The sequence below is a fragment of the Gracilinanus agilis genome, chromosome 1 (assembly GCF_016433145.1).
Source record: "Gracilinanus agilis isolate LMUSP501 chromosome 1, AgileGrace, whole genome shotgun sequence".
Classification (NCBI taxonomy): Eukaryota; Metazoa; Chordata; class Mammalia; order Didelphimorphia; family Didelphidae; genus Gracilinanus; species Gracilinanus agilis.
Window position 1 is genome coordinate 450,749,377 of NC_058130.1, and position 52,461 is coordinate 450,801,837.

Here is a 52,461-nt window from a genome sequence, read left to right on the forward strand (position 1 = left end):
ATATATATATATATATATATATATATATATATATATGTATATATATGATAAGACCCTCAAGGGGACTGTAAACTTGGGTGAGGGAGAAAAATTATATATTTGATGTATTTTTTGTTGTTATTGCAATTAGGAACATTATTCTGAGAAGGGATCCACAGACTTTACCAGATTGCCAAAAGATTTCAAGAAAAGTCAAGTCAAATCAATAAGCAATAATTAAGTGCTTACTATGTATTAGGGACCAAACTGTAAAAGACAGTAGTTTCTCTCAAGGGGCTCATAATCAAATGAATGAGAAAATATGCAAATGTCTATGTGCAAACAAGATTCAGACAGGAAAAAATGTAGGTAATCTTCAAGAAAAGACTCTAGCGCATGTGTGTGCACATGCACACACCCACACACAAACACACACACACACAGGTTGGAATCCCTGCTACAATTCTTCTTTCCTTGGATATTCTTTTACGATCTCAAGCTGATTGTGAGTTTATTTATTAGTCCCCATTAACTTTTCCTGTCGGCATCCTTGTTTCTTCTAATGACTTTACCATTCTTCTAGGTGCCTAGACTCAAAAAATTATTCACCTGACTTTTCCTTCTATTTCACTGTCCCACCCCCATACCCAATCATTCCCCGAGTTTTTCTGTCTCCACACCTTTTCCCATTATCTACTAAACTATCCTCCCATCTCTACTTCTTTCATTTGTCTTGTTGTCTCCACTCTACCCATATTTATGAGAGAATTTATTTTAATGTGTTGAATTCTTTTAATATCTGGGATTTGAATTAAAGGCTCAGATCAGTTCTTTGACCATTGGGTTCATTCCTTTGTTCTTAGGAACTTCAAGAAATGTCCAACTCCAGAGCTTAGTAAAAAAGAAAGGTGAGATTATGAGGCTTATCTTGCTCAAATAGTAGGAACTACTGTTAATGGCATAACACTGCCCATCATCCACCCAGGGGATGGGTTAAGAGTTTTGATGCACCACCTGTCCATTTGCTGGTCATCAATTAGTGATACTTTGGATGTCTAGGGGAAAGGCAAAAAAGTACCTTCCAAATTGTTTTTATGGACCTGTGTGGGGACTTCCTGGTCTTTGATCACAGAGATCAATGATTAATTAATTTATTAGCTACTGCTAGCCCAATCAATAAATTTATTTTCTTCCAAACAGTCACTCTTGGATTTTTGAATTGTTGTATTCTATTTGCATACGTATCTTTTACATATTGTTGCATATTGTCTCCTCAATTAAATTATGAACACTTTGATTGCAATGACCATTCTTGTCTTTCTTTGAGTCCCTCTCACTTAGCTCAGTCTCTAATATATAGTAACCACGTACAAATATTTGTTAATTAACTGACCTACCCTAGTTTAGGATCTTGCATAGTCTCTCTCCTCAACTATTGTAACTCCTTAAATGACCTCCCTGTATTATCCTTATCTTCTCCAGGCCATCTTTCACCCTTCTGAAAAGTAATCTTCCAAATCCAGAGGAATGACCACTGTTCAAAAATTTATGATGCCTCTTTACTGCCTCTAGAATGAATTGCAAACTCCCTGGCTTGGCAGTTAGGATCTTCCATCATCTGTTTCAAACCTATCTCTCTAAGCCATTTCTCAGGCCATTCATCATTCCTAGAATGCATTCTCTCCTCATATTTACTTATTGCAATCACCTTCTTCAAGGCTCAGCTCCTGTACCATGTAAGACTCATCCTTACAGCCACCTCCAAGAATCCTTGCCTAATACCTCCAAGTGATACTTATTTCTCTTCTCAAATTTACATAAAGAATTCTGCCTGCTCTCCTTTGCCATTATTTTTATTATATTATATTTACCCCTTATTATTCTTATCTGTATGTATGGCACAATCTCTTTTGAGGTCCATAAACTCTCTTGGAGGTAGGGGTCATTTTCTTCTATTGTACCTAGCTCCGAGTGCAGTGTTTTACACATAGTGCTTAACTGTAATATTAATTTGTACTCTTAGTTTGAATCCTAGCTCTGCTATTCTCCATGTGAAGTAACCCAAACCTAAATCACTGAACCTTTCTAGACCTTACTTTTTTCATCTACAAAGTGAAGGGCATGCATAATCATGCAACTACAAGACCAATCCCAGAGAGGTTATACAGCTTATTTAAGATAGCACAAGTAGTAACCAGCAGAAATGGTATTTAACTCATGGCCTATGGCTCCAAATTGATTGCTTTTGCCACTATTCTATAAGTTTTCCTGAATGCAATTCACCCTTTATGTTGTTCCTAGACTAGTCTATTTTTATACATAGGTCTGCTCAAAATTATTCAATAGCTTCTTATTGTCTACTCCATGAAATCTAGATTTCTTGAATAGGCTTTCAAGGTCTTCTATACTTTGGTGTTATCCTACCATTTCTGCTCCATTACATCATTCCCCTCTACAAACTACAATAGACTGTAATGTCTACTTTCCTGTGCATGTTCTGAACTTTCCCACTTCCAAGTATTTGCTTCTGTTATTCTCTATGTATACAACATCCTCTTGATTTGTATCTTTTGAAACCCCAATCTTCCTTAAAGACCTACCCCAAGTATCACTTTTGTCAATGCAACCTTTGTCATTACTTTCTATTCATCTCCAGGTGATACATAAATGGAAATTTCGAACCTTAGACCTCATTCCCCATAAGTCACTTAATTTTCCCAAAATTCCCTTTAATCTCTTCTGCGCCTCCACATTTGCGTGGTCACGTTATTGTTTTATAGTTGGCTAACTCCTCCCTCTCTTTTGTTCCTCTGAGTGAGCTTGTTCATACCTTTTAGTTAGTCTCTTTTGTTAGTTTATTATTAATAAAATATTCATAAATATAATATTTAATATTTTGCATATCAATTTTAATCTCCACAGTGAGAAATGATCATTCCTACTTTGAAGTTTTATAAACTTTAGTACCACTCAGGCACAATTTTATCTGTTTCTAATATCATCCTTTCCTTGTTGTTCAACTACATGATGGCAGTGAAACTTTATCATTTATCTTTCTATCTTTTCTATCATCCAGTACAGGATTTGAATACATTCAGTTCTTAATAAATGCTTAATAAGTTGAATTATTTAAATATTCTGGTTTCCTACTTTTAAGGCTTCTTCCAATATGACTCAACCTGATTAAAAATAGAACAAAGCCACAAAGCAAAACTACTTTCTGCTATACCCTTACATAGGGACATACGCCATATATGCTAGGTAGATTGCTATATCTCCGGTACAAAAGCTTATCAAACCCCTGTTCATTCCCCTTGACTTTACTGGCCTTTCTTCCTTCTCTCTCCCTTTCTACTCTAAAGCCTATTCATATTCCAAGGCTCAATTTAAATCCCTTTTCCTCCTTGAGCATGCAAATGACAACTTGAATACATATCTCCAAAGCCATAGCCCATCAGTTCCCAGAATGATATATTATACTACACCACTGAACTAGTCTTTGTTCATATGCTTTCAGCTTAAAACAGCCATATTAGTAAAACATAGGAAGATTTAATACTGTAAATTTTTCTCATTGACATAAAAACAGCAAAAAAAAAAATTCTCAGCTACAAATGATATTAGAATGATTTTTACCAAAGTTAGTAATTAATAAGAAGTAAACAACTAATCCTTCTACCTTCATACCTCTCCCCAATCTCCTAGCTAAAAGGCTGGTGAGGTCATTTAATCCACAAACTGAAAAAATAAGTGAAAAATTCCATGTTTAGAGCATTCTACACATTTATGAGCGATACTGAAATAACAAAGCTTTCATTTTATCCCCATCAGAGGCAGTCACAAAAGAAAGGTCACTAGTTTTGCATCTGCAGTTCTATATTTGCACATGTTGCTAGGCAATGCTAGAAAATCATACCCCTTAGCTGGGAGATTGCCTTTTCAGACATCCGTTATTAAAAGAAAATCAACAACACTATGTGGTAATATTATTTTGCCCAGTCATTTTGGCAATGTTATTAAACACTGACACCTATCAGAGGCAATAAACAATAAAACTGTTTATTTTTCATCATGTGCAAATTCAAATGATTAGCTATTGCTATTCCATTTTGCATTTCTTATAGGTTGCCTTGAAGATTGAGGTCAAAACTCTTTGGCACTCTGGTATTTCCTGCACAGTGACTTGACAAGCAGTTTTCCTTTTAATACCCACACTGAGATATTTACCATTCATTTGGCATTATTTGCTACTGATATTTTAATATGACTCTTTTTTGATTTAATATACTATAAATTACTACATTGTGATTGGGGATATCTGAAGTTCTTTCTAAAGCAAAGACCTTAAGATTCCATAATCCCCAACACCTTCTAACTATGTTTCTAGGTCTATGCTTTTTAGAATCTTGTCTTTTCTTGAGTTAGAATGCCAGTGCATGTGTAAGGTAATGAGGATAATTATAGATTGAGTCATCTCTAAAGCATGGTATACTGACTACTTTGTGGACTGGGCTATAAAGAGCCTGGAAGGGGGAAGAGGAAGACTAATTTTTTTACTTTTTATTTTTTAAACCCTTACCTTCCACCTTAGAATCAATACTGTGTTCTGGTTCCAAGGCAGAATAGCAGTGCCTGGCTTTCAGTCTACTGCACCACCTAGCTGTCCCTTGGAAGGTTAAATTTTGAAGCTGGCACTAACCATGTACAACTAAGAAAAACCCTGAAATTTCTTTATTATGTTGTATATATGTTTATATATATATATGTATATATATATATATATTTACACATATACATATATAGGTATCCCTTATATATCGTGTGCATGAGGACCACTGTAATCTGGAAAAGTCTACATAAAAATTTTCTGCTCTCTCTCCATACCAGAGAGGAAGTTTGAATTTTTTTCTTTTTATTTTATGAGGTATTTTCAGTACTTTATTGTAAAATTTTTGTTAACTCTTTGGTCATAGGCTATATGTAGATCATTCATAAGATTTCTCTCCATTTCTAGCATTTGTGTATCATTTGCTGACTTTTGAATTCTTTTTGAAAACTTTAACTTTAAAAAAAGAAAATGTGCCTGTTTATGACATTAAAAGATAAAATATGCTGATCTATAATACTATACATATATTTATGCATTTCTGAGTAACTAAACTTTTTCTATGTGGTCTGCTGGCTTTCATGTGTTGTCTGTGGCTTCCACAAAATTCCCCCCAAATTCCCATTTAATTTCTTATTCTAATCTAGAATATATCAAAGCCATGATGGTGAATAGCAGGGTCCACCTGGGTTTCTTGAGTGACCTTACAATAGTGTCATAACAATATTTTAGGAAAATTATTGACAAATATAGGGAGTATAATTTGAAATCAGAAGAGACTTAAGGCAGGGGTGCCAGTGAAAAGATAAATAATGATGTGAGAGGTGAGGAGGATCTGAACTAGTGGTAGGTGGTGGTAGTATGAATGGTTAGAAAGGAAGATATACAAGAGAAATTGAGGAGATAGAAATGAAAAGATTTGGAAACTGTTTGAATATATAGGGTGAGAAAATAAGAAGTCAAGATTGATGCTTAAATTGAAAGCCTTGTGATGAGAAGGTAGATAGATCCCTCTACACTAATAGTAAAATACAGAAGAGAGTTGGGTTTGGGGGGAAAGATAAATGATTTCCATTTTGAAAATATATTCAGATTCTGGGAGATCATTAAAATAAGGAGTTCAAAATTGTTATGATTAAAAATGATGAGGACCGAGATTAGAAGGGAGAATAGTATTTTAATAAAAGCCATGCTGATAGAGATAAACTGACCATGTGCCTGTAAGAAACCTATTCCAACATCACCTCAGCCATTTTACCTTCCTATCTTCACGTGCTCAGGTAGCTAAAGAGGAAGTTCAAAGTCACTTCCCCCTATTTTAAAACAGTCCCTCACCTTGAATACGTAATCCAAAACAGGAAACCCATTGGGGATCATGGGAAATGTAGTTCCAAGTATCCCAAGTGATTTTAAATAACACAAAATGTAGGACTGAGATTTAGAAGAGACACTACATAGATATAGGAGTCATCTCCTAGAAACAATAAATGAATCCATTGGAAATGATAAGGTTACCAAATGAGAGAATAGAGAAAGAATAGAGAAAAAAGGCTCAGAACAGAGTTTTGGGATGTACCATTAATAGGTCCAACTTTGGTGAAGTTTCAGCAAAGGAAACTGAGCTCGAATGGTCAGACAGGTAGAAAAACCCTAAGAGAGATGCCACAAAAATCCAGACAGGAAAGAATATCCCAGAAAAAGAAAATATTCAACCATGACAAATGTTTCTGTGAAATCAAGAAGGATGAAAATTGAGTAAAGACCATTTTGTTTATCAATTAAGGAATTACTGGATATTCTAGAGAGTAGTTTCTTTTGAATTATTTCAGAAGCTACTTTGTAGAGGTGTAGAAAGGAAGAGAAAAGAAGTGGATGTATGGAGAATGGTTTTTTCATGGAGTTTAGTCCAGAGAGGGAGTGGAGATATAGGATGATTAGTAGAATCTTATAAGCATCATTCATGACTAAGTAAAACAGATGTGTTTATAGGCAGCAGTAAAGGAATTACTATAAAGGGAGAGCTTGAATCGTAGATCAGGGTGATATTGGTGATAATCTACTGGATAAGAAAATAACATGACATATGTAGAGATTAACCTTGGCAAAAAGAGGGACCATGTCATCATTAGAAATTGGAATAAAGGAAGAGAAAATGTAGAATTATATCAGTTTTTTTATCAGTCATCTCAAATCAAGAAGCATTTATTAAATGTTTACTATGTTTCAGGCACTATACTAAGCATATGTAGATACAAAGAAAAGCAAAAACAATCCCTGCACTCAAGAAACTCACTACCTAATGAGGGGAAACAGCATGTAAACCCCTATGTCCAAACACTATATTTACAGAACAACTTGTAGGTGATTTCAGAGAGAAGTCACAAGAATTAGGAGGAACATAAAAAGACTTCTTGCAGACAGGATTTTAATTAAGACTCAAAAGAAGTCTGGGAAGCTAGGAGGTAGAGATAAGGCATGGAGTATACAACCAATAAAAATGCAGAGTTGGGTGATAGAGCATATAGTATGAAGAATGACGAAGGCTAGTGTCATTGATTGTAGAATAAATAAAAGCAAGTAAAGAATACGAGGAGAAAGGGAAGAGAAAGAAAATAACTTTTATTTTTTTTTTAAAGAGAAGCAAGGGGCAAGGTACTCAGATGGGAGTCAAAGGAGTGAAGTTTGTAAGAACCTCAAAGAGATAAAAGAAAGTCTAGCACAGTCACTTAGGTGAATAGAAAATCAATTTAGGCAAGAGAGTTAGAATTGTCTTGCTTTAGTCAGGATACAGTTAAAAATGAGAGAATGTAAATTTTAGTAGTCCCAGTCAGCAGTTGCATTTTTTCCTTACAGGCCCATTGAATGGCATATAAAAAGATATGAATAAGATAGGGGGGCAATGCAAAAACAAAACAAAAACAAAACAAAAAAAACTTAAGGAGGTAAAGGATTTATAAGTAAAGAGTAATCGATTGTTGATCTGATTCACCAGGAGGTCAATATTGGGAAGGGAGGAGAGAGAAGCCAATGAGGAAGCCTGGGAAAGTACTGAGTAGAAGAAGCAATGGAAGTCATGGCAAGGGTGAAAAATAGGTTTAGGAGTATTAAATTATAGGATGAGATAATAGGATAAAATGGTTCTGAACAACTAAAGAAATTTCAAATTTCTTGAAAGTGGGGGTGATCATGTCTTCCCAGTTCATAGTCCAGTAGCCTCTCCAGTGCACTTATGCTTGATATTCAGAGGAAAAATACAAAACAAAACAAAAAAACAACTTCCTAATAATTAGATGATCAAAATTTGACTGTGCTACCTTGGGAGGTAATAATAATAATTACTGTCAGTAATTCACAACAATAATAATATTAATAAATAACAGGCTTTTAATTAATGTTTTAGGGCTCCAAAGCTAAAGCTAGATGATTACTTTTTAGGTATGTTATACAGGAGATTCTTGACCAAGGCTGGAGGCTTTCAGATGGTCCCTGAGGTACCTGCCAATGCTAAGGTTTCATGTTATTTATTTCCTTCCAGATTTGAACAAGAGGAGAGGATTAAATAGGATCTCACTTGGGCAAATGTGAAGCAGTTTCAATGATCTCAAATTTCCAGGTGCTGTAAAAAACTTTCTTTTAAAACCCAATATGCTCTCAGTGATCAAATATACAAAACTGGGAAATTCATGTTGCCTTTAGGAAAAAAAAAATTGCAGGTGACTAAAGATATCTGGGGTGGGAGTGAGGTCTACTCCATTGTTTTTCCAACAGCAATGTGTATAGAAAATAACATAAAAGACATCAGTAAGTTTTTGTGCCAAAAAGTGAGGTAGGATATTGAAGATGAAAAATAAAATATAGAGAGTTGAGTTCTGCCCACAGAAAAGTTTCAAAATACTGAAAGCACTAGAGAAAAGTCTTCAAAGTACTGGGTTTATTCTCTATGAAGAATTTACTTAAAAATGTGATCAAGAACTACACATAATAATAGAGCAGAGATAGATAGGATCATGGATTTACAGCTGAAATGGACCTCAGAGCCATCTAGTTCAACCCCAAATTTTAAAAAGACAGAAGCTGGTACCTATGGTTAAATGACTTACTGTAGGTCCCAGAGATAGTAGGGCATCAGGTTGTGATTTATATATACATCATAGGAAGAATCAACATGGATAAACTCACGAATGCCTGGAAATATTGAAGCTTATCTCTGGATTACGTATTGATCTCAAATCTCTGCACAAATAAAGGGTAGAAGAAACAGTGTAACAGCTTTACAAAGGATCATCCATTTCAGAGCATATGCCAGTCACATTACATATAAAGCTAGTTGTGAGATGTGCAAATTATGTGACATACAAACAGGTTTCTGGGGATATATTTATTTTGAGAGACCTGACCTTTTTATTTCTTTTCCTGGTGCTTCTAAGGGAAAAGAAAATTAATCTTTTTTATTTTGTAAACCTCATTGCAATTGTCAGCTGCTTCAAATTCTTACAGAAGAACATTTCCTTGTTTTTGTTGCAGCAAAGGTACTTTAGACTTAGCCACATGAGAAGAAAAATATATAATTTTAACTTTGCTTTTCATCAATTTGAATATTCACCCTGGATATTCTTCCAGGATACGATGAAGTCTTGACAGAAGTATAACTTGTCAAGGAGCATATGCTCTATCTATGAGCAGTATGATTTAGATGTATGTATGCAACTGTTTTTACAAACAAATATTTATTTTTGAAGCAAAACATGAATTAACTGCCATGCTGCTCAATTTCCAGTGTCTAGAGTCATCTGGCAGAACTTCATCATGGAACAATTTCTATATACACTTGAATTCTATAGCTGGAAGAGTTTTGTCTGGCCTGCTTTGAGAGTGAAGGTCTGGTTTTAATTGCTCTTGGAGAAATTTTAGTGTACTAAGCAAATGTTCATTCACATTTATCTAGTCTTGAAAACTCTTTTACCATAAAAACATATCCATGAGTTTTCCCCAAATGTAAAACCACAGCTGTTTTCTTGTGTTCATAGCTAAATCACTCTTTAATTGCCCCCTTCCTAAAGTTTGTGTAAGAAAGCTGCTCTAATCATATTCAAGTGTCTCTATCTGAAACTTAATTGGATTAGCTTTCCCCATGTAACTTATAGAGGCTTAATTATTTTTACTCTTTGGACATTACAGAATCAGTTAATGCCTCTTCAACTTAAAATAGCATAGTAAGTATCTTTGTGCTTCGTAAGTCTGTAGGTTTACAAGAATATTGATTGAACATAATTATTGAAACTTAAAGAACACTTAGTTGTTGATTAATAGGAATCAAAGTACTTGGCATTTATAAATAAACTTGATTATGTTGCTTGGTGTAGATTAATATAATTTAAAGACTTTTCTTATGATGGGGAGTTGATTAAAATCAAATACATGAAAATTATTGGCCATAAAATAGTGATTGATAGTGCTTATGTATTTAGAGAATGTGATTACATTTTTAAAGTAAAGAATTCTTTCACGTGATTGATAAAAAAAAAAGCCTCTGCTTTGGGCAAGACGATGTGGGCACAGGTACAGCTGGGTGGCTCAGTGGATTGAGAGCCAGGCCTAGAGATGGGAGGTCCTAGGTTCAAATCTGGCCTCAGACACTTCCCAGCTGTGTGACCCTGGGCAAGTCACTAAAGCCTCATTACCTAGCCCTTACCACTCTTCTGCCTTAGAACATACATAATATTGGTTCTAAGACAGAAGGCAAGGGTTTTAAAAAAAAGACTATGTGGGCACTCCAATAAACACTTGTTATAAGTATTTTACCTATATCTTAATAATGGGTCACCCTTGCATTCACATAATACACAGCATATTGTCATGTACATACTATAGTAGGGTTCCATAGATATTCATTTAATATATTAATTAGCCAACACATTTCAGGATGCAACTAGGGGTTGTTGTTTTTTGCCCCCTGATCCAGGTTTTCCTTGAACACATGCCTAGACATTCTCAACTCTATTTTTATCCGTGACATATTATACTCTCTTCGCCTTTCTGCTATAGAAACTCTGATAATGATTAAATGCACTTTTTACCCTGGAACTTTATGATTATCTTTTCACTCATTGAATTCGGATAGTATTAATTTTCTATATTGAATGATATGTTTTCTTCTAAAGTCCTATGCCATTTATATTTCTGTATACCTGTTGTGATGTTGCCTTTTATTGTGTATTGTCTTTTGTTATTTAACTCATATTAGTCCTTTACTTTTTCATGTATATCTTGACTTTTTTCATGCAGATGACAAATTTCTTGCTGTCAGGCACCATGTCTAAATTACCTTTTCCTGTACTGCAAAGCCATACCCAATAAACATTCACAGGACCAAAGTATAAAATAAAATATGGATTAACATTGGAGACTAAGTTATTTTAGGAGAGACCAAATACTCTTTGGAATTAAATACTTATCTTTCAGTGGTAGAAATTAAGTGATAGAATCATTCAAAATAACTATGTGGTATGAAAATTTGGCCATGGATAATCCATTCCTGGCAGTCAAGATGACCTTAAGGATATGTTTCCTCTCCTCTTTCTGAAATCTAGACACCCATATGATTTATATTACACAATTATGTTAGGTTATATAGGGTATATTCATACATGTGAGAGTGAAAGCAATATACCCTCAAGCTAAATTCCTACTGCCAGCTGAGGCTTCTGGGTTTATGAGTTGTCAAGACATCACATATATTAGTTTTGTGACACTGAACTGTATCATTTCTGATTTTGTGAAATCACTGTTTTGGAACTGTGAGGGGATTAAATGGCAAGCTTTAGTTTTTTAGATAAAGAAAAAAAAGTTGCGTGTCTAAAGACTCAGGAAGCCCTGCTAAAAATTCATAACCTACACAGGTGACATTTTACATTAAAAAAGAGATGAAATATGTGGGGATCAGTCAAGTCTGCCCACAATGCTGCCTATATACCCTGGGTAATCCAAATGTGAAGTACAGTTTATAAGCTGTAAACTGGCAAAACATTTTTTTTCTTACTAATAACATTCAGTTTATATTCACTGGAGAGGCTCTACTATATTAAGATCTTCTGGCACAAAAATACACTAAAGAGATTGAGTCTGTTTTGTTTATGGAGAACAGGTGGCAGATTTTTTTTTCAAAAAGTTCAGGAATTAGGTTAATTTAGGACAAGAAAATAACATTTTAGTGAAAAAGCTAAAATCTCAAACCATGAGTATTACTTTGATACATCTTCATGGTTCTCGGGGACCTGATTTCTTGAAAGTTATTCCAAATGAACGTCAGCCCTGTTTGCTTCTACCAGGCTGGAAAGATTTTGTATGTGGAACCAGTGACAAAGAGTGACTGTTATCCAAGGTCCAGACTAATTAATCAGGTAGCAGACTCAATTCTAGTAGGCTATATACTAGGCAATGGATTATTTGATCAATGCAAACCATGAAAAAATTATGAACTGGATCTCAATCTTTCTGCTTCTTAGGTGATAGTAATAGTGGTAGGAAAGGAAAGAGGATGATAAAGACCATGTTCATTTTTTAGCACATCTCTAAAATTAGTTTAACCTTTCTATTTTACATGCAAAATATTTTATATGTGAAATCCTTATCTAAAACACAATAACCTGACCTTGTGCTGGAGGAACTGAAACATTTCAATATTTACACATTTGCTGTAAATGAAAACAGATTTCATAAGAAGCCTACAATTAAACAGAGGCATTATTCACAGGTTCTCCTTGGAGAGGCAAGCAAAGGAGTTGGCAGAGCTGGTTTCATCATGTATCTAGTCAACAAGACATTCCATTTTAGTAGGCACATATTCATATGGCTTCAGAATACTACTGTATCTCTAAATTGAGATTCACAACTACTCAAATGAATTTGTGCTAACAAACTACAAAAAAAAACCCAGCATGTGGATAATGTCATATTTTATCCAGATTGTGATATCTAGGCCATTGAGTTTGTCTATTAGTGAATTGGTTTATTATTTTGTGAACAAACACTGCTGGTGGATAATACACTGGGTACAGAATTGATTAAAAGGAAGAAAGTAGGCTGGATGGCTTTATGAAATTAAATGTTTCCAATGATGCCAAGCTATTCCCTGAAACAAAAACCTATCTTTGGAACATCAATATTATTCTGCTAATGCTAGATAGTACTGAATCATGGAACACTATAATCTCTGAAGCATCAAAGTTGCAGGTAATCCAGAAGGAAATGGAGATCATAATCATTCTGCAGTATATTACCAATGTTGCTTTGCATGTAAGAGGTCACATAAAAATTGCCTTCCAGGAAATAAATGATCAAGGAACAGGTAATAATAATAATAATAATAAATCTATTCATATATATGAGAATAAAGAAGGGCTAATTAGGAAGCGAGGCTTTTGGCATATTTAATTTTTTACCTTCTCCTGGACAAAGTAATAAAAACAGTAACTGATAATTACCCAATGTTAACATACATTGAGAGGCACTTAGGCATTATAGATATCCAGTAATAAATTCAAACATGCTTGGGTTCATGTCCTACCTTTGACCCACATTGACTTTATGAATCTGTGCAAGTCACTTACCCCTTCAGGGTCCTAAGTAATTATTTATAACTCAAAACTACAGAAAGGATGGCAGCCAGCATTGGTAAAGGATGTTTCTCATCTAAGCCTTCCCTGTACCAATGAAATCATCATTGAGTCTCCACACTTATCCCTATCTCTTTACATACACTTTCCCAATTGATCCAAATGTCATTTCTGAGAGTTAGCTTATGCAGGTATTTTACACATGAGGAAACTGAGTTTCAGAGAGGTTCAATGGCTTGCCTATGACCACACAACTAATAAATGTCACTGACAGAATTTAAATCCAGGTGGCAAAAAACTGGAAAATGAGGGTATGCCCTTCTGTTGGGGAATGGCTGAACAAGTTGGGTATCTGTTGGTGATGGAATACTATTGTGCTGAAAGGAATAATGAACTGGAGGAATTCCATGTGAACTGGAAAGACCTCCAGGAATTGATGCAGAGTGAAAGGAGCAGAGCCAGAAGAACATTGTACACAGAGACAGATACACTGTGGTACAATCCAGTGTAATGGACTTCTCTACTAGCAGCAATACAATGACCCAGGATAATTCTGAGGGATTTATGGAAAAGAACGCTACCCACATTCAGAGGAAGAACTGCAGGAGTTGAAACACAGAAGAAAAACAATTGCTTGAACACATGGATCGATGCAGACATGATTGGGGATGAAGACTCTTAATGACCACCCCAATGCAGCTATCAATAATATGGAAATAGGTCTTGATTGATGACACATGAAGAAACCAGTGGAAATGAGCATCAGCTACGGGGGTTGGGGTTTGGGGAGTGGAGGGGAGAGTAAGAATATGAATAATATAACCATGGGAAATTTTTTTTCTAAAAAACAAAATTAAAAAATATATATTTGATAAACCCAGGAACTTACTAACTCTAAATCTGACACTCTTTCCTCTAGTCACACTGCTGGAAGAGATTCAAGTCAGAGTGGAACAATTCGTTATAGAGAGAACAAAGTTCTGTAAAACATATATGATTTTTAAAAGTGGAAATTTAAGTTAAAATTTGTTTTTCCTTTCAAATGGCATTTAAAGACTTATTTATTAACTACAGAAATGGAATTGGACAAAGAACCAATGACCTTTATTTTTATTTTATTAAGCTGCATGCCATGATACTATCCTTTTGTTTTTAATCAAAATATAAATAATTTGAATTTTAAGAGTTTAATTTGTAGATTTCCCTCCCCCACTGCCCCATATTAGGTCTGAGGAATAGGAGAACAATTTGGCATAATGATTTATCTGTTAGTATTTATTATAAAATTAATTTTATAATAAAATCTGATTGAAAATTATTTTTATGCTGCTGTTGGACTTGTGCTGAACTTTAAAACAGATATTGTAAATCAGTAATTAGGCCCTAAGGCAAGTTCTTTGCAAGAACCAATTTCTTTTTTTTTTTTTTTTCAAAAATCAAATAAATATAAATAAAGCCTGAAGATAGTTAGTTCCCTGCTGACTTCGTTTCTGGTAATCAGAAAGTAACAAGAGGTCTGTGTGAGTTATTGAGCACTCCCCAGCATGAGGCATTGAAGAGGATGAAAAAAGAAACCTCTCTGACCTGCTTAAAATATGTATATAATAATCCTTACCTTTCTGTTGATGCTGCCCAGAGAAGGTATAACTTTGAGGAGGGAGAGGACTGAATACAAACTAGAGTGTTCTCGAATTGAGATAAATGTAGAGAAGAAAATAGCATGCTGGGGGGAAATGGGTAGACTAAATCCCAAGGATATTGGTATAACTCATCTCACTCAAGTGAATGTATGTGCCTTCTCCTTACAATCTCACTCCTCTACCAAGTAACAAAAGGGTACAGGGAATTAATTCATAAATTGCATCATTTTCTTATAGTTCTTCATTTCTAATGCTGGTATTCACAGCCTTTTTTCATCTAAGGAAGAGTCTATTTGTTCTATAAGCAAATACTGCCACTGATCTCAACAGCATCATAAGCATCTGTCACTTATATAGAATTTTAGGGTTTGCAAAATGCTTTACCAGTATCTTGTTTGGTCCACACAACAACACTGAGAAGTAGGTACTGCTATTCCCATTTTACAGATAGAGAAATGAAGGCAAATATTAAGTGACGTGACCAGGATCCCTCTGCTAAGGAAGCAAGACCAAATTTGGACTCAGGTCTTACTGACTGTGAGTCCAGCATTATTCTCTGGGCCGTCTACATGCTTCTGTGATGACAGAAATGGAAACACTAATGCTACACCTTTACTAAGGCTTTGTGCGATTTGAGAAAAGCTAAGGTAAATCTGCTTTTAAGCCTTGTCACCCTTGTTTGTAGGACCCTGGTGGAATCAGATTGATTCTTTGCTCCAAAATAATACCTCCTCTTTCTAGGATTCCAATTCCATTTACTGCATCATTAGAAGACTTAAAATGAAAACAGCCCAAAAATGTGAACTCTGAGAGGCATCACTATAGAGAAAGCATGCTGGACTTTGCATCCAAAAACTCTAGGGCCAAGTCCTGCCTCTTTCTTGTAGGAACTCTGTGATCTTGGCAAATCCCTTAAACTTCCAAAGCCTTAGGAAGGTGCATTGAAGTGTTACTGCGATTATAGTCCCAGGACCAGAATTCAAATCCCAGTTCTGATATTTACTACCTGTTTGACCATGAGAAAATGATTTCTCTGCATCTTAGCTTCCTCATCTGTGAGATGTAGAGTTGAACTATATGACTTCTAAAGACCCTTCTAGCTATAGATCAACAGCCTGCTATTTTGGAAAATGGGGATAATAAGGCTTGTATTGCCTGTTTTACATGATTCTTTATAGGAAAGTACTTAGAAAATTGTAAGTCATTATATAAATATGAGTCATTAAATACTGACCCCCACCCCACCGTTTTCAAAGCTGTTCTAGCTATAGATCAACAGTCTCCTATTCTGTAAAATGGGGGTAATAATGCCTATATTTCCTGTTTTGTGAGATTCTTCTAAGGAAAGTACTTAGAAAATTGTAAATCATTATATAAATGTGAGTCATTAAGTACTAACTCCCACCCCATTGTTTTCAAGGCTATTCTAGCTGTAGATCAACAGTCTCCTACTCTGCAAAATGGGGGTAATAATGCTTATATTGCCTATTTTGTGAGATGCTCATAAGGAAAGTACTTAGAAAATTGTAAATCATTATATAAATGTGTCATTAAATACTGACCCCCATCCCCCCATTTTCAAGGCTAGACTTTTCAAAACATGCTTCATAGATGTCTTTTTTGTTGTTATAATAATTTCTCTACATATTCCCTGATCCAGAATTGAACCTTCTCTTTTAACAAAGATAACTACTTAGGAAGGAAACAACTGTTAACAGTGACCATTAACAACAATATTTACAATGGCCTGTCCTTGTAGAGCCCTGTCTTTCTACTGAGAGCAGAGAGATGTTTCATTAATCTGTTTTCCTGGACCATTATTAGTTTCCCATTTGCTCAAAGCTTTTAATGATCTTTTCATTTATATTTTTGTAGTCACCGTGTATGTTTTTTTTTTTTTTTTTATTTTAAACCCTTAACTTCTGTGTATTGACTTATAGTTGGAAGAGTGGTAAGGGTAGGCAATGGGGGTCAAGTGACTTGCCCACGTGTATGTTTTTTCAAGGCCAGGATAGGAATGGTGCTATGCTGGAAAAATACAGAGAAAGAAATCTTAAGTCCATGAAGATAAGCTTCACAATTAATATATAAGGTGAAGAAAAATGTAGTTTGACTTGAATCTTTATTATTGTGTATCTTTTTTTGGGAATGGACATCACATGGGAAAACAAAACAGGATTTTTACAGAGAGAAAAGAAAAAATGTAAGAGGACTGAATCCTAAGATAAACCATGTAGATTCATAAAACTGAAGTCCATAAGACAAGGTGGAACAAGACAGGCAAAATTACTGAGTCAAAAAAGGTTGGTTGAGGTCTAATCCTTGAAGGGAAAAAAAGTGGCTCATTTAATATTAAACAAATGAAGTAACAGGAGGAACACAAACAAGTGATAGTCACCTGAGATACTAAAAGGAGGGCATGGAAGATGGCCAATTACTTAATTGATCAATATTCTGCAAGATTTGGTGATTTGAAATATCATGCCATTGTCTAATTCAATATTTTCATTGCTTGGAAATATAGGATTCAAAGAATGCGGTTGTTAAGGATTTAGGTACAATGTTAATATTTACAGAAAGAGATATACTCTTATATACAGAAAGAGATGCCAATCTACATTAAGCCTAGACTGAGGAAACCATAATTGCCATTGACTTTCATTTATTTTAGATGCTTTCTTTTGTATTGTTTTTAAAGAAAGAATTAAAGGATAACCCTGCTACAAAAGAAGGAACATTTGTTGCTTATATTGTCATTTTTGAGAGGAAAATGCCAAATTTGTGTTAGGAGTTAATGTACAAAGTTGAGTTGATTAATACCATTTGGAACATAGGAGTAATATATATCCATTTTGAATGGAGATTCTTGGCATTTTCATTGTACATCTTTCACAGAAGCATCCATCCTGGGAATGAACATTTTCCATTCTACCAGTTCACTTTATTAAGATTCTTTTTTCTTGGCAGTGCTCCCAGAGTAAAGTTTCTTGCTTATTTTCATTTCAAAGAAAGTGAGGCTGATGTCAGTGAGGTCAGAACATCTCATTTCTCACCTGTTTAGAATACTTGGGGCTTTCTCTGACTTTTCCAATTTTGTCCCTAAACTTTTCCCAGGTGGTTCCCTTTTACCTTAACCTCCTCCCAGCTTTTCAGTTTCTTTTTTGTATTGTCTTCCCTTGTTTAATTATAAGATCCTAGAAGGCTTTATTATTATTAGTCGTTTAAGTCACATCCAACTCTTCTTCACCTGATTTGGGGTTTTCTTGGAAAAAATAATTGAGTGGTTTGCCATTTAATTCTTCAACTCATTTTGCAGATGAGAAACTGTGGTAAACAGGGTTACATCAGTTTCTCAGGATCACATAGCTAGTAAATGTCTGATGTCAGATTTGACTTCAGGAGGGTGAATCTTCCTGACTCCAGCCTGCCTCTGTATCTACCACACCAACTAGCTGCCCTTCTTTGAGGAAAGGGACTGTCTATTTTTTCAAATTTCTATCCCCAGCAGTTAGCATAGTGCCTGGCACATAGCGGAAACATATTAAGTGTTTATTGACTGATATTTTAAGCAGATGCAAAAGGATAAATCAATGTGTACAATTTATATTTAGATTATTTTTATTTCTATTTATTAGTTAATTTTTATTTCCTGTTAATGTTTATACTTTTATGGTAACATAATATGGTGGGGAAAAGTGTTATATCTGAAGTAAAGAGTACTTGGTTTGAATGCAGACTCTGACATTTAAAATTTCAGACTCAAAAAACATCATTGAAAATTTTAGTTTATCTTTAAAATGAGTTATTTGAATTAGATGACCTCTAAAGTAATTCCAAAAATATGAATTAATTCAGGAACAAAAAGAATCCCTGGAAGAGCTAAAAAATGATTTTAAAAATCAAATGAGAAAGGTAGAGGAATAATTGGAAAAAGAAGTGAAAGTGATGCAAGAAAAAATAAAAAAAAAGAATTAGCAGTTTCTTAAGAAGGCACAAAAATACTGAAGAAAGTAATATCTTAAAAATAGAATATGCCAAAAGGAACAAGATGTACAAAAACTCACTTATGGGAAATTAGCGAAATTCAGATTGAGGACAGTACCTAGAAAGTGGCTTATTGTACTCTCTAAATAGAGTAGATGTGCTGCAGAAAATGCTACAATATTAATAAAGGTTACATACCATGGCAGACGATATGAAGGGTTGTAAATATACTTAGGCTTTTGCCTATGGGAAACAAATATATACATTTTGCTATCAGAATCACTTAATTTACAAATAATTCTGATCTCTTATTTTCTATGCCAATGATGGAGCAGCTTCCCTAAGTAGTATGACAATTGCAAGAAAGCCTAAGGTTTGGTCTGTTACAGTAGTAAGAGAAAGCTCATCAGGATATAGGGGAAGGGCTAGAACCTCTGAGTTGTAGGAAAAAATATACTGATGAGCAGGTCAGGACAAGAGGCCATGGGACAGATAGCAAAATAAGCCCAAATATAGGACATTTTTCAGCAGTGGTCCCTTGCCCTCCTGGAGAAGATTCTGTTAAGATTTGAGCTGGGAGGACAATAGAGGTATGAAGGACTGAGGTTGGTTGCAGAGAAATATCAAAGGCCCTATGTTTTACTACCTCTGGGATTTAAGGTGCCAAATTTCTGAATCATGAATATAAATATATACATATGTATATAAAAATTGTTTAAGAGATTTTGAGACATTATATTTGTCTGTAGTATCAGATGATGTATCAGATACAACTTGCAGATATCATTCAGCACAAAGTATAATTCACATCTCCATGATGGCAGGTATGGACTACTATGGAAAGGAATGATTCCTTCTTTAAAAGAATATGTATATACTGAACGAATAAGCCACATGCTAAGTGGCTTAGATTGATTTGAGGATATCCCTAAATGATTCTATAGCAAAGTGGCAATATTTGTCAGATAAAAATTTAAACAATACATAAAAGCCAAAGAGTAATCACATAGGACTTTAAAATAAAGTTTACATATGTTGGAAGATGATACTTGTAACTCACAAGAACTTTATCATTATTAAGACACTGAGCAGTAGTATACATATTCAGAAGAACAGTGTCTATCTCCTATCCAGAAAAAACTGAATATTATCCTTCACTGAATATTATTCTTCAAAGAAAATAATGGACATCCAGTAGAGGACTTTTGAGCATTTCTAATGAAAAGACCAGCTGAATATAAAAAAATCAATTTTCAAACACAAAACTCAAGAGAAGCATAAACAAGGAAAAAAGAAATCATAAGGGGTTCAGAAAGGTTAAACTGTTTATATTCCTAAAAGGGAAGATGATACTTGTAGCTGCTAAGAATTTTATCATTATTAGGGCAGTTAGAAGGAGAATACATAGGGCATGGCTACAAGTTGAAAATGATGGGGTGATATCTTAACCAAATTAAAGGGCAAGAAAGAGGAATGAATGCACTGGGGGAGAGGGAGAGACAGAAAGAGAGACAGACAGGCAGAGAGAGAGAGAACGAGGTCAAAAAAGAGTCATAAAAGAGCTTTAACAGTAGAGTGGAAGATGGGGAGTGGGCAATACTTGAAGCTTACTATCACTGAAACTGGTTCAAAGAAATAACAGAAAACCACCTCAGTTTGGTATGGAAATCTATCTATCTTATTGTATGGGGAAGAAGGAGGGGAGGGTGATAAGAAAAGGAAAGGGCTGATAATAGAAGAATGTATTGGGGGAAGTGGTGGTCAGAAGCAAAACACTTTTGAAATGGGACTGGGTGAAAAGGGAATAACAGAAGAATAATCAGGAGAAAAAAAGGATGGAAGGAAATACACAATTAGTAATCATAAATAGGGTTGTGAATGGGATGAATTCAAACATAAAACATAAGTGAATACTAAAATGGATTATATGATAAAGACATAAAAGGTGATATCAAGAAAAATAGGGGAGCATGTAATAGTTTACTTGTCTGATCTATGGATAAAGGAAGAATTTAGTAAAAAAAAAAAAAACATGAAGAACCTTATGGGACCTAAGATGGGCTATTTTGACTACATTAAATCAAAAAGATTTTGGACAAACAAAATCAATGCAGCTAAATTAAAGGAAAACAGAAAACTGGGGGAATTTTTTACATGATGTTTCTCTGACAAAATCCTCATTTCTCAAATATATATTATATATAAAGAAGTGAAATTTATAAAAATACAAGTCACTCCCTGTTTGATAGTCAAAATATATGAACAGATAATTTTTAGCTGAATAAATCAAATCTATCTATATAGTCACATAAAAATGTTCTAAATCACTACTGAGTGGAGAAATGAAAATGGAAACAACTCTGAGGTCTGTGATAGGGAGAAGGGAGGAAGGTAGGGAGGAAGGATGAATGGGAGAAAGGAGAGAGGAAGGTGGAGGAAGGGAAAATAAGGTAGTGGTCCCCAGCCCCAGCAAGGGGAAATTGACCAGAGCCCTTTGGGGCTCAAATAAAAGATCAGAGAGAAACTTGGGGCTTAGAATAGCTAGGCTTTGTTTAAATTAGAAAAGGGAAGGTCTAGGGAAAACAATTAGGTAGATAGAAGGGGAAAAGGCATCAAGAGAGAAAGTGACTAGCAGAGAGCTCCCCCAGGATCCTAGAGCCTCCAGGCTAGAGAGAGAGAAAGGCTCTCAAAACTCTCTCTTTTATCCTTTCTCCAACACCTACCACAAAGGAAGTGGGAGGTGTCGGGGGAAGTTGTAGCAGGGAGCCCTGGGAGTTGTAGTCTCCCAGGGATTACAATAATTTTAAACGACACATTCTGCCCTGTGATCCTTTGGGAAACCATTCTCCCCAATGGATCATAACAAACATAAATAAATTTACAATTACAATAAAATAAAGGGTATATATATCAATATAAGAGGAGAATGGTAACAATTTTTTACAATATAAGGAAATCAAATACTTGGTGCTTCTTTTACAAAAAAAAAATTCAGGGTGCAGTCCCCTTCTTCCACAACAAAAAACATATATATATATATATATATTTTTTTTTTTTTTTTTATATATATATATATACACACACACACACACACACATAAAACAAATGCATTTAAACAAAACAGGTGAATTTAACAAAACAAATGAATTTTAGCAAGACAAATTTTGAAGCAGACAAATGAATTTAAAACCCTCCAAAGTTAAAAATTTTTGCTTATCTGGTTGCTCTCTTAGGCTCCTGTATCAGCATGCATTCTCCATGTGGTCTCCACAGGCATCTCCATTTGGATTCCAGGAGGTAGTAAACTTCTTTTCCTAAAATAAATTAAACTCTCCAGATGAAATAAAAACACATTCCCCCCTGAGCAGTATAGAAAGAAACAATGAAATCACAGAAAGATATATGGCTGAGGCCAAATAACTAGTGGATGAAAAATTCTAAACATCCAATTCTAAATTTTTTATGAAAAAAGCTCTAAATAAGCAGAAAAAAATCACACTAGGTCTTTGAATAATGCCCAATCAAAGCAATCCATGTCCAATATCATGTATGTACCCACTTAGCAGCTAGGACCACAGTCAACCACCATAGTTAGAAATTATAAAAATGACTAGATTTTCATTTATTGGTCTGATATTTTGTTTCTTCTTTTCTTCTTTCATCGTTTCTTCTCAGGGATAGAATATGGAGGCAGAACAGCCAATTGTTAGGTACTTGACATATAAATTTTACAAGGTGTGTGGTTTGAGGAGTCCTACATCTTAAAGTATGTCATTTCTCACACTAGGTTCAAGTCCTTTTTATTGGCATAGAAGTGCTGCAGCTTGAACCCCTCTCAGCAATATGGATCCCATAAGAAGACTTAGCAATATTGCCTAGAAGGATTAATTTCTCTATTTGACCTGTGTGCTTGTTTGGCATCATGCAGATTAAATACTTGCTGCTTTGGCACTATGTAGGTATCTGTGCTTCTTTGGCACTGTATAGATGAATTTGTGCTCCTTTGTTGATCCCATTTCTTTGAATTAGACATATGTGCAAAGTCCCATATTAGTTAAATACCAATGGCAGTTTCAGTAGTCTAAGGCTTTTGGGTAGGCAGTTACAGTTAGAACTAATATATACTAGTATATACTAAAGCTACACTAATCTAATAATCAAAAACTCTTTCAATTTAGATAATGTGTTTCAAATATAAAAATTGCACTTGCAATTTTAAAAATGTGCTAAAAATTCAAATATATATCTCCTATAATCAGTGACAATGAGAGAAAAAAATATGTATATGTATGAAATGCACTTCATGTCACTTAAGGAAGGGTGGAATATAAAGGTTCTTACCGAAGAATTTAGATGCATTTCCTCTTAGCTTAGCAATGATCCACAGTGTGAGTGCAAATGAGGTAAAACAATGGATGTATAAAAACAATAATACATTGAAGAAAATACAAAAATTTCACAAAAAGCATGAAATGCAAATAAATTCAATACAGGTTTCCTAATATAGGTAATATATGTTCAAATCTTTCAAATACACAAAATACAAGTCTTCCAAATTATCAATACAAAGGCACATGTCAAATGCCAGATGGCACAAATAAAGATAAGGGGTAGTCAAGGACTGTATTGTAAAAATCTGTTTCTTCTTCTTTTGCTATTTTTAAGGGAGACAAAACCGTAAAGAGTTAATAGCAACAAAACAACAAAAGCAATAGAGTTTAAGGGGCACCTCCTTCTGCCCCACATGGAGGGGCAGTAGCACCTTGAGGAGTTCATGGACAAGCTCCACTCAAAAGACACTGTTGTGGTGACATTTGTTGTGAGTTATCTGCCTGGTTATCAGTCCTGAAATTGCGATTCCTATAGTTATTATTCTAATAGTTACTGTTTCTGAAATTAGTATTGTTCCTGAAATTGTTGTAATTGTTATTATTATACCTAATTGCCTGTAACAGATTCCTGCAATGTATCATTAAGTGGCCCTTCTTGTTACAAAAGTGGCAGGTCAGAGATTGATAATTGGACTCTCCAAGAGAGGAAAGGGATATTGGTGTAGTATCATGCCCACTTTCCTGCTTTTCTACTTTATTTCATAATGATTTCAGTTCTTTTTTATGGTATCCAATAGATCATTAGTTTGTTCCTTTGTCTCTTCATGTCCTTTAGTGACATACACTGCTATTATCCTTAATTTGTCCAGATCCATTTCTGGCCATTTGGGACAATGCATCTTAAAGTAATCCTGGACCACTCTGCTAGAAGTGTTTACAAATTATCTCCTTATTTGTCATATGCCTTGCTCTGTTGATAAATCCAAGTCCAAATATCGAGCGCTCCCAATTCAATAAGCCTGTCCATAAACTGAGAGGGAGTTTTGTCAACATTTTTGCATTAGGTGATCAAATTTTGTCCAGTTGTCTGGATGTTCTGCACATTCTTTCATTACTTTTAATATTGCAGCCCTAGCATTATTTAATTGTAAATATTTGTAAGAATCATTATAATTCCAGTGAAGATCCTCCTGTGGCCAGTGTACTGCATTTTATCCTCGGGCCTTATTTACATGAGAGATGATTTTGTTTCTTTCTCTCTCTGACAGGAATATCTGGAGTAATTTTTCCACGTCCTCATAGAAAGGATTGTATTGGAAAAATATGTCTTCCATCCTTTTCATTACAGCTATGGGTTTGTTGTTATAATTTGGAACACCTTTTTTTAATTATTTGAAATCTTGAGGAGGGAATGGAGTATGGTGTGTTAAATTTATCACATCCCCAGATCTGTCTAATGTAGGCACTTCCCTTAGAAGGAAAAGGCCATCACGGGAATCAGAATAATATGAATCAGAATCATAGCATGGTTTTGGTTTCTTTTTAGTTGTTTCGGTGCTTACCGAGCAGAACAGGTCTTTTGAAGTGTTTGCGTGCTTACTGTGGCATGGGTAGGAATTGGTACAGTCTCTGTTGGGGTTGTTTGTGAGTTGGGAGAAGGGATAGGAGTGTCAGGAGAAGGAGGAGGGGAGGGAGAGTTGGCCAGAAGATGCATAAGACAAGAGAGGAGTTTTGTTACATCTGCCTCCTTCTCTATTTCTTTTCTTTTCTTTTTTTTTTTTTTTTTTTTTTTTTTTTTTTTTACCATTGTAACCAAACTTAATTTGAACTAGACAATGACCCTGGAAAAACTTTCTATGATAGACTATGCCAAGAATTTTTATTTGATGTAACATTAAAATATACATTTATAGTATTCGAAAGGAACTGCTTTATAAAATTCTAAAGTTTAGACAATAAGATAAAACCTCAGTTTTATAATACAGCCCTTAAGATACATAAAGTTTTTATATTAAGCACAGTTCTATTAAGAGCTGTTTATAGGATCTGGATGCATAGCTTCATTTAAGAAGTTCAATGAAATTATATATTTTAATGAACATCAATTTCAAAGCAGAATATTATTTCAGTTCTAAATAACATTGAAGGAATTCCTACTCAATGGTAGAACTCTGGTTTTTGCACAACAATAAAAATGATTACAATTCTTGTAAGAGCCTGATTAATAGGTCCCTGTATTGGGAGATGATGATGTGACATGACCACAAACCTTTCAATAATGTTCATGATATCATAGCAACAGCATACTAAAGGAATGTCTCTTATTTCAGAAACGACGGTGAATCTTCTGATGCAGTCCTCTGCAGCCTAAAGAGGCTGGTCACTGTTGTTCCAGAGGAATTCCACATCTTCCATCCTGGGCAGTATTATATGACTCACAGCTCTTACATTTCATTTCTAATATGTAGAACTGGACTGTAGAGCGGGCACTGCAATCATTGCAAAGATTTGTACTGCTACTTGAATATCATATTCTGATATTCTGTTGGCATTGGAGTTTGTGCTACTTCATTATCCAACTGCCGCCAATAGCGAGTCATATCTAGAGCAGAGTGCCTACACAATGGACACCTGTCGCCTTCTTTTAACCTTTCTTCATAACATGTTCTGTGTAAAAGATGCCCACATGGCAAGACATGAGCAACTACTTGGGATGTATGGATGTCCTCCAAACATATGGGACAATTCTGCCTAGAAACATTCTCAATACACTTGTGATGCCCTTGGAGACTCAAGGATAGGTATAGGTTACATTTCAAACAGTGAAAAAAGTCTTCCTTTGGATCAATCCTACAAATTCCACACTTCTCACAATGATATTGCTTCTTGTCTTTGTCAAGTAGGTGGCAGATATTGCAGTAATATTCTCCAAACACAGTGCTATATTCTTCACACATCTTTTGAGCATTCTGAATTTTTCCACACTTTTACTTTACTTTGAATTTTTTCTTTTACTTTAAAACAGTCCAGAGGATGATCTTCATTGTTATCATGGCATAAGTGGCAGATATAAAATTTATCACAGCAAGGAGTCTTGAGAAGGCGCAGCCGTGGTCATAGTGCTTATAGCCCTGGCACTCTCATTCCCGACTGCCGCCTCCATCTTCGCCCTCCACCGCGACAGCTGCTGTTGCCATCTCCTACTCCTCCTGCTGCTCAGGGCCAGTGTGGGTCTGGGTCTGGGGCCAGTTGGGGCCAGAGCCCGAGAACAGCCCGGGCCGCTCTAGGCCACAGCCACCTCTACTGCCCTAACGCCCAGCCTCTATGTGCCGAAACGCCGCAAGGCACGTGACCTGGCCCAGATAGCCAGACTTCTGCTGGCTACTGACAAGCCAACCCAAGCCCCTGAACTGGGAAACCCCATTGCTTTTCCCGACTGAAGGACAGATTGCTAAAAGAGCCTTCCTTCTCTATTTCAGGAGAAATAGGAGGAATAGGACTTTCCTCTCTGAGTATTTTGGGAAAGCCTTACAAAATTTGGAATCAGATTTTTGACTTGTATACTCCCAAAATTTTGAATCTTATATTTGAATTAGATCCTCCTTCTTTCAGTGAATTGTGAATGGAGTATTTGAAATTTTCCAATTGGATTTGTATTGCTACTTGAATTTGGGCCTGCAGTTTCCTATTTGTAGCCTTCTGCATGTTATTGGAAATTAAAAAAAAATTTCCCAGCAACATCAAAAGGAGGATATATTAAGAAACTGTAAAGGTCCTCAATTTGGCAAAAGTCAAAAAATTTTCCTGTATAGAATCAATCATACTGAGCGACTTCTATTGATTTATTTATTTAGTTAGCTAGCTCCAATTGTTTATTTGTTTGTTCAGTATATTTATTTAGTTATGATTTTTGATTGATTGATTTAGTTTAAACTGCAAAAAATATTATTTTATTTGTTTGGTTATGTATTGTCGGTGCTGCCCTCTAATGGCAGAAAGGTAGCACTGCAGCTTAGCAGAAATAAAGGGAGGGAGGAACACACTGAGTGCTCAGTGCTGGCCTCTAGTGGCCAAGGTTCAGTAACACAGTGGGAGGAGAGTTAGTGGATTTAAAGCTGAAATTGACAAGGGGTTTAATGGAAGCCGTCAGGCTATCAAGGTAAGTGGGGTTTTTAGTATTTGGGGTTTTTTAGTGTTGCCTTTTAAAAAAGGCAAAATCTCTCCAGAGGAAGAGATCGGAGCTAGTGTGGGGCAATAGAGTTTAGAGAATTTAGGCTGGGGTGGGTGGAAGGCAGAGAGAGACCGGGTTTTTCCGGACCCCTGCTAGTTTTGCTAGCAGACCTCCTGCTGGGTTTTAGCCCAGTAAGGATGAGGGAGATTAGGGTTAAGACTCCTGGGCTGGGGTGGGGGGGATTTAGATCTAGAACCTCTGTTGAGGCAGAGGAGCCTGGCAAGGATTTAGAAGGGGAAGGGGCCCTGCTAGGCTGGGTTTGGGCCGGGGAAAACTTCTTACCCTTAGACAATAGGCAGGCAGGATAGTCAGCAGGCAGTCAGGCAGATAGATTCAGGTCCAATATAGAGGTCACCAAATAAATGTGATGGGGAGAAGGGAGGAAGGATGGATGGGAGAAAGGAGAGAGGAAGGGAAAGGAAGGTAGTGGTCCCCAGCCCCAGCAGGGGGAAATTGACCAGAGCCCTTTGGGGCTCAAATAAAAGATCAGAGAGCAACTTAGGGCTTAGAAAAGCTAGGCTTTATTTAAATTAGAAGAGGGAAGGTGTAAGAATAAAGAGAGCCAACCACCAATGTTAGGATAGAAGGGGAAAGAAAGAGTCTATGAGGGTGAGACTCTCTTCTAGCTCTCCCCTCTTGCCAAATATGCACTGCTCAGTCTTGGAGGGGGTGTCACCCCAAAACTGGGTGACCTGGATGGTCGTGTTGCCCCACAGGAGTTTGGAACAAGGCTTCTCTATAAGAGGAGGTATGGGGGACCCCAATCTGATTCTGAATGAGTGTGGGGTTCATGCAAGCCTCCCCCAAGATCAGTCAACTTCACAGCAGAGGGCTCCGGCTCCAAGATGGAGGCTGCCAGACCAAGCTGTGATTCCCCTCCCCCCTGTCTCTCAGGCACTCTAGAATACTATCTGACTAAGGCTTTTATTCTTTGCAATTCAGGGGTTAGGGAAAGGGGTGAAGGGCAGAGGGATTTAGGGGTACCCTCTTCTCTATTTCCATGGAGTCCATAACTCAGGTGGAAACCTTTGGGGTTCTTGCTCCCAAGCAGTCTCCCACCTTGTCCCTTCTCCTTCTGTTTCTATTTCTATCCTTCTCTATAATTGTAAGTCAAACCAGAAAGGGTCTCTCAGCAAGGTTGGGTATGGGGGATGGAGCCTAAGAGAATTGCTCCCAAAATGGAGTCCAGAAACTTAGCCGATGATTGAAGTCTTGCTGGATGAATAACGGTGGGATGCCTTTGACCAGGGAATCCGGGTTTTAGTGTCCAAAGAAGGATCCTCAGGAAGCCCTCAGGACTGGATTCAAGCTGAGATGTCCACCTCCTCCCTCTCTCCAGTCCTCTGCTGGAAGAGTCCTTTCTCTCCTTCCTCCTCCAGAGATTTACTCAGAATTCCCTCTGGTCTCAACTGTCACCAACTGTCACCAATGGCCTCCTTCTGGCTCTTTTTGTCCCATCCCCCATCCTTACAAAGATCTAAAACAAGGAGGTAGATAGAAGGGAAAGAGGCAACTTGGGGCTTAGAGATCAGAGAGCAACTTGGGCCTTAGAATAGCTAGGTTTTGTTTAAATTAGAAAAGGGAAGGTCTAGGGAAAACAATGAGGTAGATAGAAGGGAAAAAAGGCATTAAGAGAGAAAGTGACTAGCAGAGAGCTCCCCCAGGATCCTAGAGCCTCCAGGCTTGAGAGAGAGAAAAGGCACCCCAAACTCTCTCTTTTATCCTTTCTCCAACACCTCCCACAAAGTAAGTGGGAGGTGTTGGGGGAAGTTGTAGCAGGGAGCCCTGGGAGTTGTAGTCTCCCAGGGCTTACAATAATTTTAAATGACACAGGTCCCACCTTACACCTATCAGAGTGGCTAATATAATAAAATGAAAATGACACATGTTGAAGGGAATGTGGGAATGGACACTAACACAACTGCTGAGAGAGTTGCCAACTGATCCAACTATTTTGAGAGTAATTTGGAATTATGCTCAATTATGGGTTATAAAACTAACCCATACTCTTTGACTCAGGAATACCTCTTTTGCATTTGTATCCCAAAGAGATAAAACCAAACAAACAAAACATGACAAACAAGCAAAAACAAAACAAAACAAAACACACAAAAAACAAACAAACAAACAAAAACAGAAGGAAAAAAGACCTGTATCCACAAAAATATTCATAATGGCTCTTCTTTTGGTGGCAAAGAATTGGAAACTGAGATAATGTCCATGAATTGGGTAATAGCTGAACAAGTTGGGGCATAAGATTGTGATGGAATAGTAGTATTGTGCTACAAGAAATGATGATCAGAATGCTATCAGAAAAACCTGAGAAGGCTTACATGAACTGATGCAAAGTAAAGTGAGCAGAATCAGAAGAATATTGTATATAGTAACAAAAACATTGTATGATGATCAGCTATTCAAAACAATTCAGTGATAAAAGACAATTTTGAAGGACTTATAATAATAAATGTTGTCCACCTCCAGGGAAAGAACTTAAAGATACTTATTTTGTTTTAGTTTGAGTTTGTTTTATTTCATAATATGCTGAATATGGAAATATTTTTCATGACCACACATGTATAATCTATATCAAATTGCTTGAATTTTCAATCAGGGAGAAAGAAAAGAAGATATGGCAAGAGAATTGGCAAGTCAAAATTAAAAAAAATTTAAATGTAAAAATTATTTTTACGTGTAATTGGAAAAATATTAAATCATAATAAAAATGGATAAAAATATTAACTGTATGTAAAATGTTATATGAATTCAGGATAAAATATAAGCTTAAATTGTCATCATTATGAACTTTTAAAATAATCTCTGAGGCCTGATCACATTCTCATCAATTTAGATATGACTTAATAGCACATGTCCAGTCTATCAAAGTTCACTCTAAAGGAGTAGGCTCTTTGTAGATGGAGCTAGGAAAAGAAAAAAACAAAGATAAAGATTTATGACAAAGTGATAAAAGATGGATCTAAGTGTATATGAGAAAAGAGAGATTCTATATGTATGGAGGCCCATCTGGAGAGCTTAAAGATTTGATAGTTGGGACAGGTCCCATCAATAGTTTTTTCAGATCTGAATTCTTTCATCCAGGTCTCATTTGATGATTTATGAATATGTTACTTAACCTCAACTGACATATTGGGAAGATATAAAATAAGAAGTCTTTAATGGGGAAAAAAAGTAACACACATGTACAAACATAGTTATACACATACACACAAAACTCCTTTGTTCCCAGGTTGACAAATCACAAATGTATTCTATCAGGTCTGGAAATAACCAAATCTTATAAAGTCTTTCCCATAAGCTAGTTGAAAAAATTCTAATAATAGATTTGATTATTATGACCATAAAGTAAACTAATTAAAACTACAGATTTTGTCTGGAGATGTGGGTGTCTGTTTGGATATTTACTATTTCTCTAAATAGAACAAATATTGTAAATAAGCTACTAAAGTTTGCAGAGCTTATTCAGCTGAGTGAGATATTGAGTTATTAAGAGTAATTAAGTAAATAAATTAACACCAATACCAGTATAGAAGAGTACATGTGTGTTCTTCTGCAAAAATATAGCTTTTAATAAAAATTAACATTCATTTTCCAAATAATTGAAGATTCCCAAATTAAAGTATATTCTTGTGGTAATACCACTTTTGAAAAGTGAAGAAGTTTCTTAATCAGGCTCACTAATATTGGAGGAAAAGTCTTTTCTATTGGAGTAGAATAAATTTATTCGATCTAAGAGGAAAGTGATCCAATTCTCAAGTTCTAAGAATTAAGACAGAACATATAAAAGAACAAAAAATGCTTTTTCAGCCTGAGGAGAAGACTGCCAAATTCTAACAAAGGTATAGATACCTGAAATTAAATAGTTAAAATGGAAGGAACAGGAAAACCTAATTGTGTGTTCGAACATTTCATAGAGAATAATCAAAGGAGTGACATATGATTAAACAATGTAATTTAATGTAGAAAACAGATGAAATATTCACCTGTAACTTAAATTTATAAGAATAAAATTTTTTCATTATTAAAAATTTCTAATATTTTTGTCATTTAAAAAATCCCCTTTCTAAGATACAAGTAAATAGGGTGAAATCAAAAGTGATTTAACCTTCTTCACATGGCATTTCTTTCCAGCCATAATTAGGCTGAGCCAGTGAGCTCACGGGAGAGTCTGTTTTCATGCTTTTTCTTTCAAACTGTTTCATCTCAGCAGTTTCTAATTAGTCTTTGAATTTCAGTTGTTTCGATGAAATTAAAGGAAACAATTTGGTCTGGGAAACTAGGACTTAGATTTAAAAGTCTTGTCACAGAAGTCTTCCTGCCACTCTTTATCATTGATTTATTAATTACCATTTTAGCTCCTATTACTTCCCTGAATTATAATTACTTCCTTCCACAACTCATGTCCCATCATCATCATCTTATTGGCTACCTGACGTGATTAAGTTTCCTGATTTCAACAGACTGTTGCCTTGTATCTGTATTCAGTCTATTCTCTCTGTCTTTCTTCTCTCTCTCTCTCTCTCTCTCTCTCTCTCTCTCTCTCTCTCTCTCACACACACACACACACACACACATACACACACACGCACACATGCACACATGCACACACACACACAGAGCCAGGATAGAGTTATTCTTTGGGGTCAGGAAGATCTAGGTTCAAATATCTTCTCTACTACTGGATGTATGATCCCAAACAATTCACCAAACCTAGCAGTGCATTAGATAAATTTTAAAATGATAATTTCTATTCAATTGCAATCTGAAATGGTGAAGGGAATTTCTTCCCCATACCAAGTATATAATAGGTCATTTACCTATATATTTGTATGTGTATGTATGTCTACATACACATTCATGTGCATATCATAAGTTAATATCTATATATCTATATTTATATCTATAACTAAGTATTGATGTAGATAAACAGATTAAACACAGCATAATGGCTTTATAGTCCAAGAGTCAGGAAAACCTGGATTCAGATCCTTGTTCCGACACATTAGTTGCATGACCATGAAAGGTGTACAGAAAGTTCAGGGAATACTAGTACATCTGTTTCTATGAGGGCTTACTGAGCCCTTTTTTCAGGGCTGTTTTCCTCCTTTGGCGTCCATCTTTCACCCAGTTCTCACCTGTGGCTCCAAGAAATTAATAGCATGTGCAGAAGTCACATCTCTGTAAAACTGTCTCAGCAGACAGGCCTAACTAGGTTGAGGGTAACCAATAGGCATCAGACTCATTGATGAATTGGGGAGGGGGGTGTCTATCCAACCAAGTGAAGACATCTGTAGAATTGTTGGCTGATAACAATTTATTCCAACAGGCTGTGAAGGTGGTAGAAGCAGGTGGTGTGGAGTTGCTTAGAGCTTTGTTAGATATCAAAGATATCTAGGTCATCCATTACATTCTGAACTAATATCAATTGTCTTGATTTTGTCTTGCCACTAGACTCTGATGACTCTGGAAGAGAGTGTGATGCCAATGGCTTTGTGCAACTCTGCATTACAGTCAAAATATACCATCTATACTACTTTACATTTTATTATTTTACTGTCTCATTTTATTTTTCTGCTCCTATCTCGAAGTCCTGTGGTGACAGGAAAGTGATGAAATCGCAGGTGTGGACATACTAGGAGCTGTAGTCACAATTCTGCATAAAAGCAGCACAGGGAATAGGGTCATCTTATCACTGGACTGAAGAAGCAACAATAGGATTTGGAAGCACCCTATGTTTATTTGCCTGGGCAGCCTTTTTTTAAGGACTCTCCAGGCATGAGAAAAGGGCTAGAAAAGGTGCCCTAAAATTGTCATCTACTTCTTCTGATTTAATCCTGGTTTGTTTACCATGGTGGGTGGGGATCCTAACTTGCAGTCAAAATATTAAAAATATATATATGCAAAAACTCTTGTGAAGTTGAATTGGTACATGGAATGAATGCACACTTATGGATAACATGAAATAACATGAAATCCAATATACCTGAAAAATGAACAGCTCTTCTGAGAGAACTCAATAAGTATGGCATCCAAATAGCATGAGCCAAATGAGGCTGGCAAATAAAAGTCAGCTTACTGAAAGTGGAACTGGATATACATTTTTCTGTAGTAGTTACCTTCACTTAGGGCTCATGAAGCTAGTCTAGGCTTCACAATCAAATCTTATCTAGTCAGTAAGCTCGCATGCCTCCCAAAAGGAGTGAATGATGGCCTTGTGACTGCACTTTCTGGAAAGGACCATGTCACCATCATCAATGTATATGTTCACACAATGACACATCCTGATGAGATTAAAGAAAAAAATTATTAAGAGCTGTAAACTCTCATCATCAGTGTGCCCAAAGAGGACAAACATACTTCAGGATCTCATACAAGAGTATGCAAAAACTATCAGATATGTCAGAGAATCCGTTGGAAGAATGGAGTTGAAAAGAGCAATAGCGTTGGTCACCTACTACTGAGGACTTGCATACCTCATGACCTCATCACCAACAACTGTAATCCATTTACCTAAGTGAAATAAAATTTCATGGATGTATTCTCACAGCAATGACCATATCATTGCAAGGAAAAGAGAAAGGATGTGAGGGTGACAAAGGTAATTTATAGCACAGAGTGCTAGTCTCAATCATAGACATTCTCTCCAAGATAAACACTCTCATTCAACAAAAGCTATGGCCCCAAGGCACTTCTCCATGGGCAAATAGTTTGTTGCTTACTTGGAGGAAAAGTTGAGTCAATATATAGTTGACAACAGTGGAGCAGAAAAGGAGTGAGCAGGTTTCAGAGATTTAATGTATAGCATCACATTTACTCATTTGGGCCAGAATACTCACATAAAACAGAACTGGTTTGATGAAAATGCTGGGGAAATTCAGAAGCTATGAAATGAAGAACAAGAGCTCCAAAGGGTTTACCAGCAGGATAATTTGTCTATCTTTAAGAAGGCTGCATTTAACTCCATCAAAAGTAAAGTACAATTGAAGCTTGGAGATGCAGGATTTGAGGTTCAGTAAAAACATAGATGAAATTCAGTTTTAAGTTGATAATAACATCCCAAAGTGCTTCTATGAGGCTGTGAAGGCTATTTATGGGCCAAAAACTTACACTGCAACTAACATCTTAGTGCTAATGGAATCACAGTGATCATATGATTTTGGGGGGAATGGACTCATTTCCATAGTGTTCTCAACAGACCATCATCAACCAATGCTGAAGACACTGATCATATACCCCAGGTTGAAATCAATACTTCTCTAGCTGAACCTCCAGTTGAAGAAGAGATTTTGAATACTATTAGGCTTCTCTTGGATGGCAAATGCTGATAGATAAGGTAAGGGGTCCACTGCTCATAAAAACTTGCCTGAAATCTTTCAGACGTTATGGAAAAAGGTGATCCCCCAGGAGATCAAGGCTGTCTCCATGTTCCATCTTTATAAAAGAAAAGGAATATTGTTCTGTGGCAATAATAGGGAGTCTTTGTCAAATAAGACAACAAATAAGTTACTGGCAAGCTTCTTGCCAATGTCCTCCTTAATTGGCTGACCTGGAAATGGTCATCTACCTGAGAGCCAGTGTGGCTTCAGAAAATGTCAAGGAACACCTGATATGGGGTTTTTCTGCCCAACAACTCCAGGAGAAATACCAACAGCAGAACAGAGATTTGTACACACTTATCAATCTGACCAAAGCCTTTAGTACTGTCAGTCATGAAGATTTATGGAAAATCATGGCAAAATTTGGCTGGCCAGAGATCATTAGTGTCATATTATAGCTCCATGAGGCTTGTTTGAACTGGTTCTAGATAATGAATGATTCTTTCATGCTTTCCTAGTAACCAGTGGATTGAAGCAGGACTGTGTGCTAACTCCCATGCTTCTTAGCATGATGCTTTCAGTGACTTGTTGGATGTCTGTGATGAGGATGAAAATGACATTGAGTTCAGCTATGCAATAGCAATAAATTACTTAACTTGAAAAGGCTAAAGCCAAGACTAAAGTGGAGGGAGAGTTGGTGCTCGACTTTTAGTTTGCAGATGAATGTGCACTCAATGCACTGATCTACCTAGCTGCCCCCAGAGATACTTGTTTTTTTTAAGAATTTTATTTAGAATATTTTCCCATGGTTACATGATTCATGTTCTTTCCCTCTACCCCAACCCCATACTCCCGTAACCAATGCTCAATTCTACTAGGTTTTACATGTACCCAGAGATAGTTTCACAGACTGGATTGACACACATTCAAACTCTGTTTTATGAACTGGCCATGTTGTTTGAAGACGAAAGATGCATTTACTTAAAAGACTGTTTTGTAGAGAACTTGCACAAGTCAAATGGAGGTCAGAAGAAGCAATACAAAGAGGCTCTCATGGTCTCTCTGAAGATCTCTGGTATTATTTGTGAGAATTAGGAGACACTGGCACAGGATCATCCAGCATGGTGTGTCCAAATCAAAGAAAGTTCTGCACTCTGTGAGCAAAGTAAAATTGCGGTAACTCAAAAGAAACATGAGATGCACAAATTGAGAGACATGCCATCCCCAGTGTTCTTATGGGCTATTTGTGTCTGACCCACGTTAGAGTCTTCAGAACTTATATTGTTCTGATTAATCACATGGTAAGATTAAAAATTAATATCCAGATACCCCAAGTATTATATTTAATAATATTTATTTATAATAACTTGAAGCAAAAGGAAAATTAGCAGCCTCAGTAATGAAAAAGAAAGTTCCCTGACCTCACACACAGGAGAAGAGAGAGAAGGTGGGGTTACCCACAACTATATACAAACACACAAGGACACTAGGTGGATAAAAGGAAAAGGATGCTAAGTAATACTAAAGGAATTCTGGAGAACATAGTCCTGGGGTAGAACATTCTAACTACACAACAGTCAGACCCACTGGACATTGTTCCCATTTTAGTAATGTCATTTTGGTCCTCTTTGAGTACAATAACAACCAACCAAAGATCATGGGCAAGTACCCCTGGCAACTTTCTAAAACTCCTAGTTGTTGAACAGTGGCTTTTCTGCATTGGTAGGAGAAGTTTCCTCACCATGCATTTCCTATACCAAAGAAATTACAGATCAGAGGAAAAAATATCATAGTATTAAGGAAACGGCACTGCACTCATAGTCAGAAAACTCATACTGCATTTTGGTCAAAGCATTTCCATGTAAGCTCTCTGGCCATGGGCAAAATTATTTAGTTTTTTAGATACTCAGTTTCTTCATGTTTAATATGAGGAAATATTAGCTTTTGTGTGGCTGCAGAGTAACTTGAGCACATTTTGATTGGAAGTATTTGGTGCAGCTTTTTTTTTCCTGTCTACTTTGTAAAGACTTTGCAAGGAGCCATTTTGGGACAAGCTTGAATGCCAGTTACATGGTTGGAACACAGAATTTGCTGAGGGCATGCACCTGGCATGAGGCAGAAAGTCAGTTGAAACCAACCTATAAAAGCTGCAGAGCTGAGATCTTCCTGTTCTCAGTCCTGAGATATTTGGGCAAGGGAGGAGGTTTTCTTAGCTGGGCTAGGTGCAAAGCTATTCAAGGATTACTGTGTATACCATCATTTATCTTCAATCATCCAATTATATCTACCATCAGCTTCAATCTACTAACATTATAAACAACAAGAAGAATCAGTCACAAACCAAACCATCGTCAGCAGAGTCAAATTTCAAACAAGAGGTCAGGCCTCCACTCCAGTCTGGTCAATTATTTGGGCCATCTAAGCTTCAAGATACAAATTGATTACTTTGAAGATTTATCAGCCAATCGATAATTTATATTAGATTTAGGGTTTATCCCAGTCCCACTTTCCTTGTTTATTTAACCCTACCTTCCCTTCTCCTTTACTTGTCATCATTAAACCGGTTTATATAAGGAAGCCATTTCTGACCTGTTCTCAAAGTTCCAGAGAGGAGAGCAGTTGGAAACTCACCTGGCTACTGGTGAAGGAAACTTTGTATTTAGAAATGCTTTGAGTGAATCCAAATCTATCACAGTCAGACAGAGAGCTCAAAGTTAATCAATTAAGTTCAATCATCACTTATCAATTATCGATAATCAATTAATTCAATTAAGTTACTAATTGAGGGAAAGCAGTTTTCTTCCTCATTAGCTAGAGATCTTTGGTGGGAACAAGTGAACTGTTTATTCTACTCAGGTCATAGGTTGCAGCTATTCCATCCACAGTTGTTAAGTAAAGCTAACTTATCATTTGGATAGGAGGATTCACCATCACTTCCTATTCTTCCCACTTTCATCTGTTAAACCTTTTGGGAAACTGGCATTCAAGCTTGGCCCAAAATGGCTCCTTGCAAAGTCTTTACACTTAAATATAAATTACATGGGAAATCTTTCAGTGCATGGTCCTATTCTGCTTTATTTATTTGTTTTTGTTGTTGCTTTGATGCTGGGCAGCTGGGTGGCCTAGTGGATGAGAACTGGGCCTCGATTCTAGAAGACTGACTTAAAAGAAGATGCTCATTGACTGTGTGACTCTAAGTCAATTTTCTATTTTCATCTATTCCATCAAATTCCTCAAGTTTAATTGGGCATAATAGTAGCACGTATACCAGAAGGTTGTTGTGAGGATTAAAAGAGATACTATTTGTAAGGCACTTAGCACAGTGCCTGGCACCTACTAGTCACTTTATAAATCTACAGTTTTCAGTCAGTTAGTAGATGATTCTAATCAAATATAGTTGCTATATTTAAGATCAAACTTCCTTGCAAACATGCTATTCTTGACTAAGTAGCATATGTTAATTGTGGCCTATAAGTATGTGTGTGTATATATATATATATATATATACCTGACAATGTAAAAGGAACATTTAGCATACATTGATGGGAAGCAGAGTACAGAATTTAGTTTCACACTGTAGACATGATACAAAAAGTGTGGTTAGTTTCTTCAGTTGGAATTTAGAATTATAGGAATAGGAACGACTGCATATTTATAATAACTTCAGGGAAGTTCTTTCTACATTAGAGAACCATGAAATGATCATGAAGAGGGACTTCTGTTTAAATCATGGAGAAAAAAAACAACAACCATACATGAGAATGAAAGCTGACAGAGAGAGAAGGGAGCTTATTAAGTACTTTACAAAAATGAGTGGATTGAGCAAGCATCAGCATTGAGAAATAAAGGAACTCTCTTTCTTACTGGAAATTTGACAGGTAATTAGATAGCGGCAAGAGCCATTTACATTTTCTTTTTTACGCCTTAAAAAGTAGTCAGTGAGTCAATATTTAGTCCTTATGTTACATTGTATTAAATACAACATATAAAAAGGAAATTAAAAGATACTCCTTGATTGATAGATGTTCTTTTGGAAGAGACAAAATGCAACAAAACAGTGGAGACAGAAAATACAGACAACTCAGATGGTGGATAATCTCAAAAAGAGGTGGGGGTTGGTGGAATGAAGGCAAGCATGGACACAAGAAAAACTTTCTATTTCAATAAGGTAGGATTTAAATTGAGTGTTGAAGGAAACCAGGGAAGCTATATGCTTAGCTATATAAAAGCAAGCAAAAGTTAGAATCGTATTTAGATTTATTTAAAGATCAATTAATTGACAGATATGTTGGACATTCTGTCGTACTTAGTAAATTTACAAAAAAAAAAATTAGTAAATGAAAGTTGAATAACCAAATCGGACATTTTTTGTTTTCAAGCTATATAAATGTCTAAATTATTCATTCATTTATACTTATTCACTTATTTATTCATCTATTTGTCCATTTATAGGCTTTTTAATCTATTTATTAATTATTAATGATTTGTTTTGTTTTGGACCTGGAACTTATTTTTGCATGGAAATTCATAATGAGAAAATTCCCCTGGTAACTCTCCTTTAACTTAGAATTTTAAAGAATTGTCTAAGGCAGTGAAGGCCAACCATTTAGAGACAGAGTTCTGGACCCCACTCCCCAGACCAAGTTCCATTACCCCTCACAGTGACCACATGTTGGTCTCCTCCCCCCCACTGCAAGTTGGGTGTGCCCCATCTCCCATCCCACACAGGGGAGGGAAGGAGGGCTCCCATTGAACTGCTGGGTAGAGGGGTGGTGGGAAGTAAGGAATGTCCTCAGCAAGTGTAAACAGGGGGAGAGGAGTGGCCTGAGCACTCTACTCCCTTCCAGCTTTGCTGCTTGTGAGCTGCCCACCTTATCCTCTGTGCACTCCCATTGGGTTTCTGGGCAAAGGTGTAGATGGCGATGGAGAAGGGGAGGGAACAGATCTGCCAGAGCCCCTCTTCCTTTCTAGTAAGGGACTCTGGAGATAGGGGTGGGGAGGGTGACTGAGTGCCCACAGAGAGCACTCTGTGTGCCATCTTTTGCACTCATGCCATAGGTTTGCTATCACTTGCCTAGGGTATTTAGAAGTTAGATGAATTGCCTAGGATTACACAGATAGGATGTATCAGAAATGGAACTAGGTTTTCCTGATTCCAAGGTCTGTTTTTAAATACTACGCAATGTTGCCCCTTTTCCTAATCATATTTTCCTTTAACTCTTGCTCCAAGTACAATTTATCTGGTATTTAAATTATTTTAAAATTATGCTTTTTGTAGAACAAATGATTAAATTTAATATCACTTATTCATATTGAAGGTATAATTTTATTTCCAACTATGTAGACACACAAATGTTTTCAGTCACACTCAATACTGTGTGACCCCTTTTAGGATTTTCTTGTCAACAAAGGCAAATAAGGTTAATTGATTTGCCCAGTCACACAGCTAGTAAGCATGATAGGGCAGATTTGAAATCAGATCAGGTCTTTCATTGTCTATAGCACCACATAGCTACCAATACAATACACACACTCACACAGATAGAACCCTCTAGTGGCTGTACTGACACATTTTAGCCTGTTGAGTCAAAAATAAATTATTCAGCTTCTAAAAGGCACCCCAAACTAATTCAACCATGTTACAACAAAATAAATATTTCAATGGCTCAAATATTTCTATAGACATTTTTTGATATAATCTATTAAATAATTATTAATACAAGCTTATAGAATTTCCCTTTTTGCTTTAGCTTATTTGGAAAAAAAACAAGCAAACTTTATTTAAACTATAGCAGGAAATTGTCTTAGTGGATAGGAAACTACTTTAGTAGAAAGAACACATAGTAAGGTGTCAGGAAACATAGATTTCAGAACCAGTGCTGCTACCTCTTAGAGAAATCTTTATTTTCTTATCTTAAAATAAAAAAGAATTGACTAGTTATTTTCTAAGGTCCTTTCTAGATTCAATATTTCTATGTCTATAGCATCTTAATCTAATTTTTCTCTCTATAAAACCAACTTTGGGACATTTAATGCTTTAAAATTTTCTAACACTTTTTTGTTTCATTCTTTTAAGTACTTTCTGAAGATTGTATCATTCTTGTTGTTATTGTTTTCTAGAATTTTGTGATACAATTTAGCCGAAATAATGAAAAAAATTAACATTAGTTGGTATACTTTTCATATGAAGCTAATTCTTTTATTTCAAGATAGTTCCCAGGCAATGGGTTATCTATATCATTTTCTTTCTTATGATACTTTAAGGCAATGGTTTTCCACATCATTTATGTCTCCTATGATATTACTTAGGATCAGCTAAACAGTGAAGGAGATACATTGCCTGAAGTCAAGAATACTTATCTTCCTAAATTCCAATCCCTACTCAGATACTGACTGTGTGATCCTGGCCAAGTCACTTAACCCCATTTGCCTCAATTTCCTCATCTGAAAATGAGGTGGGAGAAGAAATGACGAACCATTCTTTTCTTTGCCAAGAAAACTCTAAAATGGGGTCATGAAGAGTGGGACACGAGTAAAAATGAATAACAACAATATATTACTTATTTATATTTTAAAGTGTTTTTATGAAAAAGAAAAAAATACTGACAAGAGATATACCCTTATTTGGATATTGGAAAATAGCTCCTCAACTGTACATTATTCTTTTTATTTTATAGTCAAATTAAAAAATATATTTTTTGTGAAGTGAAAACATGATTTTTGTGCCAAATATTTGATTATGAGTAATTTGTTAACTGCTTTGCATTATATTTTGGAAAAAAAATTGATGAGGAAAATGAGAATTTCATGTATAAAAATACCTCTGGAAAAGGGTTAAGTATTTGTGGGTGACTTCTACCTGTATTATACTGTGTTAAGGCAGAGATTAAATGGAGGATGTTAAAGGAGAAGGATGTACAGAGAAAGATAATTGTAATCCATGTCCTTGAAGATCATACAATACTTCTAATGACAAGATCCCCCAAAATATCATGACAGGCAAAAATAATGAATGAATTAAATGAAAATCGATATCTTTAAGTGTAAAGTCTGCAAAGTAGAAAATGGCAGGGTGGAATTCCTGCAAGATACAGGGTCAAGCCTCACCCAGATTTCCAGGGGAACCCCCCCCCCCCCGAGAACTCTCGGTGAGGGAACAGTTGGAAATCAGTTGGAAATGGAGGCAGGACTGATGTCTCCTGGCAAGGCTCAGCAAGGCAAATCTCTAATGATGTTCACTTTCTCAATTTATATTCCCCATGGGTTTGACTAAGGGCCAATAGGAGAACCTTGATGTCTTGTAGTTATCAGGGACAGATGAATCTAACTTGTCTGGGCTGGACAAAGCTGAAGGAAACTTAGCTGAAGTTGTATGTAAGTATTCCCAGAATAATAAATAGGCACTGCTCCAAAAAGATGAAGTTTTTACTGATAAAAGAGGAAGGGGAACTGAAGGAAGGGGTTTCAAGGATTTGGATAAGATCTGGGAAGCCCTGAACTGTTAGGTAGATACTGTCCCTCCCCCCCAAGGAGGGAGTGGTAGACTTTTTAACTAGCTTGCCCTCAAAGCCTATACTTATCACTTTTAATATCTAAATAACTCAATAACAATTGTGCTGTTGCTGGAAAGGTCTAGTTCAGCTAAACAGACAAACTGCTGTGCAGAACCAAAATGGCTTTTTCCCCAAATGGCCTCCAAAGCAATCCCAAAACTGGCAACAGCAAGCAGAGTGACCTGCTCACTTCAACCCCCAGGAATCAAGTGTCTAACTGCTTTCAAACTGTTCCCTCACCCAGAGTTCTCTGGGGGGGGGGTCTCCTGGAATTCTGGGTGATGCTTGACCCTGTATCTTGCTGGAATTCCACCCTGCCATTTTCCATGTTGCAAGTCTTACATGTGTATTAAAAAGAAAGTAACCCCAATAATTCAAGGTTAGTCAGTCAATAAACATTCATTGAGTACCTTGTATACTCTGGCACTCTGTTAAGCTCTGGGGAAACAATAAGAGGTAAAAGATAGTCCCCACCCTCAAGAAGCTCACAATATAATGGGAAAGACAAACAAACAAACAAATATGCACACACGAGATATATACAGATTAATAGGAAATAACTTAAAAAGGAAGTCTCTCGATTTTAAGGGGGTGGAAAAGGCTCCTTATAGAACAGGGGTGGGCAACATATGGCTCTCGAGCCATATCTGGCTCCACCTCCTGACTGGCCAGTCCAGGCAGAGTCCCAGGATGTGCCCCAGAGGGCCCTTCAGCCCCTGCCCCATATTCCAGGGCCTTCCTCCTCCATCCTCCTTCTTCCACAGGCATTTATGGCTCTCATGGCCAAAAAGGTTGCTGACCCTTATAGAAGATGGGATTTTAGTTATTACTTAAAGGAAGACAATGTGTAGAAATGAGAAGGGAGAGCATTCAAGGCATTAGGGACAGCCAAAGAAAATATCTGAACCTAGGAGATGGAGCATTTTATTTGTGACCAGTGTCATTGGATTAAAAAATATTTGGCAGGGAGTAAGAGGTAAGAAGACTGCGAAGATAGGAGGAGTGTAGGATATGAAGGGCTTTGAATGCTTAATAAAGATTTTTATTTGATCCTGGAGATGAAAGGGACACACTGGAGTTTGTTGAGTTGGGGAAGGGGAGGACATAGTCAAACACGCACTTTAGGAAAATTATTTTGCTCAGTGAATGGAAGATAAATTGAAGGGGGAGAAGATGAGACAGACAGATGATTCATTAGCTGTGACAATAGTCCAGGTGTGAAGTGACAAGGAAATGCACCAGAGTGGTAGTAGTGTCAGAGGAGAGAAGTAGGGTAGTGGAATTGGAAAGATGTTACAGACATGAAATCAACAGTGGCAACAGTAGGGTGGTTAGGAGGATAAATGATGAATTTAGTTTCAGTAGAGTAATTGAATAGATCATTTTTTTAAATTTTTTTTCCTGCTGCATAATAAGCTCAATAAGACTCATTAGATTAATGTAACAGCCAAACGATATTGCAATAATTTTCTTGCAGGGAAGGTAGGGGTAATTCATATTTGTGATTTCCTCATCCTGCAAAGTTCCTGATGCCCAAATTCCCATCAAAACTCTTCTATAAATTGACTGAATCACTGGGAGGTTGGAGCTTGTTCATGATCACCACTGGCAAATGACAGAAATAAGACTTGAAGACAGATTTTTTTGACTCCAAGTCTATCCCTCAAACACTATGTCATACTACTTTCTAGCCTTCTGTGCCAAGAGGCCTAATGCTCAGGAGTAAGAAAATGTTAGCATCATTGTGCTATGGCCTGGGCAGACCACATTTAGTACCAGACCACATCTTAAGTGCGCTGTTCTGTTCTGGGTGCAACATGACATTAATATCAATATTGTCAATATTCCTAGGGGAGGACAGCTAAAGTGATTAAATGACTTAGGATTCTGCAATATGAGGATTCAGTGAAGCAACTGAAACTATTTAGTCTAAAGAACATACGATTGAGAAGGACATGCTAGATGTCCATATATATGTATATATATACTTCCTATGTAAGTATAGGAAGGACTATCAGGTAGAAACATGATGAAAAGTTTAGACTTCTTTGGCTTGCCCCAAAAGGGTAGAATTATGAGCACTGGGTAGGATTTGTAAAGAAAGATATTTTTCACTTTTGAAATAAATAAATAAATAAATAAATAAACCTTCCTAAAATCAGTACTAGCATTTATATAGTACTTTAAGGTTTGCAGAGTGCTTTGCATACTTTAAATCAGTTGAACCTCAAAAAAAAACCTCTCTGAAATGCATCCTATTATTATTCTCATTTTACAAGTGAGAAAATTGAGACTAAGAAGTTAAGTGGCTTGCCCAGGGTCTCAGTGTTTGAGACAGTATTCAAACTCAGGTCTTTGCAGATCCAAATTTTTTGCTCTATTCAATGAGCCACTTACCTACACTAAAAGCAGACTGGTAAAATTTGTGTCCTTAAGCAAAAGCAGTATAGGATTTCCTAATTACCAGGGGTCTTGTTGAGGGAATTCTTGCTCAGTTAACCATCTAACTAGATGGCCTCCAATATCTCTTTCCACTTTGAGATTTGCCGCTTATAAGTTTTATACTATTATTTAACAATTTTATGTTTTATTTCCCAAGAGTTATACAAATAATGCTAACATGTTCAGTTGATGTTCATAAATCATAAAATCTGAGTGGTTTTATTAAAGTTATAATTTACATAATTTAATTTGCAACAAGAATCATCTCAACAGAATCTTATTCTACTCTTGTATATCTTTCATCATTAGGTAGTTTTTATTTACACTGAAATAAAACATCATTTCCTAGAAACTCAATTGTCCTTTACTTTGTGACTGCATTGAATAAATCTATTTTTCCTATAGGATAGTATTCTAAATATTTAAATAGCAATATCATATTACCTCTACATCTTTGCATCTACAAACTAAAGCAACCTCCCTTTTCAATTATGATTTCAAAGTCCATTGTAATCTTTGTTTTACTCCTAGATCTAGGTTTTTAGAAGATTGCCCAGGAAGTGATCCTTCACCCTGATCTCTTCAATAATTTTATCAGTGAATGCATAGATGGATGGCATTTTCTTTCTTCCTATTCCAATCCTCACCTCCTAGATCTGAAGATATCATAAACATTGGAAAGACAAATAATTCTTTCTGTGATAGAAATGTTGCTGTGTTTGGGTAAGTCCAATAATATTAGACTTCATGGGAAATGGAACAACATAATGCACTTGGGTTAAAATAATTATAGGTATTCCTTCCACATCTCAACTTTCCTCATCATAGTTTTGATGTATCACAGGTTGGCATAAGAAATTAAATAGTAATTTGGGGGAAATTTTGTGGAAGCTGCAGATGACAGGTAAAGGTCAATAGATGGCAGAGAAAAGGTTTAGAAACTCAGAAATGTATAAAATATATGGATAGTATTGCATGATATCCATATATTTTATGTTAATACTGTAAATATGCTCAATTTCATTTTTAAAGTTAAAAAAGTTAAAGTTTGCAAAAAGAATGCAAAAGCTAGCAGATGATATACAAAGACTAGAAATGTTAACATTGACCTACATATAGCCTATGACCAAATACTTAACTGAAATTTTATAATAAACCCTAAATACCCCATAAAAGAAAAAAGAAAAAAAATCCTTCAAACTTCTTCTCTGGTACAAACAGGATTAAAAAAAATTTACATGGGTTTTCCAAATTGTAGAGGCTCTGCATTCCTCGTCCCTACAATGTGGAAGTAATTTCATTAGTAGGAGTTGGGAGAATGGGAGGCTCCATTAGAATTTGTTAAAAATTTTTTTCTTTTGAGTATAAGATTAACAAAAGTAACAGTGTAGCACCATATTCAAAACATTTAATATAATTCTTAGCTGCATTGATGGACCCATTATTTAGTAGACTAAAAATAATAGCAGTATCCCATTCCAAAGAGGTCTAATTTCATATGTCTTATTTTCAGTTCTAAGACTAATTTTAGGCCAAACTGTAACACACTGGAGAAGAAGAAAAGAAAGTGAAAGGCTCAAAATCATGCCCTATGAAGGTTGGTTAAAGGTAACATGGCTTTGATAGTCTATTTCAAGAACTTGAAGGAGTTTTATATTAATGAAAGATTAAACTTGTTTCTCTTATTCCCAGTAGATAGAATGAGATGTAATAGAGAAATTTCAGTAAGAGATTTTAGGTCAATGTAAAGGGAAAAAAAATCACTGATAATCAATACTATTCAAAAGTGGTGTATTGCTTTGAGTAATTGTGTTTTCTCATTCACAAAAGGTCTTTATCCAGAATATTTGAGAGTAAAACTACTACAAAGGGACTTTCTGTTCAAAGATTGGTTGAGCTACATTATATGAAAGGTTCCTTCCAGCTCTGAATTTTTATAGGATTTTCCCAATGAAGTGATAATATATGTGCATTTGATTTGTGGATCCAGCAATGAGACTCAGACATACAAACACAGAGAACAATTTAAATATTTCAGAAGATATCATCATTCTTTTCTACTCAATAAGTATATTCTTTTTAAATTAAAGGAAACATTTATTTAGACCTATAGATTTGAAAAGTCCTTTGCAAATATCTAATCTTGTCCCCTTAACAACCCTGTGAAATAGGTGATATTATATTTCTATTTTACAGATCAGGGAACTGTGTCAGGGAATGGTTAAGTGACTTATCTGAGGTCATACCACTATAAAGTGTCTGAGGCTGGATTTGTAGTCATGTCTTTATGACTCTAAGCCCAGCTTTTTATCCCTTGCATTATGTAGCTGCCTCAGTGAGCATGAGATGAGGGAGTAGAACCTGCTAGTCCATTAGTGTGTTAGTGGAAATTTGGGGTTCTTTGGTGTTCATTGAGTCTTAATATTCAGGTCCATGATATAAACTTCCTGTGGACACTTAGGGGACTTGAGAACTACATTTCCCATGATTCAATGGGCTTCCTGCACTTACATGGTGAAGTAGGACAATGTAAACAGAAGCTTAAATAGGGAGATTGGGATTGGTACTCTTTCTTTCCTGTGGAACAAGCCAGGTGGGCAGAGGCAATGGCGGGGCATTTGAATTAGATCTTAGCAGGCCCATGGCCTTTTAATGACCAATATGGCTTTAAATAAACTATTAAGTATTTTGAATATATCCATCTATATCAATATTATTCATAACATTAGTCATGTCTCTGATAGCATAAATGAATCACCATGCTGAAAGTGATCCTGGAATCTCCTCTTCCCTGTTTCCTCAGACAGTCTATATGTTCTATTTAGACTGCTAGAATTTATCAATAAGGGCAGCCTCAGCTAGGTGACCCACTCTGTGCTCCCATAGACTTCCTCCTGTAAGTGTGAAGATTGATTATTTTCAATTCACCCCAACCATCAGTTTTCTTTCCAGCTAAAACTTTACTTTCTTTTATTTTCTTCTAATTAAAAAGAATTGCTGCTTCATCTTTCTTGCTCAGTTTAGCTGTTTGTGATGTAAAAGAAAATGTTCTTTCAAATGTATTGTAGCCATCTTGATCAAACTGCCTTATAATATTTGTGGTGTTTTCTTTTAAAGATATATTATTTTCTTTTCCAGTTAGAGTGGTTCAATGATACTTGGTGCATTGAAATTTGTGGAAAATATAAGAAATTTCCAAGGGCAATGTTGACTATACATGTGATCCAATGACACTTATCTCCTGCTGTCCCTCACAAAAGACATTCCATCTCCTGACTATAGCATTTGCATTGGGGTACTCTATCCCTGGAATATCATCCCTCCTAGTTGCCGCCATTTTGCTTTTCTGGCTTCCTTAAAGTCTCAGCTAAAATCTCACCTTCTATAGAACACCTTTTCCAATGCTAATTATGTTGGTTATCTCCAACTTATCCCATGTTAACTTGTTTGTATAGTTATTTGCATATAGTCTCCCCTATTAGAGTGTGAGCTCCTTAAAAGTAGGAAATGCCTTCTACCTAGTTTTATATTTTCAGAGCTAGTGTAGTGTCTGATACATAGTAGGCACTTAAAATTTTATTGATTAAATAGTTTTACTGTCCTGTTCTATAATTCATCTGGGTTTCAAGAAGTACATTGATTTTACATAATTATATGTTCTCTTGTTGTATTCTTACTTCTCTTGAACTTTAATTGCCTATTTTCTATTATTTCCAGTTTGAAGATTATCATGCTTCTACCAAAAAACTTTCACTACCTTTCCAGTATCCACTAAGTAAAAAACAAACTTCTAAGCCTAATAGTCAAGCACTTCTGATATGATGGAAAATGTTCTAGATTTGGAGTCTAGTTTTAAATTTTAGTTCAGCCACTTTAGTTGTCAGACTTTGGCTGAGTTATTTAATCTTCATATGTCTTATTTATTTGATCTGTTAGTTGAAAAGTGGTATACTAAATAGCTTCTAATTCCTGACCTCGATAGATGAACCTCCTTTTACAGTCTTAGTTCATTCTGTACTCTTTCACATACCTTAGATTCTAGCCCAGTCACTCACAGATGTTGTTCTTCCATTTTTGCTCCTTTTGCTCCCTTCTTGTCTATTATTTTAAATACTTTCCTGATATATCAAGCCTGAGTAATTGACATGACCAGGCAAATGTCTAGTTAGTGGAGAGGAATTTTGAAAACAAATGCTGGAATTGTTGGTTCAAATCAGAAGTTGCAGAAACTAAGAATTTCTAAATTTAAGAATTTCTTAATCTAACTAAGATTAAGAATATACATTAACTCAGTAAGGAAATTTGGACCCAAATCCAAAGATGCAGCTGGAATTAAGCAACGATGAAGGTGTCACTGTGAATGAACAGACTTGAATCAATTCCTTCATGGATATTGTGTCTCACATGGACTATAAAATTCAGTAAAATTAGATCAACTCTCTTATGAAGGGAATAATCCCCAAGTTCTTTCCCTAAAAATTTGGGGCTCTTCAAAAAGAAGGTTTACTTGAATCTCTAGATATCAAGAATTACTTCATCCATTATTATCTCCCTTTCAAATTGGTTTTCAAAATTGAAGTGGCTAAAGCTCCCTGAAAGAAGTAGCATCCGCGAGAGAGAAAAGTTTTGTTGATCTATGAACTTGGATACTGGCTTTTTTTCTGTAATATTTTTTTTTGTGCACGTAAAAAACCTTTCTGTTTTATGCTTTGCTATCTTGATACTTAAAAATGAATCAAAGATTCTGGAGGAAGAGGTAGAAGAAAAAAGTCAAATTTAGATTTCCCCAGGATACTGTGAATCCTTAAATACCAAAAGTGTTGTGCTCAGAACTTCGGCTATGTGTGATGTCTTGCATTCATTTATCTACATTCTTTTCCTCCTTTCTATTTGTCTAAAAGTTCCTTAAAGCTAGTGCATATCTGGGTTGTTATAGCTAAGACCTAGTACAATGGTTTGTATTATTGAAAGATGAATAAAATTGAATGAATAAACAAATGCCAATTCCATAAGTATTACTTGTAAGTTCTCACTTGGCTTAGAAATATTTATTGCTTATAAAATCCATTGCTTTCCAATACCAGCTACTATTTAAAATTGTCATGAGGACCTCTGGGCTAAAATGGCTATAGAGCAGAAGCAAGGGGCTTCTTCTCCTCACCATCTACCAATATAAAATACCTCAAAAGACAAAAAACAAAATCAGACAAGAGAAAGGGGTTTTCCGTAGGATGCAGCCTTGAAGGTAGGCAGGGTTTTGACATTTCCCCACTATAAGGGGGTAAAATTACTCCTACCAAAGTGTGAACTAATCAACCCTCTCCCACTCCACCTACAGTGTCAGAGTCAGAGCGAGTGTGAGGAAATCACCGGCTTCTCGTGGAGCTGGCTGAGGGCACCACAGATTTACCCCAGAGAACAGTGAGACTTGGGACCCCAGGAGGATGAGGAATGCGGAGATTGGGAGCAAAGATAGGCCAGAGAGGAGCTATACACAGCAGATGCTGGGGAGACTAAAAAGTGGCCTCACAGCAAAAACCACTTTATAGCTCCATACAAAGACCTGACTACCCACCTCACTCAGACTTCTGATTGGGAAAGGAAATAAAAACTAGCATAGAAATGGCCACCAATACCCAGGAACTATAGTCTGCAACAACAACAACAAAAAAAAAAAACAAGAAAAGAATCTTGATCCTGGATAATTTCTATGGGGAAAAATCCCAGACTACAGAGGGGACAGCAGAGGACAACAAACAATCAAACACATCCAAACCTTCCAAAAAAAGGAAATGGGACAGAAGCTCTTGAGCTCAGATTTGAAATTATGAACTAAGTGAGAAAGATAGAAGAAACTTGGCAAGAAAAGTGGGAAATAGTTCAAAAAGTAAATAACAGTTTAAAAGACAAACTCTCTCACTTGGAAAAAAGAAGCCCAGAAATTGAATGAAATGATAAGCAAATCGAAGACCAGAAATGACCTGTTGGAAGCCTCGAAATGCAGGATAGACCAAACCAAAAAGGGAAATCAAAAGATCATAGCTGAAAACCAGCCTTTAAAAACCTGATTTGGGCAAGTAGAAACTAATAATCTCACAAGAGAGCGAGAATTAAAAAAGCAAAGTCAAAAGAATGACAAATTAGAAGAAAACTCGAAATATCTCATTAAGAAGATGACAGACTTGTACAAAAATATTTATAGATGCACACTTTGTGGTGGCAAAAAATTGGAAAATTAGGGTATGCCCTTCAATTGGGAAATGACTAAACAAATTGTGGTATCTGTTGGTGATGGAATATTATTGTGCTAAAAGGAATAATGAACTGGAGGCATTCCATGTGAACTGGGAAGACCTCTAGGAATTGATGCAGAGTGAAAGGAGAAGAACCAGGAGAATCTTATACACAGAAACTGATACACTGTGGCACAATCAGACTTTTCTACTAGCAGCAGTGCAATGATCCAGGACAATTCTGAGGGACTTATGAGAAAGAATGCTATCTACATTCAGAGAAGTAACTGTGGGAATAGAAAAACAGAAGAAAAACAACTGCTTGATCACATGGTTTTATGGGGATATGATTGGGGTAGACTCTGAATGATCACCCTAGTGCAAATATTAATAATATGGAAATAGGTCTTGATCAATAACACATGTAAAACCCAGTGGAATTGCTCATTGGATATGCAGGGGGGTTGGAGGAGGGAAAGGAAAGAACATTATTCATGTAACCATGTAAAAATTTTTTAAAATTAGTTAATTAAATAAACTTGTTAAAAAAATAAACATAAAATTGCCATGAAATACCTGATATAGGTCTATTACCTCTGGTCATATTTGTTTCATCCTACCATGATAGATTCAGTCCATCTATTTCTTCTATTTCTATGAAGGGAAAATTAGTTGATTGTGAGGGGGGGGGGATGATTTGTTTCATTTTTTGTGATTTATAGAAATTTATATAAAAATTTAATAGTCATAATTAAATATTAGACACAGATAAGCTTTATCACTAAGATTAATTATGAATTCTGTGGGAATATTCAAGGAAAAGTTTTAATGGTAATGATGCAATATCTTACCCAACTTGGATAATCTGAAATTTCACATTGTCCTTCTTTACTACAAAGTATGAATTCTATTCAAAAGAAAATTTATAAGCTTAATTAACTAGACTTCATAATAGTACCAAACATCTTGTTTATAGTGAAAAATTTTTTAAATTTTTTTTTCCATTTTTAACATTTATTAATATTCATTTTTAACCTGTTTACATGCTTCATACCCCTACTTTCCCCTTCATCCCCCGCATTCCCCCCACCCATGGCCGACGCACATTTCCACTGGTTGTAACTTGTGTCCTTGTTCAGGGCCTATTTCCACATTGTTGTTAGTTGCATTTGTGTGGTTGTTTCGAGTCTACATCCCCAATCATGTCCATCTCAACTCTTGCATTCAAGCAATTGATTATCTTCTGTTTCCTCTCCTGCAGTTCTTCCTCTGAATGTGGGCAGCGTTCTTTACCACAAATCCCTCAGAGCTGTCCTGGGTCATTGCATTGCTGCTGGTACAGAAGTCCATTGCATTCGATTTTACCATAGTATATCAGTCTCTGTGTACAGTGTTCTTCTGGCTCTGCTCCTTTCACTCTGCATCAGTTCCTGGAGGTCTTTCCAATTTGCATGGAATTCCTCCAGTTTATTATTCCTTTTAGCACAATAGTATTCCATCACCTGCATATACCACA

The 52,461-nt window shown here is 36.0% G+C and overlaps 1 pseudogene; it reads right to left on the reverse strand.

Annotated features, from left to right (window-relative positions):
* Window positions 1-25,535: 25,535 nt before the first annotated feature.
* LOC123231606 lies at window positions 25,536-26,352 on the reverse strand (annotated as a pseudogene).
* Window positions 26,353-52,461: the final 26,109 nt, after the last annotated feature.